The 71,578-nt window shown below is 34.4% G+C and overlaps 5 protein-coding genes and 3 pseudogenes across 7 annotated transcripts in view; 2 read left to right on the top strand and 6 right to left on the bottom strand.

Annotated features, from left to right (window-relative positions):
• Window positions 1-3,680: 3,680 nt before the first annotated feature.
• On the bottom strand, window positions 3,681-5,629 carry LOC148566047 (small ribosomal subunit protein RACK1-like). The gene is made up of 3 exons (XM_088487970.1): window positions 4,987-5,629; window positions 4,226-4,580; window positions 3,681-3,996 (listed from the first exon to the last, which is right to left on the bottom strand). The coding sequence occupies exons 1-3, from the start codon at window positions 5,502-5,504 to the stop codon at window positions 3,895-3,897; spliced, it is 975 nt and encodes a 324-aa protein (XP_088344096.1). The 5' UTR covers window positions 5,505-5,629; the 3' UTR covers window positions 3,681-3,894.
• Window positions 5,630-16,207: 10,578 nt separating this feature from the next.
• LOC148566046 (uncharacterized) lies at window positions 16,208-17,168 on the bottom strand (annotated as a pseudogene).
• Window positions 17,169-21,705: 4,537 nt separating this feature from the next.
• On the bottom strand, window positions 21,706-25,735 carry LOC148566045 (uncharacterized; annotated as a pseudogene).
• Window positions 25,736-26,118: 383 nt separating this feature from the next.
• Window positions 26,119-28,503, bottom strand: LOC107641159 (small ribosomal subunit protein RACK1). The gene is made up of 3 exons (XM_088488133.1): window positions 27,853-28,503; window positions 26,668-27,022; window positions 26,119-26,438 (listed from the first exon to the last, which is right to left on the bottom strand). The coding sequence occupies exons 1-3, from the start codon at window positions 28,368-28,370 to the stop codon at window positions 26,337-26,339; spliced, it is 975 nt and encodes a 324-aa protein (XP_088344259.1). The 5' UTR covers window positions 28,371-28,503; the 3' UTR covers window positions 26,119-26,336.
• An 8,341-nt stretch (window positions 28,504-36,844) lies between these two features.
• On the top strand, window positions 36,845-42,166 carry LOC148566044 (uncharacterized; annotated as a pseudogene).
• Window positions 42,167-52,596: 10,430 nt separating this feature from the next.
• On the bottom strand, window positions 52,597-58,756 carry MYB4R1 (myb domain protein 4r1). 3 transcript variants are annotated; one of them, XM_088489002.1, is made up of 10 exons: window positions 58,076-58,704; window positions 57,625-57,720; window positions 57,251-57,519; window positions 56,500-56,687; window positions 56,239-56,406; window positions 55,097-55,411; window positions 54,703-54,852; window positions 54,468-54,617; window positions 54,167-54,376; window positions 52,597-54,003 (listed from the first exon to the last, which is right to left on the bottom strand). In XM_088489002.1, the coding sequence occupies exons 1-10, from the start codon at window positions 58,566-58,568 to the stop codon at window positions 53,070-53,072; spliced, it is 2,973 nt and encodes a 990-aa protein (XP_088345128.1). In that variant the 5' UTR covers window positions 58,569-58,704; the 3' UTR covers window positions 52,597-53,069. The 3 variants fall into 3 exon arrangements, with proteins under 3 accessions (XP_088345128.1, XP_016203523.1, XP_020958477.1); XM_016348037.3 differs by having other exon boundaries at window positions 57,251-57,720; window positions 58,076-58,756; XM_021102818.2 differs by having other exon boundaries at window positions 57,251-57,720; window positions 58,038-58,174.
• A 1,782-nt stretch (window positions 58,757-60,538) lies between these two features.
• On the top strand, window positions 60,539-65,175 carry LOC107642092 (5'-3' exonuclease family protein). Its single transcript, XM_016345410.3, has 12 exons — window positions 60,539-60,743; window positions 60,849-60,885; window positions 61,014-61,188; window positions 61,279-61,357; window positions 61,478-61,522; window positions 61,790-61,939; window positions 62,088-62,202; window positions 62,391-62,491; window positions 63,389-63,486; window positions 63,580-63,672; window positions 64,041-64,258; window positions 64,559-65,175. Exons 1-12 carry the CDS (start codon window positions 60,666-60,668, stop codon window positions 65,110-65,112), a joined length of 1,743 nt encoding a protein of 580 aa, XP_016200896.1. The 5' UTR covers window positions 60,539-60,665; the 3' UTR covers window positions 65,113-65,175.
• Window positions 65,176-65,547: 372 nt separating this feature from the next.
• LOC107644224 (beta-glucosidase 44-like) overlaps window positions 65,548-71,578 on the bottom strand; it is a 6,057-nt gene continuing 26 nt past the window's right edge. Inside the window, exons 1-11 of the mRNA XM_088487657.1 lie at window positions 71,122-71,578; window positions 69,847-69,905; window positions 68,734-68,809; window positions 68,560-68,631; window positions 68,315-68,402; window positions 67,982-68,234; window positions 67,764-67,879; window positions 67,037-67,257; window positions 66,672-66,703; window positions 66,477-66,579; window positions 65,548-65,978 (exon numbers count right to left, since the gene is read on the bottom strand). The exon at window positions 71,122-71,578 is cut by the window's right edge and continues 26 nt beyond it. Of these exons, the coding sequence (XP_088343783.1) occupies window positions 65,698-65,978; window positions 66,477-66,579; window positions 66,672-66,703; window positions 67,037-67,257; window positions 67,764-67,879; window positions 67,982-68,234; window positions 68,315-68,402; window positions 68,560-68,631; window positions 68,734-68,809; window positions 69,847-69,905; window positions 71,122-71,377 (1,557 nt within the window). The 5' untranslated portion in view covers window positions 71,378-71,578 and the 3' untranslated portion in view covers window positions 65,548-65,697. The remainder of the gene's footprint in view (window positions 65,979-66,476; window positions 66,580-66,671; window positions 66,704-67,036; window positions 67,258-67,763; window positions 67,880-67,981; window positions 68,235-68,314; window positions 68,403-68,559; window positions 68,632-68,733; window positions 68,810-69,846; window positions 69,906-71,121) is intronic.

Below are 71,578 nucleotides of genomic sequence, written 5' to 3'. Positions count from 1 at the left end.
ATTGGTTTAAAACAGAAGGCAAGAACTTTATCATTAGGTGATACAACTATACAAGAATTGTCACAAAAATCTCAACCGACCATATTTTTATATAAAACATTAATTCCTGTCCAGTTTGAAATAGGTATTTTAATGATTAGTTAATCACTTCATCAATGAATATTCATCCACAAAATAAGCAAACAATCCTGATTCAATATCATCCCAAAAGCTTTGGTCTTCTGAAAGTTACAAAGTAATAGTTTCTGTAAGTTTCATCCATGGAAAAAAAATTCAATATGAGTAAATTAAACATCCAACTTCATGAGAAAGAAACTCCAAAATATAGAAAAAAAACCCACAACATATCCAACACACTTTTATTCAAACCTGGAAAATTAATGACACAAGGAACATAAAAATTGAAACAGCACTGCAGATAGCAGATTACCGTGTTGGTGGGCGTCAGTTGCAGGGAGCAGGATCACAACAAGCCCGTTGGTGAGCAGGGAGGAGACCGTCGGGCAGCCTGGGGTGGCGAGTTTCAACGACAGCGCTAACGATGGCCGGGGTCGCGGTAGCATAGTGGAGGGCGACATGAGGGAGGACGCACCCACTGAGGTGCGATTGAGGAGGGCGACACGAAGGGGGGCTTGGTGCAGCGGATGATGACAACACAAGGGAGGAAGAGGGGACGCCGGTGCTAAAAGAAAAGAAGAAGAAGAACGGCGCTGAGAGAGAATTAGAATTAGGGCTGCCGTTTTTTTTTTTTTTTGTTTACATCACTGAGGAAAATCCTAATTTCCTTCAAATTTCAAATATGAAACAATTAAAAATTAATTAATTGACCCTAATTTGTTTTTGATATCAATATAAATCCCATTGTACACATTGTATAGTACATACATTGTCTCCTAATACTTTTTCTATGTTTTATGTTTGATTGATTATAAACTTGAAGATATTTAATTATATGTTTTGGACAATGTTTATTTTGTTTTGGACAATATTGGTTTTATTATTTTGTTTTTAAAAACTTGGTTTATAATTATGTTTATTACATATTTATGATTATAAAGATTTTAATGTTTGTTAATTTAGAAATTATAAATTATAATAAAATTCTAATTAATCAATCGACAATATAAATTGTAACAAAATTTTAATCCCTCGTATAAATATAGGCAATTACGTACCTGCATTCATATATTTAGAAAACTCCGGAGCATGCATGACTTCCAAATTCAAAGTGCGCATGAAAGCTGGCTTCTCAAACGAATGTTGGTTTGCTAGTGCATTTGCTACTTCTATCACATTTGCTTCCATAGTGCCGTCAACTTGATCTTCAAATCCATCTGGACCAATGATCTTGTAATTGCTTTCAAACGTTTCCTCACTGTTACTATTGTAATCTTCCCATTCAATATTTCGATCAGCTTCAGATTGTTTGAACTCAATATAAAACTCAATGAACGAAATCTGAAAGCAACTTTCAATATACATTGAAAACATCTCTTGCATGCTCGCTTCATCAGTTACATATTTGGTTTGAAATTGAACGAATCCACCAAATACCGATATACGATACCTGTATAAAATACAGGATATTCTCCTTGACATTTCAAAATCTATCTTCTCACAAATTACACCTTTTAGTTCTTCAAATGAGATTTTGAATGAAATAATAATATCTAACGGATTTTCACAAATAAATTTCACTTCTTCAGATGTTTGTAACAAAATTTAACCAAAATAATATACTTTTAATACGACTCTATCATCTTTTTTTTTTCCCTCACATAAACACGAACTTCATTGTAATTTTTTCCAAGCACAAACGAAAAGGATAGTTCTAGAGCCACCATAATGTGTGTTAGTGTGGTTCTGGTATGAATATGAGGTTTTGTTTAATTGTTTATAGGGTCTTAACAAGAGAATTTTTATCAATATTAATAATAAAGAAGACGGCACTAAAAAAGTCGCATTTTACAATAAAATCAAAGAAAAAATGAAGTAAATAGAATATTCAAGAGGCCTGTAAAGATCAAAATAAAGACGAATGACTGAGTTACTATATTCGTACTTATCGACATTCGTGCAACACACATCTCTTCTGTATTCTGTCGTATCTTAATAAGAAAATAGAAGAATAATAAAAGATTTTTCTCCGGACACGCTTAAACATACATAAATATCATAACATATCAATGTATTCAGTCTTATTCTTAATATGTACTCTTAAAATAAATTTAAAAATTATATATATTATTATTCATTAAAACAAAAAATATTTTAAATATTTTAAATAAATAAAAATTAATAAAAATAATTTAAAATTTTATTTATATTTTAATATCAATAAAATATAAAAATAACATTAAAATTTACATAAAATATAATTTATATTTTATATATATTCTATATTTTTATAAAATTCGTGTCCACAAGTCATGTCATTGTGCATCATAGCTCTTCACCGTTCAGGACCTTAGGTCTATGCCTCTCTTCTGTCACAAAAAAAAAACACCAAAACCATCCGTGCCCATCACTTTTTAGCTCTGAAAGTTGGGATTTACATGGTCTATTGGGTTCTATTAAAAAAATTAAAAATAATTAAAACATTTATTTATATTTTATATATATTATGTATTTCTGTAAAATTCGTTTCTACATGTCATGTCATTGTGCATCATAGCTCATCACCGTTCAGGACTTCAAGTCTATGCCTCTCTTCTGCCACAGAAAAAAACACCAAAACCATCCATGCCCATCGCTTTTTAGCTTCGAAAGTTGGGATTTACATGGTCTATTGGGTTCTATTAGGGGTGGCAACACTACCCGAATTCGTGGGTACACTACTCACCCCGCACCGGGACGGATTTTAACGGAACGGGTTTGAACGGGATAGGACGAAATCAGATTTAGGTTGGTATATAATATATATAAAATAATAAATAAAATTATCAATAATATTATATCATATTTAAAATATTATTTTAATTTATGTTATGTATGTAATAATAGTTATATAAATTTTAATATTTAATTTTATTTGTTAAATTTTAATAATTATAAAAGTAGATAAGAATGGAACAGGAAAAATAGATAAGAATGGAACAAGACAAATACCTGCAGTGACAAATTAGAGTTTAACAATTTACTACCCGCAAATAAGAACGGACCGATTCGATGTAGGTTATTGTAAGGCGAAAGTCCAGTAAGACAACAATTCACCCTTACCCGCCCATTGCCACCCCTAGATTCCATGTTCGTTCAAGATGAACATGCATGGTACAAGAAATCACCTCCAAGGTACAAGAACAAAGCCCAAGGACAATCTTAGCATGGAAACTATTCAAATTTCCAAAGGTTTGCATTTAAAAGGTCAAATTACTTTGCTTAAAAAGGGTTTTCAGATAGTTAAAAGACCGTGTTTGAGGACGGGAGAAACAAAACTTGGGAATAAATCCTCTAAATTGTTAAAAAAAATAATAAACGGTAAAAAATGTGAACTTTAACCTTTTATTACTCTCTCTCTCATTTATTCTTGATTCTACTTATAAAATTAATAGTAAAAGATCACACTTTACTCTTTCAATTGTAAAAAAAATTGAGAGGATCTATTCCAAACAAAAACACGATTTTACACAATCAAACTCAACATGATAAAAGTAATTGAAAAATGATCATAAAACGATTCATAACCAGGCCAACGTACATTAATTAAAGGCCGCCCACCGTCATTATCTTGAGACTTCAACAATACAAAAATAAAATTAAAAAAAAAAGAAATAACCCAAAAAGATTCAACAATAAACAACCTAGAGAACATTTTTCTGGTGAGTTCTATGAGTAACTAGCTGTCTCAAAAATAAAAACAGATGTGCATCGCAAAATTAATTTGAAGACTTTTTTCTAAAACCGTCCGATTCCCCAAACTCTGACCACACCATCAGTGTAACCACTGAACAATGTGCTTCCATCTGCACTCCAGTTCAAGCTGGTGCAGTAGATCACCTGCAAGACAATGGTAACGAAACAACAAATAAATACCTTAAATATAACAGTTCATTCCACGGTGCAAATCAAACCAACCAGGACAAGATTCAAAGATCTGTGAGAGCATCACTATAAAACCCAATAAGGAGAACACTAAAACCCAATGATAACCATCATCAGCTATGTTATAAATGAAAATTTAGCATTATCCAAAAGTGTGTGAAGGGGAGGGACTGAGAAAAGTTACCTTCTTCTTGTTGGCGTTCCCACCGGTGGCGGCATCAGCTTCGGTCTTGAGATCAACCTTCAAGTCTTCCACAATGCTCTTACTCTCCAAATCCCAGATCTTAATGCTCTGTTCAGTAGCAGCGCATAGCCAGTACCTATTAGGACTAAAGCACAGAGCATGGATGATAGCACCAGCATCAAGGGAGTAGAGCTTCTTCCCTTCAGCCAAATCCCACAGTAAAATTACTCCATCTTTGCCACCACTGGCACACAGGGAACCATCAGGTGAAACAGCAACTGTGTTCACATAACCAGAATGACCAGCAAGTGTGTTTCTCAGCTTGCAATTGGTCAGGTTCCAAACTTTCACAGTCCTATCCAAGAAAAAAAAACACTAAGAAATCGTAGCAGATGTATTGCCAGTTGGAAATAAACCAAACAGAGGCAACTCCTAAGCTTAAGTAATCTCAAACCATTAAGCCATATGATTCAGCACTACCTATGTAAAATGCATTTAGCATGCCAATGGTAATCCAATAATTATTGCAAAAACATGGTCTTTCTTTCATTAATCACAAATCAATCCTTCAAATCAAAACCCTATAAATCACACAACACACTCCACAAAAAAGCGCATTTTCCAAACATTTTATAATCAGAAGAAAGAAGAAGTTCAACCCTAAAAATCACACAACGTCAACAACAACAGAAACACTCTTTTCAGCCCAGAATTACATATCTGAACCAAAAACAATTAATAGAAAACATATTTAAATCTACCTGTCCCAAGACGCAGAAACAATGGTAGGGTGCACAGTGTTAGGGCTAAACCTAACACAAGAAACCCAATCGGAATGCGCATCACCGTCCTGGATCGTGTATTTGCACTCACCAAGAGTGTTCCACAACTTAATCGTACGGTCACGAGACGCCGACACGATCTGACGGTTATCAACAGAGAACGCAACAGACATAACGTCCTTTGTGTGTCCGACGAATCGGCGAGCGGACTTTCCGGCGGCGAGGTCCCAGAGGCGGAGCTCGCCGTCCCAGGAGCCGGAGAGAGCGAACTGGCCGTCGGAGGAGAGAACAACGTCCTGAACGAAGTGAGAATGACCGGTGAGCCTGCGGCGGGGGACGCCGTAGGTGCGCTCCTCCTTGGTGAGGTGCCAGAGGATGATGGACTTGTCGCGTGAGGCGGTTACGATCATGTCGGAGTTGTCGATTGGGGTTGCGATAGCTGTGACGGAGTCCGTGTGGGCTCGCATGGTGCCGCGGAGAGCAAGTCCGTCTGCCATTGTTATTTCTGTGGATTGTAGGGTTTGAAGGATTGGGAGAGAGTGCGAACTGCGAAGAAGAAAAGTGAGCGTGCTTCTGTCTTTATATAGATGGTCTCAAAAAGTCGATTTTTAGGGTTTTGGGATAAACGGGGAAACCGGATGGTTGGTTTTGAATTTGGATCTTTTAAATAAGGGTGAGCACGGGTCGGTTTAGTTCGAATTTATGATAAAATTAAAATCGAACCGATCAAAATGTAATTGGTTCGGTTTGGTTTGAATTTACATTTTTTTGTATATGTACTCAAATCAAACCAAACTGATTAAGAACGGATTGGTTCGATTCAGGTAATTGGATACCCGATGATTTCGAAATTCATAAAAAAAAACCAAATTTTTATCTTAAAAATTCAACAAGTACAATAAACATGTAACATCAATAGAAATAATCTAAATATGTTAAACAACAAATACATTAAAAACTAAACTCATTAAAATTCAAACATATTAATAATGAATAATCATTGTCTAATGAAAAAACTATATATATATTTTTATTTTTTTATTTAATTAATATATGATCGGGTTCGCGGGTTGGTTCGGGTTCCGCACCCCCAAAACCGATACCCGAACCAATCACTAACAAAAGCCATCGATTTGGTTTGAATTGGACCCAATTAACAGTTAGTTTCAGAACCAATTTAATTGATTCGGTTCGGGTTCGAACGGATAATTGGGTACCCACTACCCGTGCTCACCTATATTTCAAATTTTAAATTGGTAGAGATCTTTATTTTTTAAAATAAAATTTAAATTTTAGAGAATTTAAATTTGTTCGTTTTGGGGTTTTGTTGAACTAGATGTGATTATTCATTTTTTTTCCCTTAAAGCAGAAGAATTTGATTTTAATCAAGATTTTTTTTTTCTGAAATAAAATTAAAAAAATTATTATTTTAGGAAACATCATTTTTTAATTTTAATTTTTTAAATATGATTTTCTTTTCACTCCCGGCGAACTCTATAATCTTTATCTTCATCGTCGCAAATAGAAAGCTCGTATGATGATGTGGCGTTCATATGTTAAGTCTGAAAGTTTATTTGATTATGTGTTGTCACTAGAAATTTTTAAAATTGTATTTATAAATTATAAATTATTATTTACTTAAGTGATTATTTTCAAGTTTTAAATTATTTTGTTGGGTTGTTTTATTTAGGTTGTTATTTTTTTAATTTTAAATTATTTTATTTAGATTGTTGTTTTTTAAATTTTAGATTGTTTTACTTAGGTTGTTATTTTTTAAATTTTAAATTATTTTACTTGTTATTTTTAAAATTTTAACACTATTTTTTAAAAAATTGTTGATTTTTTTAGCACTATTTTTTAAAATATTGTTGATTTTTTTAAAAAATTGTAGCTACATACATCCTTTTATATATATTCACGTTAATTTAGAATTTAAAAAATTGTTAATATATTTATTACTTCATCTGCAAGTTTAATTCAAATTTAAATTAAAGTTAATCAAATTTAAGAAGGAGAAGAAGTAAAAGAAGAAAAGCGCCGGTAAAAAAAAAAAGAAAAAGAGAAGAAGCGTGAGAAAAGAAGAAAAACGAAAAAAGTGGGTGACCTAAAATTACTTTATGAACTTGAATGCCAAAATTATTTAGATGTGGAGAATATCTTTTTAATTAATAATAGTGTTAGGACTAGATTAATATTTATTGAAAAATATATGTTTAAAATATTTTGTAATAATTATTAAAATTATATCTTAGTTTTATTAATTATTATTAGAGTTACGTTATTATTGTATAATTTTTGTAAACTATATTTTAATAAATATGATATTTTTGCTCCGTTAATAATTACTTATTTATTGTTAGATATTTAATTAACACAAATATATTGTAGTTGAGTTTTTAAAGTTTTTAATATTGTTAGTTAAATTAGGTTAGTCATCCGGTTTAGGGTTAGTGAATTAGTTATTATTGTAAGTTATTGTTTATTATTAGTGAAATAGAAATTAGGGTAAATTACGTATATAAACCAAATGTAAGCAGATATTACATAATTTTACAAAAAGAAAAAATGTTACAAGGTTCTACAAGAAACACATTTTCATGTAGTTGGAATGAGGCTAATTCGAATTACAAAGTCTACAATAATTCGAATTACATAAATTCAAATTAGTCAACATCAACGTAATTTGAATTGAGCCGATTCAAATTATGTATTTGTTGTATTCATGGAGTAATTCGAATTTCATTGATTTGAATTATAAAGAAATGTGACCCACACTAGTTTGAATCAATCTAATTCGAACTAGCACACTGTTTTGACACACATAGTAATTTGAATGGGTCTGTTACAAATTTTTATAGTACTCCTACCATTTTTTAAGTCATTTTTTAAAATTATATTGCATAGAATAAAATTTTTTTGTGGATAAAATATTTTTTTTAAATTACTATGCATGGAATAAATTTTTTTTTAAGAGTACTATACAAATTTGTAATGTCCCAAGTCACTAGGACATTACAAATTTTTATAATATTTCTAACATCTTTTAAGCCATTTTTTAAATTATTTTGTATGGGATAAAATATTTTTTTGTGATATAATTTAAATAAATTTATTAAAAAATTAATAATTTAAAAATTAAAAAATATATATTTTATTTCATGCATTAAAAAAAGCTAACAAAATATTAAATTACGAGACTTCTTCAAAATATTTATAAACCGAAGAGTATTGTATGAAATTCGAATTGATAGCTCATAAATATTTTTGAAGAAGTCTCATACTTAAATATTTTGTTAGCTTTTTTTAATGTATGAAATAAAATATATATTTTTTAATTTTTAAATTATTATTTTTTATAAATTTATTTAAATTATATCACAAAAAAATATTTTATTCCATGCAAAATAATTTTATAAAAAGGCTTAAAAGATGTTAGAAATATTATAAAAATTTGTAATGTCCTAGTGACTTAGATAAATACATGCATGTACTCAAATTTCAAATAAAATACTCTACATAGTCCATAATAATTTAAAAATTAAAAAAAATATATTTTTATCATTTGCTTACTTAAGTCACTGGAATATTACAAATTTTATAGTACTCTTAAAAAAATTTATTCTATGTATAATAATTAAAAAAAAAATTTATCCACAAAAATATTTTATTTCATACAAAATAATTTTAAAAAATGACTTAAAAAAAAAGTAAGAGTACTATAAAAATTTGTAACAAACCCATTCAAATTACTACGTGGGTCAAAACTGCTGGTTCGAATTAGATTGATTCGAATTAGGGTGGGTCACATTTTTTTATAGTTCGAATCAATGGGATTCGAATTACTCTATAGATACAACAAATACATAATTCGAATTGGCTCAATTCAAATTTATGTGATTCAAATTACTGTGGATTTTGTAATTCAAACTAGCCTCATTCAAATTACATGAAAATGTCTTTCTAGTAGAATCTTGTAATATTTTTCTTTTGGTAGAATTATGTAATATTTGCTTGCATTTGGTTTATATATATGATTTACCCTAGAAATTATTACTCAATGAACTATTTATGAATAAATAAATAATTATGTAACGAATAATTTAATAAAAATTTAATAAATAATTTACTAAAATATTTAATATGAATAATAATATCATAATTTTTTAAAATTAAAAATATTTGAAATATTTTTTAGTTTTATTCATTAAATTTAGAAGTTAAATTATTATTATTGTGGAGTTTAATAAAATAGATTTAGTAAATTTAATTTATTTTTTAATTTTAATAATTAATAATTATGGTTAGATATTTAATTAATATATTTTTTGTTGTAAAATTTTTAAATTTTGTAATAATGTTAATTAAATAATCTGTAGATTAGACGTATTTATGCATACAGGTTAGTTACTAAATTAACTAATTAACACTAAATTTAATATTATTTTAATAAATTAGTTACTATTATTAAAAAATTATTAATTTTTAGTAATAAATTAGTAATTATTAATTATTTAACTAATAAATTATCTAACAAATATTTAATTTTGTGGTATTATGAATATGTATTGTATTGTTGATGTACTATGTATATTTATGTGGGTAAATAGAATAGAATGGAATAGAATAGAATACAATATTAATATTATTAAAGTTATAACTAATTATAATTTTTAGAAATTGTTTGATGTAATATTTGACTATATTTTTGTAAAGTTTACGAATATTGACATGTAACTACCTGTTGCTTTCGAATTTGTACAATTCGAATGTGGAGGAATATTTACCGTTTATTAATTTTTATCACGTTTCTCATATTAGAATAGTTCAATGTCAATCAGCAATGGTAAATGCTTTAGTCGAGAGATAGCACCCAGACACACACACATTTCACATTTCGGTTAGTGAGTGTGTTGTGACATTGAAAGATGTGACTGTTATTTTTTGTCTTCATACAAACGATCTTCCAATGACAGGAGTAATTAGTAGTCACGAAATCTTAGAGGCTGAGTGTTTGCACCAATTTGGGATTGTACCGAAAAAATCAGATTGTAGAGGAAGTTTCATAAAATTGACGTGGCTTTGGAATTTAAAATATCGTTTATAGTTGATTGACGAAAACAGCATTCAGAGGTACGTGAAGTGCCACATTATGTTGTTATTTGGTACGATCTTATTTGGAGATAAGTCTGGGACAACTGTGCATTAGAAGTTTCTGCCTTTGTTTCGCGATTTTGACAGTATCGGACAATATAGTTGGGGATCGACATGCCTAGCATACCTGTACAAAGCGCTATGTAGGATATTTTGTTTTGATTGCAAGAAAATCGATGGTCCACTAACACTTCTGCTAGCTTGGACTTAGATCTGTTTACCATTTCTTGCATCGATTCTTGAATATTCTTATATTTTTCTGTTTGCAAACAGGTAAAATTATCGACTAAGATCGTATTTTTATATTTATGATGAAATTGTATTTACGAAATAATTAAATCATGTAAGGTGACATAACTGGAAGCGTATGGACCGATGGCATATATTTTTTAGTGTTGCTCATTTTAAGAAGTCATTGGATGATTTTAAAAAAAGTTAGGTATGTTTTCATTAAATAAATATTTATTTTGAATTGAGTCTTATTATTATTTAGTTTGTAATCATCTGTTTTTTTATCTAATAAGTGAAATTAAAAGTAAAATCTACCTATAAATTATAGATCATAAATAAATCATTATAAACTTATATTAAAATTATACATAAATATTCACATAAAGATATTAATATTAATATAAAAACATCAAGCATACGTACATAAATGCTAATTATATTTATCCAAAAATATATATATATAATAAATATTCCAATAAAAAATACTTACATAAAGTAATTAATATTAATATAATAAATATTCATATCAAAAATCGACATTCACTATATTTATATTAATACTAATATAAATAAATATTCATATAAAAAATTAATACTCATTGTATCAATATTAATATAAATAAAATTCATATCAAGTAATTATCTCAATTTTAACAAAATAAAAATATAAACACATAAATAAATAAAATGATTATCTTAAATTTAATTAAATAAAGACGTAAACAAATGTAAATTAGTTATATTTTCAAATGTAACGTGACTAATTAATCAATCGACAATATAGATTATAACAAAATTCTAACCCCTCGTATAAATATAGGCAATTATGTACCTGCATTCATATATTCAGGAAATTTTGAAGCATGCATGGCCTCTAAATTCAAAATGCGCATGAAAGACGGCTCCTCAAACGGATGTTGGTTTGCTAGTGCATTTGCCACTTTTGTCACATTTGCCTTCATAGTGCTATTAACTTGATCTTCGTCTCCATCTGAACCAATGACCTCGTAATTGCTTTCAAATTCTTCCTCGCTATTACTATTGTAATCTTGTTCAATATTTCAGTAAGCTTCAGATTGTTCGAACTCAATATACAACTCAATGAACAACATCTTGAACAACATCTGAGAGCGACTTTCAATATTCACTGAAAACTTCTCTTGCATGCTCGCTTCATCAGTTACATATTTGGTTTGAAATTGAACGAATCCACCAAATACCGATAGGATACTTGTATAAAATACATGACATTCTCCTTGACATTTCAGAATCTATCTTCTCACAAAATTACACCTTTTAGTTTTTCAAATGAGATTGTGAATGGAATAACAATATTTAACGAATTTTCACAAATAAAATTTACTCATTCAAATGTTTGTAACAAAATCTTATCAAAATAATATGCCTTTAATACGACTCTATCATCCTTTTTTTTTCTCACATGAACATGAGTTTTATTGAAATTTTTTTCAAGCACAAACAAAAAGGATAGTTCTGGAGGGGTTGAAAGAAGAAAAAGAAGAAGAAAAGAGATTTGCCAACTCAGATACGAATTATATATATATATATATATATATATCTCCTTTTACCGCAATTCGTTCAAAGGTTGAAGGGAGATGCCAAAAGCGAGAAAAACCCCGTCCCTCTCTTTCTTTCTTTTTTTTCGCCCCATCATGGATCATTTAAAATGAGTCAAATTGATTCTTACGGTTTCGTAAGATCCACTAAAATAAGTAAAGTGGTTTAATATGGATTCTCGTCAAATCGGTTGGCCTGATTTCTATTGACACATTGAAAAAATAATTTTCAAGTAAATCGGACGGTTCGATTTGCTATTCTCCAAACTAAAAAAAATTAAACCACAGTAAAATCGGACGGTTAGATTACTTATGTGAAAATTCAAATTTTTTCTTATACAAATTGGACTGTCTGATTTGTGTACCTACTTTCACTAACAAAGAAATCAGACGATCCAATTTGGCAATTTCTTCTACTTACATTTCAAAAAAGCAGTTATCACATTCAGATTTACACCCCAAATCTCTATAACAAGACACAACACACATAATATGCATATGGAAAAAAATGAACCTATTAATAAACATGTAATTAAAGAACTTTTGGTATATATTTTAAACAAATATATTACATTAATTTATATATAAGGTATAACAAAGGATTTTGTAATAACATAAATTTTCGGGCAAAAAACCATAATAAGCCAATGCCAGGCCGAATTTACGTATATAAGCCAAAACCAAAATCGTTTCAGTAATCAGCCAAAGCATATATTAATATAATTCGAACCAGAGTGGTTCAAACTGCATTCATTAATAATTCGAACCAAAGCAGTTCGAATTACAAATAAAGAGATCTAACTAAATCGAACCAGGTTGGTTCGAACTAGCAACGCACGTAATTCGAACCATGCTGGTTCGAATTATAGAGAGAGAAGATGCATCAAGTAATTCGAACCAGGCTGGTTCGAATTATACAATCCCTAATTCGATGAAGGCTGGTTCGAATTAGTGGGAGACAAAGTAGTATATATATGGTTGTAAACGTGAGTTGCTCTCATTAGAGGGTGTAAGATGGCTAGTGAGGAGAGTTTTGTTGTTTTGGTTCACCACAGAGGATCCATTAAGAGAAAAACTCGTTCCGGTGTGAAGTTCACAGATAAGGATTCTCTCTGTATTGTCGTGAGTCCAACGACGAGCTATGATGACCTTGTTAGATCTGTGCTGATGAAACTTGGTCTGGAAGGTGCAAAGCGGGTTAAGAAGTTTTTCTATCACATTCCAATCACGGTCCTCCAGGATATCGTGAAGTATGATTGTTTCACGATTGGTAGTGATGAGGACTTGCAAGTCATGTTTCTTTGTCGGCGGCAGTTTCCGGAGGTGAGGACACCAGAATTGTTAGCAAAGCTGGTTGATGTGGTATCCAGCTCAGGGGATTCGAACCGGAATACCACCACTTTAGCCACGGCTGCCGGTTCTAGTTCCAGGCCTGCCGTTGCTTCTTCTTCTGTCCCTGTGTACGAGCCAGCGGTCCAACCTGTCGCCTCCCCGTCTTTTGCTGTTGATCTCAATGGCAGCGTAGGCGACAAGGTAGGATCATTTGATATTCTGCCGAACGCTTTACAGAGCGTTCCACCACTTGGCGTCAGAGACGGATTGTTGGGTGATGCAGAGGAGGATGACGTCGAGCCGGATATGATTGAGGATGACAGCGGCGATGATATTGGAGCGAGTGAGCCTGCATTGGCGGTAGGTGGTTCTAGTTCTGGCACACAGCAGTATCCACCACATTTTTCTTCTTTGGACCTGGATGCCATGAGGCAGGAGGGAGTTTCTGGGCACTCTGTTGGATTCAGAGCTAGAGATGCGGAAGGGACTGCTGGTTTGACAGAGTTCCAGGTTGGTCAGCAATTTCAGGAAAAAGATGAGGCCCTGTTAAGTGTGAAGACTTACCGCATCCGGGGAGGGGTACAGTACAAGGTAGTGGAGTCTGATTATCGCCGGTATGTGGGCAAGTATTTTGAGTTTGGGAATGGGTGCACATGGTTGATTCGACTGAGTCTCCGGCAGCGCAAGGGCATTTGGGAGGTCAAACGGTACAATGGACCTCACACTTGTCTGGCTACCTCCATCTCGAGTGACCACAGGAGTTTGGATTATCATGTGATTTCGGCGTTCATTATGCCAATGGTTAGGGCTGATGCATCTGTCAGCATCAAGGTGCTCCTAATTGCCACAGCAGCACACTTTGGGTTTAGGCCGACGTATAGGAGGGTCTGGTTGGCGAAGCAGAAGGCTATTGCCCTCATCTACGGTGACTGAGATGAGTCATACAACGAGCTCCCCAGGTGGGTGTTGGGAGTCCAGTTGACAATGGCTGGTACAATTGCAGTCCTACGGACGAGCTCCGTTTGAGTTGGTGGACAAGTAGACGAGTCTCAAGCTTATTTTCACAGACTTTTCTGGACGTTTCCACCGTGCATCGAGGCATTCCGACATTGCAAGCCGCTAGTTAGCATTGACGGCACCCATCTGTATGGTAAGTACGGGGGAACTTTGCTCATCGCGATTGCACAGGATGGGAACTCCAACATTCTACCTGTTGCATTCGCACTAGTAGAGGGTGAGAATGCAGAGTCTTGGACATTCTTTCTCTCCCACCTTCGAGAGCACGTGACACCGCAGCAGGGTCTACTGGTTATATCGGACAGGCATAACGGCATCAAGGCTGCGCTTGAGGCTCCTGACGGAGGTTGGTTACCTCCATCTGCATACCGTGCATTCTGCATTCGACACGTAGCGGCTAATTTTGCCCTAACATTCAAGGGTAAAGACGCATGGAGGCTTCTTGTGAATGTGGCGTATGCCAAGACCGAGGTTGAGTTTGACTACTGGTTTGATATTCTGCGGTCTGAAGACCTGGCGATGTGTGAGTGGGCGAACCGGATTGATTATTCCTTGTGGACTCAGCATCGTGATGAAGGGCGGAGTTTCGGTCACATGACGACGAATATCTCCGAGTGTGTGAACTCAATCCTCAAGGGTGTCAGAAACCTCCCTGTATGCTCCCTCGTGAAGGCAACATATGGAAGGCTTGTGGAACTCTTTGTTCGCAAGGGGAGAGAGGCTGAGGCCCAGATGGGAACCGGACATCAATTCAGTCAGCACTTGGTAAAGTGTATTGAGGCCAACTTGAAGACGGCCAGGTGCTTCACGGTGACATTGTATGACAGGGATAACTCCGAGTTCACCATAGCAGAGACCACTCCGACTGGTTCTTTCTCATTGGGTAGCTACAGAGTTTTGCTTGCCTCTCAGACATGTGACTACGGGTACTTCCAGGCACTTCATTTCCCGTGTCAGCACGGACTTGCATGTTGTGCCTACTCACGGGTTACCTGGACCGCTTATGTTCACAGCGTGTATCGGATTAGTTCGGTATTCAGTGTGTATCGGATGGGTTTCACCCCTCCGATTCCGGAGGGTTTCTGACCACCATACGACGGGCCCACTATTATACCGGACCCTGACAAGAGGCGTGCGAGAGAGGGTCGTCCGAGGTCCACTAGGATACAGACAAATATGGACGAGGCAGATCTGAACTGGCCAAAGAGATGTGGCCTATGTCGCCAACCCGGACACACACGTCGGAGTTGCCCACAGCTCGGAGGGGGCCATTAGTAGCCATGTTCTTAGTGTTGGTAGTTATTTTATTTAAGTTTCCTTGTTCGATGTTGTAATTGGGCACTCATGTAATTTGTTGATCTTTCTGCGTTGTATTGTGCATGCTGTGTTATCTAATGAATATGCTATGTTTCAGTTTGCGTCTTCCTACAAGTCCCCTAAATGGAAAGGCTAAAAAAAATCTACATATTAAAGTAACCATGGCTAAAATAACAACAAAAGTACACACAGCTATCATACATGAATGAACTCGAAGATCCAACATACACTAAACATGAATCATCTAAACAGATGCGAGCCCTTAAAGTAACGACGGGGTACCCGTGTCTTATGACCTCTGCGGATAAGTGGCTCCTCGTCCTCGATCTCATCCTCCTCATCATCCGGGGCAGGCTGTGCCGGTGGCGTAGGATGGACCGGTGCCGCAGACGGCCCGGCAACAGAAACTGATGCAGTAGTGTAGGCAGATGGTGGGGTACCTCCCAAAGCAAAATGGTCAGCAACTGATGTCGTAGGAGGCTCGTTTAGATCAACATCTAAAGGTGCCTGTGTGCCGGAGGTATGACCACGCCTCCGGGCCGACACGTCCTCTTGCATTATGGCAGTAATCTCGTCTAGAAAGTGTGAACCCCCAAAGTCCGCATCAAGCGTATCTGAGGCAAGGAAGTCTGCCCACTGTGATCCCGAACTAACCCATGGGGTACTCTCCTGCAAAGTCTGGTCATGGGTGGGTACACCAACGAAGTAATCTCCAAGAGGCCCCGACCCAAGTCCAGCATCACTAGTATCAGCCCCGTCACCCATACCTGACCCATACCACTCACCTCCTTGTCCACCACCATGGCCACTAACACCAGCAACTGCAACAGCTCCTGCACCATCCCTGCCAACGGGCCCATGCTGATCGTCATCATGGTCGTCCCCCGCACGACGAGGGTGGTCCACCGCAGCACGTCCTCTCCGTCTCGCTCCCTGGTCTCGTCGTCCGCCTCCAGCGGGACCGGCATCGTCATCCTCCTCCATAGCCTGATCAAGCCACCTCCAATCACGCTGGCTCCGTCGTGTCCCCACACGAGCTCTCCTCTCAACCCGACGTCTGTCTGGCACGTCCTCAACACGATCCATGTCAGGAACTCGCCCAGCACCCCGCTGTGACGCAGCAACCAGAAAAGGAACGGCTCTCGAATCCCCCAAGGACATCTCCGGAGACAAGAACCTCTTCCCATGCTGACTCCACCACTCCAGGAACTCATGCGACGGTCTAGGGTCGGCAACAACATCAAACCTCAGCACGGTCTCCGCACGGGACTCCCAATGGAGATGCCATTGCTGCAAGTGGTACGGGAACCATCGATCGCCGCCTCTGCCGTCCTTCGACATCAGAAAGTCGATGTTCAGGGCGAGATGCGGACGGGGCTGGACCCCGCCGAACTGTGGAAGAACCCTATCTACCTGATGTCACTCTATGACGGCAAAGTATATCAGTGACGTCACAGACCGCCACAACGCCATATGTCGAGGCTCCAAAGCCTCTGGATGCACAACCTGAAGTACGTCGGGGCTGCTATACGGCATCCAGATAAACTGCATGGAGAAACTCAACATTGTCATGGCAACTCATGGACGCAATTCATAAAGTGTGGTTAATTAAAGCAACTTAGTAAGTTGCGTACTCACCTCCCTGTCCTGTAACCTGTCTATCCTCAGACTCCACATCTGCACTCTAGGACCCTTCTCGCTAGCGGAAGGGTTGTAACCTGACCACCTGCATCTCACATGGGTCATATGGCTAATTAAATGTCTGAGAGATTTTTAATAGAGTATTAATGAACATGGAGCTATGTATATTAAATTAAAGTAAAGAAGGCTAAATAGAGTACCTCGAGGCCAATGGCCAGCTGAACGTCTCATACCCTGCAGGCCTAAACCGAGGAAATCGCCAGAAGATCCAAGACTGAAGTAGCTGTAGTGGGTTCGCTAACTTGATCACATGTCTGTTCGCCACTCGGCACATGCACCGGTACAACCATGCCAGTGCTGCAGACCCCCAGCTGTAGGTACCCATCTCCTCAAGCCTGGCTACGTAGGGAATCCATCTGATGTGAATGCGGTTGCCGCTCTTGTCGGCAAACAGCTGTGTACCCAACAACATCATGATGTACGCATGGGCATATCGCCGCACAGTCTCGTAATCGGCTCCCTCGGGGCACTCTCCAAAAGTCTCCTGGAACCAGCTGCAGTTTACTGCGTACTTCTGAACCTGGCTGGGAGGAGGAATCACTCCAAGCAACTCCTGAAACCACACACAAGCTGGACGGCCACCCTGGATGTATATCTGGAATTCTGATAGGCAGCCGCTCACGTAACGCTCGTTCACTGGCAAACCTAACTGGTACGCCACGTCCTGAAGTGTGATCGTGCACTCTCCGAACGGCATATGAAACGTGTGCGTCTCCGGACACCATCGCTCGACAAAGGCACTGACAAGGGCCTCATCTAACCGGAACCATCTGTCGTTCAGCCTGACAAGATGGTATAATCCGGCCATCTGCAAGTAAGGAACGTATCTGTCATCGAGTCGCATGCCCTGCTGCCGCCGCATGCTCCTGATGCATCGATGTGGCTACGCATTACATGCACCACATTGTTAGAACCAACTTCACAACCAATGACAAAAATACCCCAGACGATAAATTATCAACAAAACATCATACCAAAATAAAACCGCATAAAAATCCATTAACGAGAACCACATGCAAAACAACTACCATAAACCACACAACTAAACCACTAACATGAAACAGTTAAACTTAAACCATTAATATAAAACAGCTAACATAAAACAACTAACACAAACCACTAACATAAAACGACTAACATAAACTACCAACATAAAACAACCAACATAAACCACTAACATAAAACAACTAACGTAAACCACTAACATAAAACAGCTAACATAAAACAACTAACATAAACCACTAACTAAAAACAACTAACATAAACCACCAACTAAACCACCAACATAAAACAACCAGCATAAACCACTAACATAAAACAGGTAACATAAAATAACTAACATAAACCACTAACATAAACCACCAACTAAACCACCATCTAACCCGCATGCAAAACCTCTCTACTAAACCACTAGCAATACCACTACGATTAACCGCTAACATAAAAAGCCACTAAAACCGCATGCAAAACCACTAACTCAGATATACCGCTAGCACGAAGTTTTTTATGTACTAACCTCGTCGTTGATGACCCCGGCTATATGAGCAACTCCGTCCAACCGATATAACCTTGCCGGATCGTCCCCCATCGGCTGAGTATTCCGTTCAGGTCTTTGTCGGATCGAATCTGGGTCGTTTTCTCTGGGATTTGGTGGGGTAGGAAAGAGGAACAATGGTTCGAATGAGGTTGATTCGAACTCCTTATATAGCCAAATAATGAGTAATTTGAACCAGGTTGGTTCGAATTACTGTTGGAGCCAAATATTGAGTAATTCGAACCAGGGTGGTTCGAATTACTTGGTAAGCATTAACATGGATAATTCGAACTAGGCTGGTTCGAATTATGAGCATATGGAGTTCGAACCACCTTGGTTCGAATTATGTTCAACTCTTTCTTGGTAATTCGAACTGTCCTGGTTCGATTTATTGCTAAATGCAGTTCGAACCAGCCTGGTTCGAATTACATTAAAATACGGTTTGGCTCATTGCTGAAACGATTTTCATTTTGGCTGATATACATAAATATGAAGTGATGTTGGCTTATTAGCGTTTTTTGCCCTAAATTTTCTATAGATAATTTATAAGATATAAGCTTCTAATTCAACTGTGAGTTTGTCGAAAAAGTTTTAAAAATAAACAATTATTCATTTGTGCAACATTTACTTAAATTGACACTAATGTTATATATAAAATTTTTTGTCAAATCTTTCTATCGGATTGAATTATCGAAATACTATCAGATTAGCAGGTTTGAATTCGAAATACTAGAGCCACCATAATACTGGCTAGTTTGGATTGATTTTTTCTAATAAAAAAGTATTATTTTAAATAAAATATTTTTATTAATTTAAAATTTATTTAAATATGTTCTTCAAAAAAAATATTTTTATTAAAAAAAACAAAAAATATTTTTAATATTTAAATTATTTTTTTAAAAGTTTATTTAAATAAAAAATATTTTTTATCTGTAAAAATTTTTTTTTTTAGAAAAATGAAAAAAATAAGTACTATTTTAAAAAGTCAATTCAAACTAATCTTAGCTCTAATTTTAAATATCTACTATGTCTATTTTTTCTTGACTATAAAGTACAGACACTTTACTGAATTACCATATCAGTAGTTTTTTTTTTTTATCATATCTTATCTTTCTTTACCATATCTATACTTATCTTTCTTTTCCAAACATGCTTAAGCACACATAAATTTAAAAAATTATATATATTATTATTCATTAAAATAAATACTTTAAATACTTTAAATAATTAAAAATATTAAAAATTTTATTTATATTTAAATATTAATAAAATATTAAAACAACATTATAATTTATTTTGTAAAATTTGTGTCTACATATCGTGTCATTGTGTATCATAGCTCTTCACCACTGCTTGCTTCTTCACCGTTAAGGACTTCCGCTCTATGCCTCTCTTCTGCCGAAGGAAGAAAAAACCAAAACCTAGCTCCTTCAAGCTGGGATTTACATGGTCTATTGGGTTCCATGTTAGTTAATAGTTATAGATGAACATGTATGATACGAGAAATCACCTTCAAGGTAGAAGAACAAAGCTCAGGGACAATCTTAGCACGGAAACTATTCAAAGCGTCTTCATTTAAAGAGTAAATGCCCTTTCCGGCCCCTGTCCATTTTGAAAATTGACAACACGCCCCCTAACGTTTATAAATTACCATATCGGCCCTTATCCATATACTCCGTGATACCAATTAGCCCTTGAGTTGGTTTCTCCGTTCAAAGTCGACGGAAAACGCTGAGGTGTAACGTGCAGCCTGTGACGTGGCGTTGGATCATCAAACGTGGATTGCTCTGTGGGCATGTGGACAAATAAGTCCCTGCACGCTCAGCAAAGCGACGTCATTTTAAAAAGAAGGCCTCTGGCTCGTTTAGGGTGACATCTCATTCTCCCCATTTCTGAACCCTAACACTAGTGCCTGAAGCATGAGTGATCCAGAGCAATCTTCAACCTCTAACACACGCCGTGTCTGGAGGAAGAATATGGTGGGTTCGAGTAGCAATGCAAGTGAGGGTAAGAAGGCCAAGTTCCAGCACCCTAAATGCAAGTGTGGCACCTATGCAGTCATGCAACAGTCTGGGACAGCCAAGAACCCAGACAGAATCTTTTTGGGTTGTTCCTACTATGGCGTAAGTGTGCATCCATCTTGAGTTTATGTAATCAACTTCCTATGTTGTTTAACAAGTTGTATTCACTATAATGGCGTTTGCAGATGGAGCAATGTCACTGCAACTTTTTTGTTTGGCTGGACGAACTGATTGCTAAACGTTTTGGGCATGAAGATGACAATGATGTTCAAGGAAGAATGATGATGCTGGAGAATAGATTGGAGCAACTGGAATTCAAGATTGAGGATGAATATGAAGGAAAGTCCAAAAAATGTAGTAATACCCATGGTGTATTTGTTACGTTGGCAATGTTAATTCTATTAACAGCAATTGTGTTTGTAGTGTTTTAGGGTATATTGTGTTGCTGTAAGTGATGCATGGACAATGTTAAGAGTTGGGTTAATTTCCTCTGTAATTGTAGATTCTAAATGAATTGAATGTGAAATTTTTTTTTTTTGTAATAATGTAAAGGCTGAACCCATGATAACTCTGCACAATGTTGTATAAGCTAAAAGCATAATGTTTATATTCATACTGTTAAGCACAAAGGCTATTACATATTGAGCCAAAATCATCAGCACATGTCTGAATTCACAAAACAAAAAACATGTTCTAGCACATGTCTGAATTCACAAAACAAAAAACATGTTCCAGTAGTGTTAAGTGTATTGCTCCTTATAACTTGACAACCAAAAAACTTCACACCAAAATATTCATAACTATAACCACAATTATGTCATTTCTGAATTCTTGGTGGCCTAAACCCATATGTTGGCTTGAATATGTGGGGTGCATTTAGGCCTGGTGTGGGGATAAACGTGAAAGGAGTTGTGGCAGTCCCTGAGCCAGTTGCTCCTTCAGTTAGAAGTTGCTGCTGAGTTGATGGTTGTGAGATTGGGGTTGTTGCTTGCTGTAGAGGTGGCTGAATTATTGGGGCTGTGTCCTGCTGCATAGGTTGCTGAACTGTTGGGGCTGTGGCCTGCTGTTGTGGGTGGTGAAGTGTAGGTGCTGGAGGTCTAGTTATTGCTTGCTTGGTTCTGAAATTTGGCCCGTGATTGGGTGCAGTTGGGGTAGCAGGGTTTGAGGGCTCAGTGTTGTAGTCCACACCCTAAACCATATGAAAACAATTCAATTTAGTGTATATGCTCTTGGGCCAACTAATTTTATAGTTAAAGGGCATGAATCTGTAAAATAACATTACCTTTACTGGTGGTTGGGCAGAGTGTGAAGATTGAGTGTCAATCCTTGTCTCTTGTTGGACTAAATTCGGGTTGGAGGTCTTCGGAACTTTTTTCTTTTGCCTTTTTGCTTTACCCTGTGAAAGACACATGAGAAGCAAAGTAAGCACAGTCATGATAGGAAAAAAAACTTAAGTTTAGGGTCTCAGACAATGGACTATCACTGGATCAATAGATGTGGCAGTAACATTTTGGGGAACATTGGTTCCAACTCCGACTCTGGCCTGTGCAAATCCAAAAATAACATCTCAACTACTATAATGCTCAATTGAACAGAGGAAATAACAACTACTACAATGGAAAAGAAAAAACATGAAGAACTCCTTTAATCTGTGCTTCCTGCTGATCTGGAGGTAGCTGTGATGATTGGTTTCCAGTTTGTTGTTGCTTTGCCTTCTTTCGTTTTGGCTGCCGATTCGGATTTGAAGGAGGGCCTTTGCAAGTCATGTGGTAGTGTCCCTTTTGCCCACATTTACTGCACGTGACTTGGAATGACTTCCTCACCTTGTGACCTTGCTGCTGCATTTGTGACTCAGCCACCACATCAACAGCCCTTTTTTTGGTTGGTCTCCCAGGGGGTCTCCTAATGATTGGTGCCACTGGACGCAGCCTGTTGGTTTCTTCCCAGAATTCCTCAGAATTCACTGGTTTAATGGAGTCTCCATAAGTAGCCCGGGCAGCTTCCATTGTAAGCCATTTGTGTGCAAAATTCTCTGGCCTCAGCCCTTCTTTCCTTAACCTTGAGGTAGCAGCCACTGCATGCTTGCATGGCAACCCTGGTAGGATAGATACATAAATGCGACTTTTACTCAATCAATATTTACCTAAATTACATAAGTATTATTGCCAAGAAATCAGTTGATGATTAAACCTGTTAGTTGCCAAACGTTTCAAGCACATGTTTATCTTTGCAAATTAACAGCCACTCTGGTCTGGTACCTCTAGACTTCAAACAATACCCTTGCTTCATCCCCAGCCCACTCTGCTGTCCACTTGTTGCTCTCAGGAATGATGTACTCATCCAACCTTAGTTGTTGAACTAGAGCCAATTTGCCCTTGCATTTGCTTATTCTGTGCTTGTGCCCTGCCATCTTTCGCATAATGTAACTTCGAAGCTCCTCGCACATAGTTAAAATCGGTTTTTGTCTATACTCCACGATCTACGCATTCCAAACTTCGCACATGTTATTGGTGATATTGTCACACTTCGGGCCATGGCTAAAGTAAGCCTTCGTCCATGCACCAGGATCAAACTTCCGTAGATATTTCCAAGCAGCCTTGTTCACCTTCTTCACAACCCCTGCAATAACAATTCAGCCAACAGTTGAATTAACAAGTAAGCACAGAACACAAACCATATAACAAAAAGAAACACAAAGAAGGAAGTAATGTAAGCTTTTGCTGGTCGGACATGAAGTTCCACCCATTGGCAGCCACATGACCAAGATCATCGTGCAGGATTGAAAGAAACCATTTTCAGGAATCAGTGTTCTCAACTTCAACTACAGCAAACACAATTACAAAGAAACTATTATTGGCATCCTGCCCCACAGCTGACAAAAGATGACCACCGAAGTACCCTTTTAAGAAGCATCCATCCAATCCGATCAGAGGGCGACAGCCCGCCTTGAAGCCTTTCTTGCAAGCATCCAGTGAAATGTACAACCTATTGAACAGTGGGCGACCCTCCGGTTGAGGAATTACATCAATCATGCCAGTGGATCCAGGATTGCTTCTGTGAATTTCATTTAAGTAGTCATGTAGCTTTTCATATTGTTCTCGCTCCTTTCCAATTGCTTGCTTTCTAGCAGCTTTCAAGGCTCTGTATATCATCCTATAGTTTATATGGACATTATAGTCCTGTTTCATGTGCTCTAGTGCCTCTTTCGGAGTCATTAGAGGTTGAGTTACCAACCTTTTTACCAATTTACTTGTCACCCAAGTTCTATCAGCCATGTTACTGCTCAAATTCCTACCACAGTTGTGCTCTCCAATGAATGTCTTTATTTGAAAACTTAGACTTTGACTATTATGAGAGCAAAACACCAGCCATGGACAACCCTCCTCAGCACACCTTGCTCTAATCCTCTGACTCATTCTTCAAATACATAAGCTCTTTTCCCTCATATACAAAGTAGTTCTTAAGTGCTTGTTTGAACATTGCCATGGTCTCAAAGTGTTGTCCAACCTGAAACTGAACCTCACCATACTCTGTATCCTCATTGAAGTCAGGATATCTTGCCTTATGCTCCTCATCTGAGTCAGAAATTGGGGAGTTAAATGCCTCAGACTCATATTCATATGGCTTATCTTGGTCTGAGTCCAATTCCTCAGCCACTGGATCTGAATTGGGCTTATCCCTTGCCTCATCATTTGGATTTTCCTCACCTGGCCCATTACCTTGATCTCCACTAGGCCCACTGTTTGGCTCATTGTCTGCTTTTTGTTGGGATAGAACATGTTTTCTTTTTCTTCCAACATACCTTTTTGCCTTCTTCTTCTTAGTCCTAGGAGACATGTCCTTATCAGCAAAACTACCAGGTGGCACATTCTTCTTCTTTTTAGGTGTCTGTTGTCTAATACACCTCTTCTTCCTAGCACCCTTCTGTCCAGCATCCATTGCCTCTTTCATCCTCATACTAGGCTGCTTCTTCCTCACAGTCTTCCTCTGTACATTAACATCCTCATCACTACTACTACTATCAGATTCGAATCCAGGTGAAGAGGGTTTGTAGGGACCAACAAATCCGACTCCACATTCTCCATTTTTTTATCACACATTTCATTGATTTCCTTATCTCCTTTAAGAACATGCAACCCAGACTCTAAATCAAGGACACTGCCATCATACCAATACATCTGTTTGTAACTTGTATACCCTAAACTCTTGAACATTTCCTCCAAATCCTTGAAATTAACATAATCTATGTCTAATGGAGGAAATGTCTCAACACTTCCGTCGCGGTAGTGCAGTGCACCATCTTCATCCCATTCAAACCAACCCCCATGATGAAAAAACAGTGACTATTTCATATGACATCTATTAGAATAACAATGTGCAATAATTAACAAAAACATGCATGGTGAGGTGATCACTAATCCAAATCATCATTAACAAAAATCAAGTTCAGTAAAAAAATAGGGACTATTTCATATGACATCTATTAGAATAACAATGTGCAATAATTAACAAAAACATGCATGGTGGGGTGATCACTAATCCAAATCATCATTAACAAAAACCAAGTTCAGTAAAAAAAAATGGAGCAACACAAGCTAACGAAGCTTCAAGCTCAGATAGCGACACTAACTTTAGTAGCGCCATCAGTTCTTCCGTCTGCAGCACCGTCAACACCTCCCTGTTGTAAGTCTATGTCAGCTTGCTTGGAGGGAAACGTTTCGTTCTCTTAGGGTTTCTTCGTAATTTTGAGGAGAGAACGAGGCTGATGTATGGTAATTGAGGTGTGCACAAGGAAGAGAATGGGATTTTACCCTAAACGAGCAAAAGGATGCCAAGCAAAACGACATCGCTTTGCTGAGTGTGCAGAGGCTTATTTGTCCACATGTCCATAGAGCAATCCACGTTTGATGATCCAACGCCACATCACAAACTGCACGTTACACCTCAACGTTTTCCGTCGACTTTGAACGGAAAAACCAACTCAAGGGCTAATTGGTATCACGGAATATATGGATAAAAGCCGATATGGTAATTTATAAACATTAGGGGGCGTGTTGTCAATTTTCAAAATGGACATGGACCGAAAATGGTATTTATTTAAAAGGTCAAATTACTTGCTTAAGAAGGGTTTTCAGAGAGTTAAAAGACCGAGTTTGAGGATTGGGAGAAACAAAACACGATTTTACACAATCAAACTCCACATGATAAAAGTAATTGAAAAACGATCATAAAACGATTCATAACCAGGCCAACGTGATATTAATTAAAGGCCGCCCAACGTCATTATCTTGAGACTTCAACAATACGAAAATAAAATTAAAGAAATAACCCAAAAAGATTCAACAATAAACAACCTAGAGAACATTTTTCTGGTGAGTTCTATGAGTAACTAGCTGTCTCAAAAATAAAAACAGATGTGCATCGCAAAATTAATTTGAAGACTTTTTTCTAAAACCGTCCGATTCCCCAAACTCTGACCACACCATCAGTGTAACCACTGAACAATGTGCTTCCATCTGCACTCCAGTTCAAGCTGGTGCAGTAGATCACCTGCAAGACAATGGTAACGAAACAACAAATAAATACCTTAAATATAACAGTTCATTCCACGGTGCAAATCAAACCAACCAGGACAAGATTCAAAGATCTGTGAGAGCATCACTATAAAACCCAATAAGGAGAACACTAAAACCCAATGATAACCATCATCAGCTATGTTATAAATGAAAATTTAGCATTATCCAAAAGTGTGTGAAGGGGAGGGACTGAGAAAAGTTACCTTCTTCTTGTTGGCGTTCCCACCGGTGGCGGCATCAGCTTCGGTCTTGAGATCAACCTTCAAGTCTTCCACAATGCTCTTACTCTCCAAATCCCAGATCTTAATGCTCTGTTCAGTAGCAGCGCATAGCCAGTACCTATTAGGACTAAAGCACAGAGCATGGATGATAGCACCAGCATCAAGGGAGTAGAGCTTCTTCCCTTCAGCCAAATCCCACAGTAAAATTACTCCATCTTTGCCACCACTGGCACACAGGGAACCATCAGGTGAAACAGCAACTGTGTTCACATAACCAGAATGACCAGCAAGTGTGTTTCTCAGCTTGCAATTGGTCAGGTTCCAAACTTTCACAGTCCTATCCAAGAAAAAAAAACACTAAGAAATCGTAGCAGATGTATTGCCAGTTGGAAATAAACCAAACAGAAGCAACTCCTAAGCTTAAGTAATCTCAAACCATTAAGCCATATGATTCAGCACTACCTATATAAAATGCATTTAGCATGCCAATTATCTACAATTTTGGAAAAGGAAAACGGGATAAAAGTAAGTGAATTTAACCTCCCGGGGGGGGGGGGGGGGTAATCCACAAATATGTACATAAAAGAATCTAGCATTTTGAAACAAAAGATTTAGATTAAAATTTAATATGTCGTACTTCTCAAAAAATATTTGTATCTAAAGACAAAACCATTTTTTTCGAAGTTTCTAACAAAGTAAACCTTTTTCTTTCTCAAGCATTTCTATCCAATCAAACTACACATTTCAAAATACAAGCACATGCCCTTTATAGAATATACAAACTTGAAACTTCTAAGAAACAAGTTCGTTTTCTATGATTATAAATGTCAAAATAAACAAATGTAATAAGAGGGCAAAAATCTTACTTCCCGATGCTAATCCAATAATTATTGCAAAAACATGGTCTTTCTTTCAAAACCCTATAAATCACACAACACACTCCACAAAAAAGCGCATTTTCCAAACTATTTATAATCAGAAGGAAAAAGAAGTTCAGCCCTAATACTCACTAATATTATTGCATAAATAAGCCCTTTTATCGCAACTCAATCAATCCAATCAAACCCTATAAATCACACAACGTCAACACCACAGAAACACTCTTTTCAACCCAGAATTACATATCTGAACCAAAAACAATTAAAAGAAAAACATATTTAAATCTACCTGTCCCAAGACGCAGAAACAATGGTAGGGTGCACAGTGTTAGGGCTAAACCTAACACAAGAAACCCAATCGGAATGCGCATCACCGTCCTGGATCGTGTATTTGCACTCACCAAGAGTGTTCCACAACTTAATCGTACGGTCACGAGACGCCGACACGATCTGACGGTTATCAACCGAGAACGCAACAGACATAACGTCCTTTGTGTGTCCGACGAATCGGCGAGCGGACTTTCCGGCCGCGAGGTCCCAGAGGCGGAGCTCGCCATCCCAGGAGCCGGAGAGAGCGAACTGGCCGTCGGAAGAGAGAACGACGTCCTGAACGAAGTGAGAATGACCCGTTAGCCTGCGGCGGGGGACGCCGTAGGTGCGCTCCTCCTTGGTGAGGTGCCAGAGGATGATGGACTTGTCGCGTGAGGCGGTTACGATCATGTCGGAGTTGTCGATTGGGGTTGCGATGGCTGTGACGGAGTCCGTGTGGGCTCGCATGGTGCCGCGGAGAACAAGTCCGTCTGCCATTGTTGTTTGTGGATTGTAGGGTTGGAGGATTGGGGAGTGTGCGCAAAAGAGGAGAGAGCTAGCTGCTGGGACTGAAAGGTCGTCTTCATATATATATATGGGGACCAGAAACTCGATTTTTTAGGGTTTTGGGCTGGGGTGTACATGGGCCAGCTCACACAGCCAAACCCGATTCGAAATATATATCGAGCCTAATTTTTAGACCCTAACCCAATTTTAGATTCGATGAAATTTACGCATCTTCGGGTCGGGTGAAAATCGGATAAAAACCGGGTGAAAACCGGATCTTTAGCATATAAAAATCACCTAATCTCCAACTATTATTTCACAATTCACATAGTAAAATTCACTTAAAAAAATATAATAAGAGCTAACTTTTTTCTAAAATTAAAGCATAATTATAATCAATACTAATATTGTCTAATAATACTAAATATTTAAATTAATACAAATAATACAATATTATGCATTAGTTTAAAGTCTTATGCATTTTAAACATAAAACATTAACTTATAATCTTATAATGACTAATAATATAAAATATTAAAGTTTACAATATTTAAATTCCACGTAAGAATAGCCATCATCCATCATTAATAACACAAAATATTAATTGTGTATGATGACTGGGCCACCGGGACGAGTTCGGGTAACCCAAGTTATGGCTCGGATCCGACCCAAAATAATGACCGAATTTTTTTTGAGACTCTTACTCGATCCTAGACTCGATGAAATTACACTAAATTAGCTCCTCCTAATATGTTCGGAGCCGAATCGAGTCTTCAGACTGGACTGGATCATGTACACCCCCTACTTTTGGAGAATGGGAGAAAACTAAATGGTTTTGTTTTGGGGTTTTGTCGAACCGGATGTCATTCTTCGTTGTTTTTTTTTCTTTCTTCCCTCATAATAAGTTGTTTGGGTTTTTTACTAAACTCTTAATGGATTCTTGGTCTTTTGGAGGTCTCTAAACTCTAGTACTCATCCAAAGGATTTCTTAAAAAACAATTTGACCAAAAAAATATACTATTACGTTAATTATCTCATTGCAATGGCAATTATATTCTGGTCATGATTTGTTGTTGTTGACAACACCACCTTAAACCTTAGCTACATATATGTGGTCCTACTTATGAGAAACAAGATGATTCTTTTAGACTATGGTGGGTTTGTGTATGTGTTGAAACATAGACATAGAAAATTAGAAAGATTTAATTATTTTGTTGATTTTTATAGTTTTGCGAAATTTTTAATTAAGTTTTTATATTTTTTTTTTAATTGATTTCTGTACCAATTTTTTTTTCAATTAGGTCCCTCTAATTAGCTTAATTTTATACGGACTTAACTTACAAAAAAAATTGGGAGTAAAGTATCGTTTTTGTCTCCAACGTTTGGGGTAAGTCCTATTTGTGTCCCTAACGTTTAAATCGTTCTATTTGTATCCTTAACGTTTATAAAAGTGATTCAATGTTATCCTACTATTAATTATACTAACAAATCAGATTATATTTTTCAATTATTCTCACTTGGATGTATTCATTCTCAATTATGTCTCACTTGTATGTGTTCGATTTTAATATTATACCCGCTATTTGTGTTTAGATTCAATTATGTTCCTAAAAAAGTGAATTATGTAAATGTTGTAGGAATTAGTTTCAACATTTGATGAGCTATTTTTCGGAGTAAGTCATCGATTCTATCCTAAACATTTGTATTCTAACTTCAAGAAGAGATTTTTAAAACTCAAACTAAAGCGCTAATGATGTGTAATTGACGGCAGGATAATATTGAATCACTTTTACAAACGTTAGGGATACAAATAGGATGATTTAAACGTTAGGGACACAAATAGGATTTACCCCAAATGTTGGGGACAAAAACGATACTTTACTCAAAAAATTGGTATAGGGACCCAAATAAAAGGAAAAGAAAATGTAAGGACCCAATTAAAAAAAATTTTGGTGCAAGAGCTCGATTAAAAGGAAAAAAAGTACAAAAACCTAATTAAAAATTTACGAAATTATAGGAACCAATAGAATCATTATACCAATTAGAAATATAGTCGTTATAGATAAGTTACACAATTTTTAACTTCTTTGCTAATCAAGTACGTGATAGATCATACAAATCATAATCTTATTAAAATACTAATATTATCCTTATTACAAATTACCATTACTATTTTTCAATTATCATCTATGATACAAGTCCAACAAAATCAAATACTAATTTCGGCCCAGTGGAAAAAACTAGGATAATGAAAGCATGATTGGGTTGAGTAATTCGGGACCATAGCAGAAGAACAGAAAGAAAAGAAGACAACCAATTTGGATAAAGGACTATGAGAAAAGGACAAAAAAAGATTATGACATGGAATAGAGGTGTAGGTAAAGACAAATTAAGAGAGGGGGAGAGAAAAAGGCAAATCTGGAAGCTCGTAACGATAGAGACGAAGCATACATGACGTGAAGCAGAGATAGCGGCGAATATGGGGCATAGGCAAAGGCAACATGAATTCAAAGTAGAGGCAATTGCGATATGAAAAAAAGTAGACACAATGATGAAGAGAAGAAACACGAAATCGTAGTAAAGAGAGAAAGATGCGGTAAAGGGTGACGGCAGTGACAGAGAAAACACGGTTGTGAAAAATATAGAAGAAAACGAAAAGACAAAGACAACGATAGCACAAAGGTAGTGAAAAGAGAGAGAGAGGGAGGGAGGATGAACGACTATAATGATTTGTGTGACTGAAAGGAAGGAAGAGAGGTGACAACAAGAATTTGGTTTGGAGGGAGGGATGAGGAGAGGAGAGGATGAGAAATGAGAGAAAAGAAGAAAAATCCGGTAAAAACAATCATGGATATATGAATTTAAAATGAAGTTATAGTTGAAGTTGAGTGTTAAAAGTATTGTGCTTTTGTCTCAAAATTAGTGTTCCACCCTGTAGTGTAGGATACAAAATTTTTGTATGTGCACCTCCATATTCGTTATAAAATTAAAATATAAAAATACTATTTATAAATGGTCGTTATTATCCTGTAGAGTTAAGTTTTATCTACACATGTAGATAGATACTTGTCGAATGAGCAATGCTGGATAGCCCGTGACCTACAACAGTGATGTTTGAAACAGTGTATCAAAAGTGACACCCCCAAAGAACCAATTTTGGCATGATCAGTGCTTTGTTGGTGTTTTGAACATTTTTTTAGCTATAGTTTTTTCTTTACAATGTGAATTTGAATTACACCCAGTGTACCCATGTCGGTGATAACTTGTTCATGTAAAAAGCCAGTTACATTGCTCCATATTTAGATATAATAGTATAGGTGAGTACTAAATGTTTTTCGTGAACATTAGAGTTAGGTAAAGAGTCAAGAACTTAGGTTATTTTCAAAAAAGAAAAAAAATTGTGCATTGCACATGACAAATTTGATTTAATTAGATTGTAACACCCTACCCTTCAAAGTCTTATACTTAAATCATAACTCAATGAGGGTTTAGTGCTACGACACAAGACTGAGATATAAATACTTATGTATAGAAGGAGATATTAAACTAGAAGCCTGTAAAAGAATTTAAACCCCGGATAAAAGACAATTCGCCAATCGTTCATACTCGATAACATATATAAGCACATCGAAAAAGGTAGATAATTAAAAATTTGAAGAAAGAATAAGGGTAAAGAGACATATATAAGTATATATAAATATTTACTAGTTTCAGCCCACGAAGATTAGGCCAGCTAGAATTACAAAAGTAAAACAGTTTGATATACATAACGTAACTCTCCACATATATATCAAAGGCCTCTAAAGGCAAGTTTTCAAAATGAACACATCATATGAATTTTTCCAAAAGAAGGAGAGAATCTAAAACCAAAATAGAAGCAAAAAATCTTCTTCGCCATCTTTCAGATAAAACACCTTCTCCTTGAGGAGCACTAGAACCTGCATCTAAAAAACATAAATAATATATGGGTGAGAATCCAAACCACCGAGTTTTCAGTAGGATAAAAGTGTCGAATTGATACAATATAACGTAATAGCAACTCTCTAAGCAATCTTAATCTTCAAAATTTCATTGATTCAAATCTAAGGTTCTCTCTAAACCAGAAAATGGCAACTTACCTAAGGGATTCTAATCTATCTATTTATTCTCAGTTTTTCACAAACCTCCAATCACCACATCGTATCAAGAACAACCCTCAGCATCACCATCGCCAGTATAATGGATCTCTTAGTTGTTCAAACACATACAAAAAATACACTAATAGAGAAAACAGATAAAACAATTAGCTCAAATAACATATAGATACAATTATTCAATAAGACAAGCCAAATACAAGATGCACACCTAATCAATATACACAAATACAAATGATGCATGCCTGTCCTATGACCAATGAGCTCATCTGTCAGTTATAAGCCAAACCCCGACATGTTCGGTAGCAAATCCTGGACAGTCCCTTGGTGTGCGCATCCCCAAGAGGTATTTATATTCATTCATTCATTAATATCATGCATGATTCTCAAATCAATGCTAGGGAGTGTGCCCTGCTCACCTTCTTTAGGGATATCATCCGAGAAGGTCTAAGTGCCCGTTCACATCTTGCGATGGAGGATCAACAAAGTGTCTCAAATCTCAACCCGTACCAAGTGGGACAAATCACAACCCTTGCATCTATCCAGTGGTTCCAATCTCAATCCGGAGCAAATAAGACAAATTACAACCCTTGCATCTACCCAGACAACTCAAATATCAATCCGGAGCAAGTGGGACAAAGCTACAACCTTTGCATCTACCGAGGCAACCCAAATATCAACCCGGAGCAGGTGGGACAAAGCCACAATCCTTGCATCTACCCAGACAACTCAAATATTAATCAAGCTCATTTTCATCATCCAATCATATCAACTCATGCCTTCAATCACTTCTAACTCATTTCGACTCAATAATTTCCTTCCGAACGCCTTCTACCCTCTAATATAACATCTAGGCACAGACCCAGGCATAGTAATGAGGGGGCACTTGCCCCACTCCCATTCCATTTTTTTAAGCCAATATATATATATATATATATATATATATATATATATATATATATATATATATATATATATATATATATATATATATGCCCCATTTTAAATGACCCCTTACAAATAACTATAAATAAATTAAGTCCAATTATTAAAAGTCCAAAATCCACTTTATCTTTCTATCATTTTGACTATTAGTTAACCTAATTAAATTTAGTCTTTTTCTATTCTCAAGTCCCAGCCGTCACTCATGTATTCTCTTAAATCCTTTTCTTAGTTTCATATTTTCAATCTTCTTTTTCTATTCCTTATCTAGTGGTAATCTTCTCTTCATCAAAAGGTAAATTTTAAATTTTCTATTTTATTTTATATAATTCTCTATGACTCTATGTATCTTTTAATTTTATTATTTCTCTTTTTGATATTTTCAATTGCAAATTTTAATTCAAACAATTATAGTTTAGGTATTAATCTATTTTTTTATGGTCTTCATGAATTTATATATTTTATTTTATTCTCAATTTAGTGATCTTTATTATTTATTTGTTTATCTTTCGTTCTATTCTATTATATGTAATTATGTTGCATATAAGTTTTTAAAGTGAATTGATCAATTTACTAATTTAGAATATATATTTTTTATTTTTAGAAATATTAATGAAAAATATTTCAAAAGAAAGCTACCACTAGAATCTGAAATCACTTCATTAGTCTCTTCTAATAAAAAGAAGTTCTTAGAATTCGATGTGAAAAATCTGGTAACTGATCTTGGACAACGACCCAAAATTTCAAATTATGATCTAAATGACAGAGATAAAATGTGCACTTTTATATTTTTAAATTTAAATTAATATATATTTTGATAGTAATGTGTATTATTTTTGCCCCCAACATAAATTTTCTGGGACTGTCACTGCTATCGTCTCTATACTCGTTATAGGATTGTGAAAGTAAAAGAGCTAGTTGGATAGATTAAAACAGTTAAAAATCATCATTTCTAAAAAACAGGATAGTCATGCATACACATATGTCATACGTACACAAGATTTGGATTTTCTGCGTACACATGGTATGCGCACAAAACTATTTCACTTTTGTAACACCCCTCTGATGCGTACGCACGACTCCAATTTTTGCAACTTCTATATAATTCAATTTTAATCCCCTAAATTCATACCTCTATAACTTTTTGTGCAATTATCCATTTTCCTTTCGATAACATATATAAGTGCATCGAAAAAGGTAGATAATTAAAAATTTGAAGAAAGAATAAGGGTAAAGAGACATATACAAGTATATATAAATATCTACTAGTCTCAGCCCACGAAGATTAGGCTGACTAGAGTTACGAAAGTAAACAGTTTCATATACATAACCTAACTCTCCACATATACATCAAAAGCCTCTAAAGGCAAGTTTTCAAAATGAACACATCATATGAGTTTTTCCAAAAGAAAGAGAGAATCTAAAACCAAAATAGAAGCAAAAAGTCTTCTTTGCCATCTTTCAGATAAAACTCCCGCTCCTTGAGGAGTACTAGAACCTGCATCTAAAAAACATAAATAATATATGGGTGAGAATCCAAACCACTGAGTTTTCAGTTGGGTAAAAGTGTCGAATCGATATAATATGACGTAATAGGAACTCTCTAAGCAATCTTAATCTTCAAAGTTTCATTGATCCAAGTCTAGGGTTCTCACTAAACCAGAAAATGGCAACTTAGCTAAGGGATTCTAATCTATCTATTTGTTGAGTTAAGAAATTAACTAAATTAATTAGTGATGACAAACATTATTTTTGGACAAAATAAAGAATTAGTGTTGATTAATTATATTTACTTATTACTAATTGTTTATTGTTGTAGGCCAAAATTCCATAGCCCAAATGGAATGAAAAGCAATTAGCAAGGTTGGTGGGCTGAAAACAAAAAATTAGAAGCCCAAAAGAAACAAAGCCAAAGAAATCAAACGGGTTACATGAACCAAACCAATCCAAGCCCGTATCCATCCCACAAAGCTTCTCTTGTAAGATTGAAGTATTCACTCTTTCAATGTGCAACGTTCCTCTCCTCTCTGACCAAGTCAAATCAGAACTTCAGAAAAGTAAGAAAGAGAAAGAGAGAGAGCTTCTTCACCAAGCTAGTCACCAAAGAAGCAAGAGAGATAAGGATTAAGCTTGAAACTCAGAAATCAAATCAGAAAATCCAAAACCAAATCAAGCTTAGGTTACAGGTAAATCACTTCCTCTTTCATGCAACTCGGTTTCATCTCTTCTTCCTAACTCTCTGCTCTATCCAAAATGGGATACAAGGGAAAGAGGATTCCTGTTCTTCTCTGCTGTGTATCTACGGTCTTAAACAAGACTTGGGGACCAAGTTGGTTTTCAAGGGCTCAGATCAAATTGACCATGAGAAGATCTCTATGGTTGCTGCTTTATGGCTTTCGGTCAAGATGAAGAAGTCAGAAGAAAAGTTTCTACTCTGAGGATTAAGGAGAAAAAGTAATTCTGTGGGTTGGTGAAGCTCAAGGCTCAAGGTGTTGACCTTGGAAAAAGAACCAAGCAACATGCAAGGAGATAAAAGAAGCTTGCTGTTCATTCAGAAAGCAAGGAGAGAAAACCAGAGTGTGAGAACAGTGTTCTGTAAAGAAGTTCCTCTACTTGGATAATGCTTTCTTTCAAAGAAGCATTCGACCAATACTGAAGAACTCAAGCTAAGGTTTGTGAATCTGGTTTGGCACATAGCAAAGAGGTTGCTGATGAAGTCAATCTCCTTCATGTTTTACAGATTGTAATGTACTTTTCTATGTTTATCTTTCTGTAATTTCTTGTGAGAAAAAGGCATTGTGAGAAAGCTCAAGTAAAAGCCATGAGTGAAAAAAGGTAGAGTGATACACTTGAGAGAAAAGTCTAGAGTTATTTTTAGATTTCTTTAGGTATGTTTATGTCCTGTATCTTGTACCTGTAAGGTATCCATTTCTTAGTTAGGTTAGCACTAAGAGTGAATAGTTAGGTATTAGCATAGCCAATGTCAAGTTAGGTTAGAACTTGAGTGTGAAAGGATTGGGTCAATCCTGTGAAATTGGTGTATGTAATACTATTAACTATAGTGAAATTCTTCCATAGTTGTGGAGGAGACTGGACGTAGGTTGCATAGCACAAGGCAACCAAACCAGGATACATGCTGGTGTCAGCTTTTCTCTTCTCTGCTGTGTTCTGTTTTCTGATATTCATGAGACAAAAATAAATTGTCTCATAAATTTCCGCTGCTGAGTACAAACAGAATCAGAATTGAAAGTTTGTTTTAAAAGGATAATAACAGCAACTTAAAAGGAAGGCATAGATTCAACCCCCTTCTCTAAGCCTACCACAACCTTCAATTGGTATCAGGAGCTAAGGTCTCAAGAATCAAGCTTAACCGCTTGGAGCAAAGATCCAATGGTGAACAACCTGGGCACAACCACAGTTGCTTACACCCTCACTGAAGGCCAGTCAAACAATCGGCCACCTTTCTTCAATGGGAAGAACTACTCCTACTAGAAAGAAAGGATAAGGATTTTCATCCAATCCATTGACTACAACATATGGAAGATTGTTGTGAGCGGTCCCAAGATCCCAACAAAAACAAGTGCTGATGGAGTGATGACTCCAAAAGAAGAAGCTGAATGGAATGAAGATGATAAGAAGAAGATAGAGCTGAATGCTAAAGTAATCAACCTTCTTCACTGTGCTATCAGCTTTGAAGAGTACCGGAAGGTGTCTAGATGCAAGACAGCCAAAGAAATCTGGGAAAAACTCCAGGTTACACACGAAGTCACCAAACAAGTAAAAGAAACGAGGATTGATATGTTGCGAAAAGAGTACGAGATGTTTAGCATGAAGGATGGAGAAAGCATTGATGAAGCGTTTGAGAGATTCTCAATCATAATCAACAACCTTGATGTTATGGGTACAAACTACGCAGAACAAACCTTGGTGAGAAAACTCCTTAGAAGCCTCACAAAAGAATGGGAAAACACTGTCACTGTCCTAACCAAGAGCAATAACATAAGTCCCATAACATATGATGACCTGAGAGAAAAACTCCTTGCCTATGAAGCCACACACACAAACACATACTCAAAGAAAAAGGGAATAGCCCTCAAGTCACAAATAGAACCGAAAGAGAGTGAGTCTAGTGATAGTATTTCAGATGATGAGCTTTTATTTTTTGCTAGGAGATTTAGAAGGATGATGAAGAACAAGGGCAGATACAAGGGTTCAAGTTCAAAGGAGCACAAGATAGACTTGAGCAAGGTGACGTGCCATCATTACAAGGAGGCTGGACACTTCAAGCTAAACTGTCCAAAGCTCAAAAGGGAGGACAAAGGAAAGAAGGAAAGGAAAAGAGTACTCATGGCAGCTTGATAGGATCTTGAGAATGACTCAAATGAAGAAGAAGAATCTGAAGGAGATGACAAAGACTGCTTCATGGCTGGAAACAACAATCTTGATGAGGTAAACTATTATGATTTGACCATTGAGGACTTGCATGCTATTATTGATGATCTCACTTTAAACACATCAAAACTGCTTGATAAATACAATAAATGCAGATCTGAAAGAGATGTGTTAAGAGTTAAAAATAATTTTTTAAAAGAACAGGTGAAGGAAACTGAATGTGCTTTGGACATCATTGAAGAAAACAGATTTCTAAAATCTGAACTTAAAAAATTAAAAGGAAAGCACATTGTGGATCCTTCTCATGAATTAATTGCTGAAAATGAAAGATTAAATGATATTAAAAGGCTGAATGGTGACTTAGCAAAATTTGCTCAAGGTTCTAGTAACTTGGACAAATTACTTGCAAGTCAAAGACCATTGTTTGAAAAATCTGGTTTAGGCTACATAGCCAAGGAAGATGCAGTTTCCAACACTTCCTCTATAAAATTTGTGGCTTCTTCATCAAATACCAAACCTATACCAAACAAATTGGGTATTAGATATGTTTCAAAATTTGAAGAAAAATTTGATGAAGTATACACAAGTGAAACTGAGCCTTCACCAAGAACTGATCCGAGTTCAAACCGGCCAGATTTGGGTTATATTTCAAAAAATGAGGCTGCTTTCAAGAAACCATTTTTCTATAACAAAACCTCATTTTCGAAAAATCCAAAGAGTTTTAAAAATTCTGGTGAAAACATTTTTGCAAAAAGGAACAATTATAACAAAAATTAGTTTGTTAAAGGAAATGCGTCTCCTCCAAAAACCAGAAAATTTCAACCATTTAATCACTTCAAGCAATTTAACTCACCTAATTTTCAGCGACACACATCAGAAAATCATTGTGTTAATTGCAAGAAAGTTGGTCACTCATATGAACAATGCTTCATTGAAAAGAGAGTTGTAGGAAACAAAGTCTACAATGTTGTTTGTGATTTCAATGCACTTGGGCAACCAAGATGGATTAACTTCAAAGGATCCAAATTAATTTGGATACCTAAGGCTACTTGAAACTCATCATGCAGATTTGCCTAGCATCCAAGAACAAAAAGGACATGTGGTACATGGATAGTGGATGTTCAAGGCACATGACTGGAAGGTCAACCTACTTCATCAAACTAAATAAGTATGATGGAGGTTTTGTGACCTTTGGAGATGATGGTAAAGGTAAAATCATTGCTGTTGGAAAAGTAGGTAATGAGCAATCTACTTTCATTGATGATGTACTTTTGGTATGTGGTTTAAAGCACAATCTTTTGAGTATAAGTCAGCTGTGTGATTTAGGATATTTAGTTGTTTTCAAAAGGCTTGAATGCTGTGTTGTTAATGAAAAGACAAATGAAGTGATGTTTGTTGCCAAGCGTTTTAATAATATGTATGGACTTACTTTTGATGAACTAAAGGATCAAAATGTAGCTTGTCTTCATTCTAAAGAATCTGAAAAGTGGTTATGGCACAAGAGATTGGGCCATGCAAGTATGTTTCAAATAAACAAACTTGTAAAGAAAGAATTAGTAAGAGGTCTTCCTTTGAAAAAGTTTGACAAAGATATCACTTGTGATGCTTACCAAATGGGAAAACAAACAAAAAGTTCTTTTAAACCAAAGGAAGACATCTCTACTAAAAGACCACTTGAGTTGCTACACATTGATTTATTTAGTCCAACAAGAACTCAAAGCCTAGGTGGTAAACATTATGGTTTAGTAATTGTGGATGACTACACTAGGTTTGGTTAGATTTTATTTCTTGCACACAAAAATGAAGCCTTTTCGGCCTTTGAACTTTTTTGCAAGAAAATTCAAAATGAAAAGGATTTGAAAATCTCTTCTATAAGGAGTGATCATGGAACTGAATTTGAAAATAATTTATTTGAATCCTTTTGTGAGGAATTTGGAATATCTCACAACTTCTCTTGTCCAAGAACACCACAACAAAATGGTGTTGTGGAAAGAAGAAATAGAAGCATACAAGAGATGACAAGAGCTATGCTTTGTGAGAGTAATGTTCCAAAATTTCTTTGGGCTGAAGCGGTTAACACGGCTTGCCACATTTTGAATAGAACAATCATAAGGAAATTTTTGAAGAAAACCCCTTATGAACTTTGGAAAGGCTACCCACCAAACTTAGATTACTTGCACATCTTTGGATGCAAATGTTTTGTTTTAAATAACAAAGAAAATTTGGAAAAATTTGATCCAAAGGCTTATGAGTGTTTGTTTGTAGGATATTCCACAACTAGTAAAGCATATAGGGTTTATCATCAAGATGCTAGGATTATTGAGGAGTCCATACATGTTACATTCTGTGATACCAACTTGGTACAAAGCATTTTGGAAGATTGTGATACAGGAAATCAAGCTCAAAAGGAAGCTGAAACTGTGCAAAATCAAGAGAAAGGACATTCTGGACAAACTGAACCAGAAACTGCAACTGCTGAAAATTCGAGAGACAATTCCATTTTGTCTCATGAATCTGAAGGAAATCTTGAATCCAGCAGCACCCAAAATCCCTTGGTATCTCAATCTGCATCCAAGTCCACCAGACCTCGTGAATGGAGATTCTTAAAGAATTATCCTGAGGAATTTGTCACTGGGGACGTCTCTCATGGAGTGCAAACAAGGTCTTCCACTAGAAAGGCAAATGAAGGATCAAACATTGCCCTTCTTTCACAAATTGAGCCTCAAAATGTCAAGGAAGCACTCAGTGAACCTTCTTGGGTTAAAGCTATGGAGGATGAGCTTCTTGAGTTTGAAAAGAACCAAGTATGGACTTTGGTTCCACGGCCAAATGGAAAGAAAGTGACCGGCACCAAGTGGATTTTTCGGAACAAGTTGGGAGAAGATGGTAGCATTGCAAGAAACAAGGCAAGGCTAGTGACACAAGGATATGACCAAGAAGAAGGAATAGACTTTGATGAATCCTTTGCCCCTATTGCCCGAATGGAAGCCATAAGAATTCTCTTAGCTTATGATGTACATTGTGGTTTTAAATTATATCAAATGGATGTGAAATGTGCATTTTTGAATGGAGTGATAGATAGAGAAGTGTACGTGGAGCAGCCTCCTGGTTTTGAAAATAAAGAGCATTTTGATCATGTTTTCAAATTATCTAAAGCTCTCTATGGTTTAAGACAAGCTCCTAGAGCTTGGTATGAGAGACTTAGCTCTTTTCTTTTGAAAAATGGTTTTCAAAGAGGCACCACTGACACAACTCTATTTATCAAGAACTCTAATGATTCTTTTATTCTAGTCCAAATATATGTTGATGACATTATTTTTGGATCAGCCAATGAATCCCTTTGTTCTGAATTTGGAAAACTCATGACAAGTGAATTTGACATGAGTATGATGTGTGAACTTAATTTCTTCCTTGGGCTGCAAATTAAACAAACTGAAAAAGGTATTTTCATTCATCAAGAAAAGTATGCCAAGGAATTAGTTAAGAAATTTGATATGGAAAATGCCAAATCCATGGGAACTCCCATGCATCCTAGTTCTAAATTAGATAAGGGAGAAACTGAGAAAGATGTTGATGAGACTAGGTATAGAGGAATGATTGGTTTTCTTATGTACTTAACTTCCTCTAGGCCCGATATTGTGCAAAGTGTTGGATTGTGTTCTAGGTTCCAATCCAAACCTAAAGAGTCACATCTTTCTGCAGTTAAAAGGATCATTAGATATGTTCATGGCACATCCAATTTTGGTCTTTGGTATCCTAAGATTGATGATTTTTCTGCAGTTGGTTATTGTGATGCAGATTTTGCTGGTGATAGAGTTGATAGAAGGAGCACTTCTGGTTTATGTTGTTTCCTTGGAAAGTCATTGAATGTTTGGTCAAGTAAAAAGCAACCAACAGTGGCCTTATCTACTGCAGAGGCTAAGTATATTGCTGCTTCTTCTTGTTGTTCTCAGCTTTTATGGTTAAAAACACAGCTTGCTGATTACAAATTAAAGACTAAAAATATTCCCTTGATGTGTGATAATATGAGTGCCATTAATATTTCTAAAAATCCAGTTTTGCACTCTAGGACTAAGCATATTGAAGTGAAATTTCACTCAATAAGAGAACATGTCCAAAAAGGGGATATTTGCATTCAATTTGTTAAATCAGAGGAGCAATTAGCAGATATTTTTACAAAACCATTAGCTGAGGATAGATTCTGCATGCTGAGGACTTGTCTAGGAATTTTGAGTTATGATTCTTTATTTGAAAAGTGCTGATATATTTGCTGGAGCTTTTTGTCTCATAAACAGGTATGAGACAATTCTGGGCAGGTGATGAACGTTTCCTTCAAGTCAGCGCGTACTGGGCTTACTTCAAGTGAAAAATTAATCTGGACTAACCTCAAATCAGATCTGGGTTGTCCTAAATGTTTCACTAAAATCCAAACCTCATCTAGGCCCAATATGAATGTTACATTCTTGTTTACTTGATTTTTTGATGATTTGTGTGCTTAAGTTTTATTTAAAATTTTTTTGGCTCAAAAAGGTTTTCAAGCTAATTTATTTTTTTTCTGTTTTGATCCAAAAAGGGTTTCAAAATTTAAAATTAATTTCCTGTTTTATTTTAAAATCAAATAAAATACTTCTTGAATGAGGTCATGTCTTTTCAAGTCTTTTCAAAGGATGATGCAGTTGCATGGTTTTGGAAATTCACTTTTGGGTACGGTTACCAACACTCCATCTCTTTCCTCCATAACTTCTCCTCAAACTTTTCAATTTCTTCCCACTCACTTTACTGCTTCTCTTCCCTCAAAAGACTGAAACTAACCAAATGAGGAAAAAAACTATTGCTAAAAGGCCTCCTCGTGAAAAGGTGCAAGCTTCCTACAAAACCTTCCACTCGCTCCCAAGACCGGACCTTTACCCCATCTCCTTCTCCTCCTACCTCTTCTCCTTGGTGTGATCCCATGGCACGAACCAAGAATCCCTCTAGGGTTACTCCTTCTGCCAAGAAGACACCACAGACGAAAGAACCTCCATCCAAGCCAGGGTCATCGAAACCGAGTTCATCCAAGGGGAAGTGACCAGCCGCACCAGAACCTCCACCTGAGTCCACACAACCAAAGTCTAGGTCTTTTCCATCACGTTCACAAAGAGGTAAAACTCGAGTTCCTCTTAAGTCAGTTAAAGAACCAGACATTGGCCCTTTTGATCACAAAGCTCACTTTTTGACTTCTCATTCGAACTATAACCTTTATAGATTCAAATCTGCCATGAACAATGATTTTTTTGAAGGGGTTATCCAGTATCGTACCCTATGTCCCTCTTTTCTTGCTGATTTGCCATCTTTGAAAAGAAAAGGTTTTCTATTTGTTGATAACTTGATTTTTCTGGACTGGAATCACCTTTTTGACATCAAAAAGCCTGTTTATCCCTTGTTGGTCAAAGAATTTTATGCAAACATGACTTATCATGAAGGCACTGCTCACTCATATGTAAAGGGCCGAGACATAGTTGTAAATAATGAAACTATTAGTGATACTTTGAAGTATACTGATGTTGGGCCTTGTGCTTACACTTCGGTTAAGTGGGATGAAGGAGTTGGAATTTCTTATCATGATGCATTGGCACACATCTGTGAACATGTTTCTTTAATTGATGGCATTACACTCACTCACAAAGCCCTAGGATATAAGCGTGCTCAATTGCACCGAATGGTCAACCATATTATTCTGCCTCAAAGCGGCTCATATCAAAGGGTTTCCTACACTGATACTCTTGTTTTATATGCCCTTCTCACCAAAACTGAAATTTCATTTGCATACTTGATGGTTAGATATATGTTTGACTCTGTTAGGAGTGAAAAGGTACAAAGCACTTCCTTATGGCATGTTTCTAACTTGCATATTTGAGTTTTTTTGGTGTTGACTTGACCAATGAGAACTATGAAAATATACATTCATACCTAAAGGGGGGTGGTTCAGTGAAACAGAACAAAGGACCCACTAGATCTGAAAGAGTTGTCCTAGATGATGAAGATGATGATTTTGTTCCTGAGGACTCTCCTGCTCCTTCCACTGAGGGTACTTCCATCTCCACTGGGAAGAAATCTACTTTGTTGAATGTGGTCAAGGATGTCGCTCAAGAATTTGTTTCCCAATCAAATCACATGATTGCCATGAGCAAGGAACAAAGGAAGCTTGCTAGCAAGCATGAGAACTTCCTGAAGAAATCAAGGGATAGGGTGGCTGTGCTCATGACCTTCATTGATAACCTACAAAATGATGAAGACATTGCCTCTGATGTTGAAGAGGAAGCTGCTTCGGAGGGGAATGGTTCTGATGCCTAGGATTTGTCTCATAAAAACTGCTGCTGTTGCTCTCTTTTTGTCTCATGAATTCTGTTTCTTTAGCAACTTTTGAACTGTTTCATTTTGGATGATTGTAATAACTCTAGCTATTGCTGCACCTTTGGTAGTTTAGTCAGTACTTTGCACTATGAGCTAACTCTTTTCTGCAGGATGCACGACTTTATTTTTTGTTGTTCTTGCTTATTATCCACCCTTGATGACAAAAGGGGGAGTAATAGCAATAGGATAATAGATCCTAGTACTTCTTTTGGGATTTTTGCTGCATTAATACTTGAGTTTGCATGCTGAATATTCTTTGCTGCATTAATACTTGATTTCACATGCTGAATCATTTTGCTGATGATATTAGCTTGATGTTGGGCTGATTATGTGATGTTGCTTATCTGATATTCCTTAGCCAATATAAATGTATTTTAGCTCTTTATTGTGCTCTCTTTAAGAACAAAGAAAAATAGGAACAAATAGGAAAGCATAAATTCAGGGGGAGCTAATCTTGAAAAGGAAAGGGGGAGCAACATAAAAGCAAATGACAAAAATCAAAGGGAGTTTATATACCTTACTCAATTTATTTCCTTTTTGATTATTGCTTAAATCATGTTTGTCATCAAGTGGGAGATTGTTGAGTTAAGAAATTAACTAAATTAATTAGTGATGACAAACATTATTTTTGGGCAAAATAAAGAATTAGTGTTGATTAATTATATTTACTTATTACTAATTATTTATTGTTGCAGGCCAAAATTCCATAGCCCAAATGGAATGAAAAACAATTAGCAAGGTTGGTGGGCTGAAAACAAAAAATCAAAAGCCCAAAAGAAACAAAGCCAAAGAAATCAAACGGGTTACATGAACCAAACCAATCCAAGCCCGTATCCATCCCACAAAGCTTCTCTTGTAAGATTGAAGTATTCACTCTTTCAATGTGCAACGTTCATCTCCTCTCTGACCAAGTCAAATCATAACTTCAGAAAAGTAAGAAAGAGAAAGAGAGAGAGCTTCTTCACCAAGCTAGTCACCAAAGAAGCAAGAGAGATAAGGATTAAGCTTGAAACTCAGAAATCAAATCAGAAAATCCAAAACCAAATCAAGCTTAGGTTACAGGTAAATCACTTCCTCTTTCATGCAACTCGGTTTCATCTCTTCTTCCTAACTCTCTGCTCTATCCAAAATGGGATACAAGGGAAAGAGGATTCCTGTTCTTCTCTGCTGTGTATCTACGGTCTTAAACAAGACTTGGGGACCAAGTTGGTTTTCAAGGGCTCAGATCAAATTGACCATGAGAAGATCTCTATGGTTGCTGCTTTATGGCTTTCGGTCAAGATGAAGAAGTCAGAAGAAAAGTTTCTACTCTGAGGATTAAGGAGAAAAAGTAATTCTGTGGGTTGGTGAAGCTCAAGGCTCAAGGTGTTGACCTTGGAAAAAGAACCAAGCAACATGCAAGGAGATAAAAGAAGCTTGCTGTTCATTCAGAAAGCAAGGAGAGAAAACCAGAGTGTGAGAACAGTGTTCTGTAAAGAAGTTCCTCTACTTGGATAATGCTTTCTTTCAAAGAAGCATTCGACCAATACTGAAGAACTCAAGCTAAGGTTTGTGAATCTGGTTTGGCACATAGCAAAGAGGTTGCTGATGAAGTCAATCTCCTTCATGTTTTACAGATTGTAATGTACTTTTCTATGTTTATCTTTCTATAATTTCTTGTGAGAAAAGGCATTGTGAGAAAGCTCAAGTAAAAGCCATGAGTGGAAAAAAGCAGAGTGATACACTTGAGAGAAAAGCCTAGAGTTATTTTCAGATTTCTTTAGGTATGTTTATGTCCTGTATCTTGTACCTGTAAGGTATCCCTTTCTTAGTTGGGTTAGCACTAAGAGTGAATAGTTAGGTATTAGCATAGCCAATGTCAAGTTAGGTTAGAACTTGAGTGTGAAAGGATTGGGTCAATCCTGTGAAATTGGTGTATGTAATACTGTTAACTATAGTGAAATTCTTCCATAGTTGTGGAGGAGACTGGATGTAGGTTGCATAGCGCAAGGCAACCGAACCAGGATACATGCTAGTGTTAGCTTTTCTCTTCTCTGCTGTGTTCTGTTTTCTGATATTCATGAGACAAAAATAAATTGTCTCATAAATTTCCACTGCTGAGTACAAACAGAATCAGAATTGAAAGTTTGTTTTAAAAGGATAATAACAGCAACTTAAAAGGAAGGCATAGATTCAACCCCCCTTCTCTAAGCCTACCACAACCTTCACTATTTATTCTCATTTTTTCACAAACCTCCAATCACCACATCGTATCAAGAACAACCCTCAGCATCACCATCGCCAGCATAAGGGATCTCTTAGTTGTTCAAACACATACAAAAAATACACAAATAGAGAAAATAGATAAAATAATTAGCACAAATAACATATAGATACAATAAGACATGCCAAATACAAGATACACACCTAATCAATATACACAAATACAAATGATGCATGCCTGTCCTATGACCAATGAGCTCATCTGTCGGTTATAAGTCAAATCCCGACATGTTCGGTAGCGAACCCTGAATAGTCCCTTGGTGTACGCATCTCCAAGAGGTATTCATATTCATTCATTCATCAATATCATGCATGATTCTCAAATCAATGCTAGGGAGTGTGCCTTGCTCACCTTCTCTAGGGATATCATCCGGAAAGGTCTAAGTGCTTGTTCACATCTTGTAACGGAGGGTCAACAAAGTGTCTCAAATCTCAACCCGTAACAAGTGGGATAAATCACAACCCTTGCATCTACCCAGTGGTTCCAATCTCAATTCGGAGCAAATAGGACAAACCACAACCCTTGCATCTACCCAGACAACTCAAATATCAATCCGGAGCAAGTGGGACAAAGCCACTACCTTTGCATCTACAGAGGCAACCCAAATATCAACCCAGAGCAGGTGGGACAAAGCCACAATCCTTAAATTTACCCAGACAACTCAAATATTAATCAAGCTCATTTTCATCATCCAAGCATATCAACTCATCCCTTCAATCACTTCCAACTCATTTCGACTCAATAATTTCCTTCCGAACTCTTTCTACCCTCTAATCTAACGTCCAGGCACGGACCCATGCATAGTAATGAGGGGGCACTTGCCCCCACTCCCATTTCATTTTTTTAAAACCAATATATATATATATATATATATATATATATATATATATATATATGCCCCATTTTAAATGACCCCTTACAATTAAACTATAAATAAATTAAGTCCAATTATTAAAAGCTCTAAACCCACTTTATCTTTCTATCATTTTGACTATTAGCTAACCTAATTAAATTTAGTATTCTTCTATTCTCAAGTCCCAGCTGTCACTCATTTATTCTCTTAAATCCTTTTCTTAGTTTCATACTTTCAATCTTCTTTTTCTATTCCTTGTCTAGTGGTCATCTTCTCTTCATCAAAAGGTAAATTTTAAATTTTCTATTTTGTTTTATATAACTCTCTATGACTCTATGTATCTTTTAATTTCATTATTTCTCTTTTTGATATTTTCAATTGCAAATTTTAATTCAAACAATTATAATTTAGGTATTAATCTATTTTTTTATTGTCTTCATGAATTTATATATTTTATTTTATTCTCAATAGTGGTCCATATTATTTATTTGTTTATCTTTCGTTCTATTCTATTATATGTAATTATGTTGCATATAAGTTTTTAAAGTGAATTGATCAATTTACTAATTTAGAATATATATTTTTTATTTTTAGAAATAATAATAAAAAATATTTCAAAAAAAACTACCACTAGAATCTGAAATCACTTCATTAGTTTCTTCTAATAAAAAGAAGTTCTTAGAATTCAATGTGAAAAACCTGGTAGCTAATCTTGGACAACGACCCAAAATTTCAAATTATGATCTAAATGACAGAGATAAAATGTGCACTTTTATATTTTTAAATTTAAATTAATATATATTTTGATAGTAATGTGTATTATTTTTGTCCCCCCAACATAAATTTTATGGGACCGTCACTACTACTGTCTCTATCCTCATTATAGGATTACGAAAGTGAAAGAGCTAGTTGGATAGATTAAAACAATTAAAAATCATCATTTTAAAAAAACAGGATAGCCATGCATACGCATAGATCATACGTATACATGATTTGGATTTTCTGCATATACATGATATGCGCACAAAACTATTTCACTTCTGTAACACCCCTCCGATGCGTACGTACGACTCCAATTTTTGCAACTTCTGTATAATTCAATTTTAATCCCCTAAATTTAGACCTCTTTAACTTTTTGTGCAATTATCCATTTTCCTTTATTGTTAGATAATTTTCAAAATCTTTCCACTAATTTTAATTTAAGATAAATTTTATCCAAATCCAAATCCTGAGCGTCAAGGTATGCCCCTTAAAAGTTGGCTAAAAATTTATTTTTACCAAATTCACACAATTCTTCAAGTTCATAAATTCTTAATTCAATCCTAAACCATTCTAAAACCATTTCTACATATTCCAAACACTCATTTATGAATCTTCAACTATTCATAACCTAATCCAAAATAAAGCCAGGCCCAAAAAGGATAAAAGCCCACGCAAGAGATCATGCCTCCTCTACACCTACCCGACCTCATAGAGGTCGGACGCGATAACAACAGTGCAGCCTTACTTATCCAAATAAAATAACTCCCTCTTAAAATATTTTTCATTCATCTAGAAGAGAAATTTCAACTTTCCTAGAAAAAAGAAACAGTTATCCACCATTTAAGATAGAACTAGTCCAAAAAGGTAGTTATCTTTTCTATTATAAATACACTAACACTTTCAGGTATATCCAGAACTCAATCTACTAAAAAATCCGCCTAAAAGCCTTGCTAACTTAAACATCAACCTCCTCATAAGGAACTCGGACGACGACATCTCAGCACCAACACAAGTCGGTCGCTATCTCAAAAGGATTCTGAACCTCACGTTCAGGTCCAAATCACCGTTTCAAGTAACCCTCAAAACAAGAGAAAAAGACAAATAGGTCCCTAACCTTTTGTCCTGCGGACATTTTCGTCCCTGACCATTGAAAAATACTTTTAAGTCCCTGACCTTCACAAAATTTGGACGGATCAATCCCTCCGTCCAAATGCCTCCGTCAGGGACTGATCTGTCTAAATGCCTTCTTCAGGGACTGATCCGTCCAAATTTTGTGAAGGTCAGCGACTTAAAAGTATTTTTCAATGGTCAGGGACAAAAATGTCCAAAGGACAAAAAGTTAGGGACATATTTGTCCTTTTCTCTCAAAACAAATACTAATTTCAACCTTACATTAGCATTTATTTATAGAAATTATATGTACAAACCCTATCAAATATTTGGATTTTTTACTTAAATAAAATAAACCAATACCAAAATTACTGGATTCCTTTAAATCAAATTTTGAAACGTAAATATCCTCTTTTTATTATTATATAAATCGTTCCAGGGGCATAAGGATTATATAATATGTTAACCATGCCACCCATAACGATTTATGCATGAATGACCTAGGAGAATAAGGAGTAAATCGTTGCAGGGCACACAGGGTTATAGGTAATGCATAAATTGTCCCAACCTACAAAGATTCACGTGATTTTGAGCTAAAAGCCTAAAACACAAAGGCTTGGCACGATTAACGTGTTAAAACAAATCCTCTTAAACCTGTCACGATTTATGTATAATAGGGTACTTTTATTTATAATATTTTAATTTAAATTATATCTATTTAAATTTTAACTTAAAAAATAAAAATATACTTTTTATAGTTTCAATTATTAATTTCATTAATAAGATTAAATTAAATTAAAAAAAAGAAATACTAACACATTATAATAAAAAGAGTACTAAATTTTAATATATAAATTTATTACTTTTTTAAAAAAAATATCAAAAGATGTTAAAAAATATAATTTAGAATAATATAAATTCATGTTGTTTTGAGTAACATAAATTTAAGTTTTTATAAAATTTTTAGTATTCGTTGTTCATATGATTTTTTTAATCATTTTTGTTAATGCATAATTTTTATAGAATTCTTTTTGTCATTTTTTTATTTGACTTTGTATAAATTTTAATTATTTTTTTATAATTTAAATTATTAATTTCATTAAAAAAACTAAATTAAATAAAAAAAAGAATAGTGACAAATTATAATGAAAAGAGTACTAAATTTTAATACATAAATTTAAGTTTTTTTTTTTTTAAAAAAGTCTGAAGGTGTTAAAAAATATAATTTTCATAATATAAATTTATGTGTTTTTGAGTAACATAAATTTAAGTTTTTATAAAATTTTTAGTATTTGTTATTCATGTAATTTTTTTAATAATTTTTATCGATGAATATTTTTCTAGGAGAATAAGGAGTAAATCGTTGCAGTGCACACAGGGTTATAGGTAACGCATAAATCGTCCCACCCTACAAAGATTCACGTGATTTTGAGCTAAAACACAAAGGCTTGGCACGATTAACATGTTAAAGCAAATCCTCTCAAACCTGTCATGATTTATGTATAATAGAGTACTTTATTTATAATATTTTAATTTAAATTATATCTATTTAAATTTTAACTTAAAAAATAAAAATATACTTTTTATAGTTTCAATTATTAATTTCATTAATAAAATTAAATTAAATTAAAAAAAAATATTAACAAATTATAATAAAAAGAGTACTAAATTTTAATATATAAATTTATTATTTTTTTAAAAAAAATATCAAAAGGTGTTAAAAAATATAATTTGGAATAATATAAATTCATGTTGTTTTGAGTAACATAAATTTAAATTTTTATAAAATTTTTAGTATTCGTTGTTCATATGATTTTTTTAATCATTTTTATTGATGCATAATTTTTATAGAATTCTTTTTGTCATTTTTTTATTTGACTTTGTATAAATTTTAATTATTTTTTTATAATTTTAATTATTAATTTCATTAAAAAAATTAAATTAAATAAAAAAAGAATACTAACAAATTATAATGAAAAGAGTACTAAATTTTAATGCATAAATTTAAGTGTTTTTTTTTAAAAAAGTCTAAAGGTGTTAAAAAATATAATTTTGCATAATATAAATTTATGTTTTTGAGTAACATAAATTTAAATTTTTATAAAATTTTTAGTATTTGTTATTCATGTAATTTTTTTAATAATTTTTATTTATGCATATTTTTTATAGATTGCTCATGTAATTTTTTTAATAATTTTTATCGATGCATATTTTTTATAATTTATATATTAAAAAATGATGGAAAAATTCTATAAAAAATATGCATCGATAAAAATTATTAAAAAAAATTACATGAATAACAAATACTAAAAATTTTATAAAACTTAAATTTATGTTACTTAAAAACACATAAAAATTTATATTATGCAAAATTATATTTTTTAACACCTTTTGATATTTAAAAAAAAACCTTAAATTTATGTATTAAAATTTAGTACCTTTTTTATTATAATTTGTTAGTATTTTTTTTATTTAATTTTGTTTTTTTAATAGAATTAGTAATTAAAATTATAAATAAATAATTAAAATTTATTCAAAAGCCAAATAAAAAAAATGACAAAAAAAATTTTATAAAAAATATGCATCAATAAAAATGATTTAAAAAAATTATATAAACAACGAATACTAAAAATTTCATAAAAACTTAAATTTATGTTACTTAAAGCAACATAAATTTATATTATGCAAAATTAATATTTTTTAACACCTTTTGACAATTTTTTTTTAAAAAAAAAACTTAAATTTATGTATTAAAATTTAGTATTCTTTTTATTAAAATTTGTTAGTATTTTTTTTAATTTAATTTAAGCTTCTCCATAAAATCAATAATTGAAATTATAAAAAATATATTTTTATTTTTTAAGTTAAAATTTAAATAAATATAATTCAAATTAAAATATTATAAATAAAAGTACCCTATTATACATAAATCGTGCCAGGCTTGAAAGAGTTTGCTTTAACACGTTAATCGTGCCCAGCCTTTGTGTTTTAGTTCAAAATCACGTGAATCTTTATAGAGTAAGACGATTTATACGTTATCTATAACCCTGTGTGTCCTGCAACGATTTACTCTCTATTCTCCTTGATCATTCATGCATAAATCGTTTCTGGAGAACATGGTTTATATATTATATAATTCTCATGACCCTGAAACTATTTATATAATAGTAAAAAGAGGATATTCACGTTTCAAAATTTGATTAGGAGAATCCAATCATTTTAGTATTGGTTTATTTTATTTAAGTAAAAAACCCTCAAATATTTGCCTAGAAATCATCGATAACTCATCATGTTCAATCTACTTCTAGCATGAGATATATCTTAACCAATAATTGTCATGGCTCCCAATTAGGTTAATAGTATAAAATAGAAAAAAGGAAATTGAAAGAAATCATTCCCATAGCCTAGAGTGAAAATAATATCGACAATGTATAAAGTCTAAGTTATAATCCACTAACATGTAAAATTCTTTATACCATCACCTCTTGGAAAAACAGTCCAAAAATTTGACTAGAGATGTATACTTATCCTTTCATTAGAAACAATAACACAAGAATTATGGCAATTCACAAAGTGCGCCAAGCCGAAAATCAGCCTATACAGGCGTAAACAGGCCCAGCAAATCAAGATTACAATGCATGCTTCATGTAGCAGAATCACAGAACTTACGTCACCCTTATTATCCTGAATTCGCAATCATGGCCATGAGGGGTTTCAATTAGGGCTATATGTGTATATATATACCTCTGTCATTTCACTCTTAAAAATGTCCACAGGTTTTGATCAACTGTCTTCTACACATAATTAAATATCTGAAAACACCAGCCCAGTAAGTTGGAGCATTAGCAATTACCTTCTTTACGTTTCACCTTTCTTCGTGCTCCCTTAGACTTATTTTGCAGAAAGGTAGCAAGCAGTTCATCTTCCTCTGCATTGAAGGTTGTAGTAGGTTCAGCCAAACTACTAGGTGAAACGGATCGGTCATCAACAAGATTTGGTGTCAACTGCCCGGTGCAATCAGCTGTGATGGCTGCCTTTTCTGTGCAATGCACTTCAGGAAGCAAAACAGACGCATGTTTTGATTTGGAAGAAGATAAAACAGAAGGTCCTTTAGTCACCTGACTACATTCTTTTGATTTGTTTCCCACAAGGCAATCAAGGGTGATATCTTCGTTGTCATCCTCATCACCAGTCAACCTATTTACATTCTCTGGTTTTCTCAGTAGCCTGTCAGAAACGGAGTTGTTTTGCACCGTAACCAAATGTTCAACTCCACCAGAACCACACAACTGAGACAAGCCATCTTGCTCAGCAGAGGGGCTTTGATTATCAACCTGCTTAGATACAACATTTGTCGCAAATGCAGAGGCAGCCCCGCCCTTATTTTTGTTGCATTTCAACCCTCTCTTATTTAACTTCATGTGTAGAAAGGAAGAAAGAGTTGTGTTGTCCTCATTTTGACTTCCAGAACACTCAACAACAGTAGACAAGCTTTCAGGTTTCAACATTTTATTCTTTAGTTTGTTCTTTGATGTTTTGGCGCCCTTGATTCTACTTAGTTTCCCACTACAAACCTGGATCTCAGCATTTTGTATTGTATTCTCAGCTTCCTTAGCATGAACTGAAGTATTTCTTGAGTTTTTCTTGGACCTTGTTCTTTTGGGAATATTGACATCTCCATTAAAAATCTTGGCCTCATCAATATCCTTTCCATCATTGTGATTTGTTCGTGTCTTTTTTGCAGGTCTTCTGGACCTGAATTTCTTGTGTTCATTGCTGCAAACCATGAACCGGAATTATTAGAAAATAAAAAGCATTCCTAAAATGATATTCAGTGTAACAATTTACAGCAACATAAATAATAATTCTAAAGAAGATGGCAACATATCTTTTATTTGTCAATAAACAAGGAGTTTATCAAAGGGAGATTAGGCAGTACCTTGACTTCCTCTTCCTCTTCCTAGGGAGATTCTCATCATCAGCCTCACAAGGAAGAGGAGATAATGTAGGTAAGGGAAGGAAATCAGTCAGTGTAAGGTTTGGGCGTTCAGATTCTCGATCAACAAAATTACCAGCAATCAAAGACTTTTGCTTCTTTCTTGCTTCTTGAAGCAAATAAGCTTGATCAGGAAATAACACCTTAAATCTCCTGGTCAATGAAAAAAATAGGAGTAAGACGCCATAATCTAAATATTTTAAAGAAATATTTTTCACCAGCCTAATTACTCCTAAGCTCATACTTCCGGCATTGAGAATCAGTACGAGGGGGCATATCTTCAGCAACCTTAGACCAGCAGAATCCATGCTTAGCAATTGCAGCTTGCAATCTTGAATCCTCTTCGTCAGTCCATCCACCCCATTTCAAAGAAGGGTTCAAACTATTCACGTATCTGCAATAAGAACGCCCAAAAACTTTATCATTAACCAATATCATAAAACATCTCTATTACCAATTTTTAAAACCTTTTGCATTACCTGTCCCTACATTGACATTGGGTCCGACCAGGAACAAATCTAGCTATTTGATTCCATTTCCGACCAAAAAGCATGACTGCCACTGTCAAGCGCTTGTCCTCCTCTTGAGTATAACTCCCTTTTCTCTCGGGAAAAAGTGATTTCTTCCATCTGCATCAATTATAATTTATTTTCATTAACAGACAAAATATAGCAGCTAAGAAAAAAGTTATCCTATTTAATACACTCAAAATCCATGCCAATTTATTTAAACAACCTTTTCATATACAAGAACCAATTTTTGTTACAATGAATGTTTTAATTTTAGGGACAGGATATCAGAAAATTGTTTTGATTTTGGATAATTTGTTCACAATCTTATATAAAACGTAATTAGAAGAAATAGCTGACCAACCTATTTGAGCATTGGGTTCCTGTCCGCCTTTCTAAAACAGAAGCCACAGCTTGCCAATTACTCTCTCCATAAATAGCTACAGCAGAACAGAGTTGAGCATCTTCTTCTTTAGACCATTCCCTATTTAGCATCGAAGGATTCAAGCTCCTTTGAAATCGAGCCAAGCATTGAAATGGAGTCCTGTTCGTGCCCAATGATTTGGAAATATCGAACCAGTTCCTAATTCCCATTTGTTGGACAAGAAGCAAAAGCAACCTATCCTCTTCACTAGTCCATGGTCCATGGTTGATCAAGGGATCTTCCCAATTCAACCACCTGTCGACAGTACACTACTAAATTAGTGGAACTTATGATGGGATCCGCCAATTCATATACATAGACATATCTTTCTATATTCTATATGTTCCAGATTCGAGATCACTAGATGAGTATAACAGAAATCTGTGATGGCAATCATCAGAGACAAATTAATCACCACCATGTTAAAAAATCATTTCATGTATGGTCCCACCTGCAAGATCAATGTTGCTCTCGAACTCATGAAATCCAAAAAAGTGGGTAAACTGATGGTGATCGTCATAGATCTCTGCAGTATTCTTCATGAAAAGGCAATGAACATGAAACAACAGTCAAAGAACTATGCGGCAGAGACGGAGCACATGACACACAGTGCAATGAATCAACAAAAAACATGTCTGCATTGTATAAAAAGAGAAAGTTTATCTTTCCCTGAAATGCACTGAACTGGATATTTAGTACCCAAACCTGAATTAACCAGTAAATTATAGGAAATAAAATCATTTTATTATAAATACAACATTTTTCTGTTTGAAACTGCCATATCATGACGCCTTCCTACTCCCCACACCCCCAGGGGCCCAGCTTTTTTGGAATAAGTGATCAGCCATATATGGCTGCTAAATCATTATAAAATATTGTAATGCATCAAATTAATATTGCAGAAGGTTGAGTTCAATCCACAGTTTCCCAATTACAAGCAAAATCCTCCTAATTCTCCTCAACAAACATGACATGAAGTGAGCATAGCACAATAAGAGAAACATAACACACAGCTCAATTGTAAATCTTTTAACATATTTTAACACATAAAAGTAGAAGCTCACCAAATAGGAAATACATACCTTGATTCACATTCAGCACCAGTACGGCCAGGAACATGAGTAGAAGCTAACTTATCCCAATTAACATCGGGTAAATATTTTTTCATAATTTCCGGTGTAATATCAACTTGGTTAGTATATTCCATTATGCTATCCATGTAATTTCCATCTCCATGTGGAACTTCAGAACTGTAAAGGGTGGAGATCAAGGGTAAAAGGAAATCAAAACACAATAGGCTGAAATGAAACACTAATATATAGAAAACCCAATATTGTTGTTACCTCATTGCTATTACCAACGATTCTTGGAATTGTTGCTTAATTCCCTTCATAAGATTTTCCTTTTCCTCATTTGACCATTTTTTTCGATCCAATGAACGCGGAAATCTTTCTAAAACCATCTTATAATTAGCAACATGACGATTCTCTGGTGGGCCAAAACACATTGGAGATTTTCTTTTACTATCACTCTACATCAAAGAAAAAAGAAAATTAAACCAAAAGGGTTTTTGATGTTTATCATAAACATATAAGAATCACAAAAGCTATGCTAAAATACCACCCAGTAAATGGAAACTGGCAAAATTCCAAATGTTCCATACTCGTTAAATGATTATTTTAGATTAAGAACTACGAAAGATTGTTAACCAATAGATTCAATCTCCACCAAACAGATACTCCAATAAAATACTAGAATCAGATAACAAGAACAGTAAATTTTCCAAAAATAATACAAAAAAAATGCAAAAGAAGAAAAATCCTTCCTCTGCATTCCAATTTGATACTAATCCATTTAAATCCATACCTGCATTAACTTGATAATGGTATCTGTTGAAATATATAACAAGTAAAGTTCTTGTAATTTTAAGGAAACAAATGTTTCAAAGATAGGAAAACCATAAATAACATCCAGTGATCTACCCCTACGATGAAGAAATGAAGGTACAAGAATATGTGACCAAAGACAGAATTTATCAGTGAAATTAATAACTCATGACTTTAGAATTTAGATAATTATATATTACAAACCAACCTTTTGTGCTGATATTAACAGGACACGAGGATCCTTTTTTAGCGATAAAGCACTCCCTGTTCTTCTTATGCATGAAGCTTGGAAGTCCTTAAGGATTTTAACATTGTTCCTAAGTCGCTTGTTTTCCTCAATTTTTGCTTCAATCTCAATCATCTTGCTTCTAATAAACTTCTGAAGAGACCTATTCTTCTTAAGGGCATCAAAAAGAGCCTGAGCTAACGGTGGGAAACTTGATCTTCTCCGTGGCAACCTGGATACAGTGCTGGCATCTGGATTAGAACTCTCAGCAAGACCAGAGTGCTGCATTTCAGTATTTCCAGTCATGAAATCTGTGGAATTAGTACGATCATGATAAACAGGGCATGTTTCACCACCTTCAACAATTACGGAAGATGTTGAACCATTAGCAATGTCTCTCTCAGGGCCTGGACTTGTGGCCTGATCTCCCTCAGTCATTGTACCTAAACCTCCTAGAGGATCCAATATTCATCAAAAGGATAAGCTCGTGTTAAACAAAAATAAATAAATAAAATAAAATAACAATATGAAGCAAGGCCAAACGGAGAATTCAGAGGCATCCTTAAAAAGCACATACACCGGAACCAAGTAAAACTAAGAGCTTGCTTGACAACAAATAATTAAGCTGTCTTGAACTTGGAATAAGTTAAACCAAACACATGCTTAAGTCACAAAGATGAATATAACGTCATAAAGAAAAAAACCCAAAGACATGTGATTAAGAAAAATAATCAATTAGTGCACCAAAACAATAAATATTCAGAATTACCGAAACAAAAATTTCCAACACGAGAAAAGGTGCCCTACTCATATCGTAGTCGGCAAACCGTTTGAAAATGGCGCGAACAGTCTCGACATCATCGTCGTCATCATCATCGAATACGTCCACCGGTGGCGGCGAAGGCGATGGAGGAGGAAGAGTCGCCAGAGGCTTGTAGAGACTCTGCAATCTCTGGAGATACTCAATATCTTCGTTGGACTCGTAGCCGCCGGAGTCGACAGCGTCGAAGGATACGACGGCATCGCCGGTGGCCAACAGTGGGTCGTTGCGCAGCTCGTCGCCGGAGTCCGTTCGAACCACGAGGTCAGTGGACGCGGCGGGAGGAGGAGCTGTGGAGACACCGCCGCGCACGTCGTCGTCGAAATCCACTTGAAGGACGGGGTCGGGAGGCGTGGTGGAGTCAGCGCCGCTCATATCGAAGGCCCTAGAGAGCGCCGCCAAGTCCTCCTTGAGGCCTTCGTCGTCGCTTTCGTCGTCATCGGTGCTTGAGAGACTGTCTTGGTCGGCGCGGGGAGCCATTGAAATTGGAAGGTTGGGGAAGTTAGGGTTTTGAAATTTCAGTGAGAGAATGAAGGAGTGAATGAGAGACCTTGGAGAATAGTTATGGTGCAGAATTTTTTGAGTTTGTAGCGTTTTGTAGTAGCAACGCGAAATTGGAGGGAGCTTAAGACGACGGCGTTTTTGGTCTGTTCTTTCTTCTTCTGACTCGTTGCTTTGCCGACTCTGTTTCCGTTTCTTTCTGTCTTTTTTTGGGCTGCTCCTAATTGTTTTTCATTATGGGCCCAACCGAAAACGAAATTGAAAAAAAAAAAAAAACACCTGAATCTAGGGTGTTCAAATCCAAACCGATCAAAATTAAACCGCTCATCTAATCCGATCCAAACCGAAAACCGATTAAAACTGCACTAATTCGGATTTGATTGGATTTTATTTTTTGAAAACCGCTGGATTGGATCGGATTTCGGTTCTACTTTTCATAACCGATCCAATCCAATCCAAACCGCACAATGTGCTATAATATTATTATTTTATTATTATATTTACAATTATATTTATAACATGTTCAATTTGTTATACATTTTTCTATTGTTTATGTATTATTATTATTTAATAAATATTTTATGTTCAAAATGTTATTTATTTATTTATTTTAACTAACCTATAATTTTATTTCTATTGTTATGTTATCGTTGACTTTTTAAGATATTGTTAAGACTTGTTATGTCATTGTTGATCATTTAAAATTTGATATTGAGACTTGTTATATGTATTTAATTTTTTTATTTATAAAACCGCAAATCCAAACCGATCCAAACCGCTTGTAATTGGATCAGATCGGATCGGATTTTCAAAAAATTTTTATCCAATCTAAACCGCACCGCACATAGATTAAGCGTTCGGATCGGATGACTTTTTTTCTTAAAACCGAACCAAACCGCACCATGAACACCCTACCTAAATCCACTTGAAATCCCTTAGTAGTTAGCACAGATAAAAATATTTTAGTAACTAATTTATATTTATATTTGGGAATATAAATTAATTATTACTATTTGACTTTAATATTTTGGTTTTCAGTTTTTGTGAAATTGTTTTATATTTTAAAATTATAGTAATATTTGAGTATTTTAAACTAATCTAACTCAATTTCAATAATTCAATCTAATATAGAATTAAATCTGAACTAATTTGATCAACTAACTTTAACCGAAAATTATAAGAATATAATTTTATAATTAATCAAAATACAAAAATATAAATATCAATGAGACATACTTCTTTTGTATGCAAAAATTTATGTTTATTTATTTATATTTATATTTATATTTATATATTTATATTTATCAACCATTAAATATTCAAAATTCTTTGTTATCATCAATAGTCAGTAATTAGTTTTTTAAAAAAATTATGTCCTATTCATCTATAATCCTTACTAACAAAAGAATGTCTATAAAAGTTTAAGCTATTCAATTTCTATATAAGTGAACAAATTAGGAATAAACTTTTATTTATAATTTTCAAATATTTAAATTAAATTGTTTAACTAACCTAAGTTTTTTTTTTTTTTTATGGATATCTAATTATCTACTTATTTCACTTTGAAATAACTATATTTTTTACTTTTAGATATTAATGTACTTAAATATAAAATAAATGTAAATTCAATAATTTTTTAATGTACCGAATATCTAAAAATTTAAAGCGAATAACATGTTATATTACTAAAATAGATAGTTTTCAAATATTTCATGGTTTTAAATTAGGGTTTACTGGTTTAGAATGGTATTATGTTAAGATGATCAATTTAAAAAAATTAAAAAAATAAAAAATTTAATTTGGCATAAATTAAGTGCACTCCATGGCAACCAATGAACCAATCACTACGCTCCTTATTGGACTGTGTAGAATCATTCTGTGACAGGCACGTGATCGACAACTTTACGCAAAGCATAGGCTTTCTCCTCGTTTTGCCTCCTTCAAATTTTGCCACTTGCTTATCTTCCCGCCATTTTCTGCTTCCTTATTAATACTCCAAAAAATGGGGGGAACAATTGAAGAATTGGTTTTCAGAAGAAAAGAAAAACCCCAAAACCCAGAATCGGATTGCAAAAAATGGGTATCAAGGATCTCCTGAAATTTATGAAGCCTTACACCGAACCTATCCACATAAAAAAGTACGCTGGCAAACGAGTAAGAAACTAAGAATCAGACCTCATTTTCATTTGAAGTTCCAATTTTTCATTTGAAAAATTATTTGGGGTGTGCTCATTATCTTTGTTTCATCTCATTTTGCAGGTGGGTATCGATGCATACTCATGGCTTCACAAGGGTGGTGAGTAGTAAATAGTAAAACTATTTTTGTTTTTGGTGCAGTTTAGATTGATGCATTGTGTAGTTAGTGTACACTGTAACTAATCGTTAAGATGTTGAAGTTTGCATTTTTTTTTTTTGGTTTTTCAGCTTATTCATGTAGTATGGAGCTTTGTCTAGATTCTGATAGTGAAAAGAAATTGCGGTACATTGAGTACTTTATGCATCGAGTGAACCTTCTTCGCTACTATAAAATAACACCGGTTGTTGTCTTTGATGGTGGCAATGTTCCTTGCAAAGCAGCAACTGAGCAAGAGAGGAATAAGTATGGTTTTCAAGTTTTGAAATTGATAAAGTGCATATCTAGTTCCCATAGTGTGTAATGTCTATGTGTTTTTCTTTTCTTATGATTCAGAAAAAGAAGTGCTAATCGTGAATTGGCAATGGCCAAGCTCAAAGAAGGAAATGTTATTGCAGCTTCAGAACTCTTCCAGGTACAACACTTTTTTCTTTTCTGTCTCCCTTTATTTTTGGGTAGTTTTCTTGTTCCATGTTCTCTATGTTAGTCCCATGAAGGAAACATTGAATAGTTTTAACTTGGTTTTCTGTTGTAGAGAGCAGTTAACATTACTCCCCTGATGGCATATCAATTAATTCAGGTATGTTGTAAACATATCCTTTTATACATACTTTTGACTGATACCACGGAGAATACTTCCGCCTAAGGTTATCGAGCTCTCAATAACTCGTAAACCCTTCAAAGCAAGTTTACAATTTTACAGGAGTTTATGAGTTGAGCTTTATGATTTAAGTTCACCTATATTTGTGTAAGTTCTACGAGTTTAGGTGAAAATTCGAGTTTCATTACCTTGCTTTCACCTCTTTTTTCCTTTTTTGAGAAATACCAATTCCTAATCACTTTGCAGACTCTGAGATCAGAGAGCATTGAGTTTGTTGTAGCTCCATATGAAGCAGATGCTCAGTTAGCATACATGTCCAATCTTGAAGTAGAAAAGGGTGGAATTGCTGCAGTGATCACAGAAGATAGTGATTTGATAGCTTATGGTTGTCCAGCTGTAAGAACTTCTTCAAATCTATGATGCTGTGCGTCAGGTTTTTATTGCATTTTTCTAATGTATTGATGTCAATTATTGCTGCTTCATTGTTAAACTTCATCGAAGTCTGAAAGTTTTGGATTTGTTATTTGGTATGATTTTGAAACAGATTATTTTTAAGATGGACCGTGATGGGAATGGCGAAAGAATTGAGATAGAGAAGGTTTTTTGTGCCAAGTCCAGTAGACCTTCATTTCGGAATTTTGACATGAAACTCTTCACAGGTAAACTTTGTGAATTGCAATAATGCATCTGCATAAATGTGCAAATTTCTTGGTAGTAACCAACAAAAAAAGAAGGGAAAAAAAAAAAAAGACAAAACCCTGCAAAATCATTTACAACTTAAAGTATGCACTTGTAGTATCTTGGCATGAGATGAAAGGTTGATAAGGGATTTTTATTGTCTTTCCAGGTATGTGTGTCTTAGCTGGCTGTGATTTTCTTCCATCTGTTCCTGGAATTGGTATTGCTCGAGCTCATGCCTTAGTGTCCAAGTATAAGAACCTAGATCGTGTAAGTATCTTCATATCGGATAATAAGAACGTGTGCTGATTGAAGTATATCTGAACAAAATATGGAAGATATATTTTAAGCTCTTTTCATCTCAATTGCATTGTTCAGTTGGAATGAATTCATTATGATTTAGATTTTGACCTGTTCAGCATAAGGATTTATCATTTTCTATTTATACTAAGTCTGAACTTTGAATGCCAAATACCTATGATGATAAACTCAGAATTTAAGGGAAAGAGGCTTCACATAAATTCTATGTACTTGCAATATTGATGTTTTTGGAAATAAGATACAGATATATTTATCACATAAAATTTTCAACATGAATCACTAGGTTAACATTATAAGCACTCAGCACTTAGTATGAAGTTACATTTTCAATAAAAAATTTTCTTTCCCCTGGAGAAACTAATTCATATTTAGTTAGTTCTGCACTTCTGTATGGTACAACCTATATCGTGCCTTACCTATGTACATGAAAACTTAGACTATGTGCCATGAGGAAATTTTGTTAAGAGAGAAATTACACTTAGGCCAGTACTATCTTGATCTCTAACTTGATCAATGACTTTATCATCTTTTCAAGTTTCTAGTTAATTATCCTTATGACAAGCTATTAGTTACTAATTTACCACTACAAAATAAGTAGTAGCAAACAATTGTATTTTAGCCAAGAACTTCAATTTTTCTAGGATGTCTACTTTTAACTTCTATCATCAATAGGGGATGGAGCCATAAAATACAAGATTTTACAAATTTGGAATATTTTCTCATTTTGAATGTTAATAACAGCAATATATGCATTTTGTTGTAATACTTTAACAGAGGCAACTGGCAATTATGCTGTTCTTGTTCATATCACTTTGTTCTGACTATTAAATAAGATTTTTTTAACAGGTTTTGTCAGTTCTTAAGTTTGAGAAGGGTGATCAAATGCCTGAAGATTATGCAAAATCCTTCAAAGAGGCAATTGCAGTCTTTCAGCATGCTCGAATGTAAGTACTTAAAAAAATAGTTCTTGTTTCTTTTAAAGAGCATACATTATTATATCATCAGTGACTATGTTTCCTTATGAAATTAATGTGTAGATATGATGCCAATGCTAAAGAGCTTAAGCACATGAAGCCTCTTCCCCAAGGTTTTCTTGAATCACTCGATGGAACCCTTGATTTCTTGGGACCGTATCCTTTAATTAGTCTTATGTTGTTTCAACATTCTCGAACTCACTAGCATGTAGCATCTGTTTCCAGCCTTTGTAAACTGTGTTTTGGCAACAATTTCTTATACTATAGTTTTACATTATCTTCCAATTAGATGCTTGAGTTTGCATGACTTTTGAAACAGTGGATGGTTGAATTAAACACTTTCTCTAATGTAGCAAAACATGATATTTATATAAAACTATATTATAAATCAAAGTCTCTTGACTATTGGTCATGCCTTTAATAATGCACTTGCACTTTGCACTTTTGATAGGGATATTTGATCAATGTCAATCTACATGTGCTTGTTGAACATATTTTCCTTGACTAAATCCATTGCCATGTAGAGAAATTCCATCAACTATAGTCACTGCAATAGCTGAAGGAGACTTAAACCCATCAACTAAGGAAGCCTTTGATAAGTCTGAAAGTCCTGGACTTTCTCTTAACCGTATCGCAGTCAAAAGCATTGGTCAAATAAAGAAAGTTGAGGTTCCAAAACAACTTACCAAGGAAAACTGCTTCTCAATCTTTGTCTCCCAAAACACCACTGAAAATAATACAGGCAAGTCATGTAAATTAGAGAATCATGTGGTCATAATTTAGAAATTAATTACTCTTGACAAACTATTTTTTGGTAGTTACATTGTAGACTATATATAATTTGTTATGTTTACGCTAACTTCATATCTTGCATCATGACTATAAGGGAGAGTAGTATTATATTTTATAAATATAGGATGATTATCAAGTGTTGTAAAATTTTAATCTTGGGGTGGTTAATATCGGTTAATCTCAAAGGAGGTAACTGATTTTCGCTATCTATTAGAATGTAATAAACATTTTCTTCATCTGCATTCTGCAGTGACAAGAGAAGAGTTGATCTCAGATAAAGAAAGACATTCAGTTGAAGAATTGGCACTTGAGAAACTAATCATGCCACTGGAAACAAATGAAACAATTGAAAAGACCATTATATTTGATGACACTCCTTTGAAGGTTCCTAACAACAACCCATTCAAGATAATGAAAACTGAGGAAACATCTTTTTCTGTTCAGACAGATAATAAAACCACATTTGAAAAGGTTTCTATTGCAAGCAATGAGGAATACATTGACTTGTGCACACCCCCAGATAGTTTTGAAGAAGAAAAGGAGTCTCAGAATCTCTCAAGAAAAAGGGAATTTCAGAACATTTGCTCAGATGAACCGGTCTCAGGAGTGACTCAAGAAGAACTAGATTCAGATGTTGTTTGCTTGAATGTGGAATCACAAGGGAGTGTGAATTCTAAGACAAGCATGAAAAATGGTTCAGGATCAAAAGGAAGATGTGGAAGAGAAAAACAATCAAAGAGAGGCAAGTTCAAGCAGGCTTTGACCGGGAATAGAACTATTTTGAGTTTCTTTTCTAGAGTGTAATCATAAAATTTCTATGGCCATGAATGTTTTGTAATCAATTTAGGATATAATTCCCCATTTAAATTATAAACATCTAGCTTTTTATAAAATAGATTCATCACAATGGGGTAGGTGAAAATTAGAAAAGATTTTTGTTGGAAGACTTATAGTATTAACTCTTTTAAATCTTTCATTGGTCTGAATAAATCATGAGTTTTTAGTAATAAATTTTAGATAGTAGTAATTTTATTTAGACGTGTTTAAGTATTAGACAAAATTTTGGTAACAAGATATAGATACTAGAGGTTTCATTTAGAGCATTCAACATGTTTAAGTCAAAAGAAGAAAATTTTTTCATTTGCATACTTGAAAATATAGTTAGAAAAGAAAAGATGAATGAATTCATAGATTTTTAGACTTACTTTCTGTGCCTCATTTAAAACATAAGGTAGAGAGTGACATAAAAGAAACATTTTATTTGCATATACTCAAGTCGCATACATATATAATTAAAACCTCATAGGCAAACCACATAAGAAGTTAGGAACAAGATACTCTATAGAAGCTTAATTGGTGAATCAAGAAGCATTGTTGCCAAGCTCTTCATTAGTTCTTAGTCTTCCTAGTAAGGAGTTGCTTGAACCAATATGCTGACATCTTAGGGTATCTCTTAAGGGTCTTGAAATCAACATACACAATTCCAAACCTTGATGTGTACCCTAATCTCCATTCAAAGTTATCAAGCAATGACCATGCAAAATATCCAACTACATTCGCTCCATCATCCACTGCTTTCTTTAATTGAGTTAGATAATCTTTGTAAAAATTTATTCTTGTGGTGTCATGTAAGCCCTTTGGTAGAGTCCAACTTCCCGGATCATCCATTCCTACAAATCATAAACTATGTTAGATATCATGTTGAATAGGTACATACATATTGCTAGAATCTCGATTTAACTCTTAAAATCTTTGGATATTACGATTTTAAATGAGTGAATCGATTTTTCAAAATATGTGTTATGTTTGACTTTTCAATTCCACGTAAAATCTCTATTTTCTCTGATACAAGTACAACACTAGTACCGAAGGAAATAACATATATTTACAATAAAATCTTAGATTGCATTCTTGACAAAAATATGGTGGAAGAAGAAAATGACAAATTCATCCCTAACCATTAAAACAGCTAAATGCGTAATCCTCCTTTTAGTGTATGGATTATGTATATTAAGATCAATTTTGTTATCATTTTTGAATAATAAATGACAATTTTTCATCTTTAAATATCGAGGAACGATGGTGTCTTCGATCCTCTCTGAGGAAATTAGGATATTAATCAAAAGATTAGAAACAAAACCACAAAGTAGTAGGCTTATGGTGTTTACCATTTTCAGATAAGATGACAGTTGGGTTTCCATAACGCTCCTTGATGTATATTAGTGCCTTGTACAATCCCCATGGTACATTGTAAAGCCAATATGAATATGCCTGCACAGTTCAATTTCATGACAATATTAATGCATGATTTTTATACACTTCTAATTTTATAAATTGAACATGTACCACTTTTTCTAACTTACCTTCGGACCAATAGGTTTCCCATTTTTAGCATCTGCCAAGTTACATAAAATCAACATTAATCAAAGAAATGCAACAAAAAACACCAAAAAGATAAATTAAACTATCTTCCCTAGGATGTCGAGTGTCATATAACTTAAGAATAATGTTAGGAAAACAACTTTTTTTCAGCCAACATTAGCCATCTTTTTTTAAATTATTTTGCTTATTTTAAATTATAGACCTTAAATCATAAACCCTTAGTCCTGCACCACTCAATTATAAACTCTCTAAAAGTTAGTTTCTTATACTTTCTCACAACTTAAATATGAGGAGAAATCGGTGTAATTTTTTCTGTTTTGAATTGTAAGGGAAGCATGGATCTTACAAACAAATGCTACATTCCAATCTTGTTGGTAGCCTGGAACTTTTGGTGGTTTTGATAGGTGGGGTTCAGCCATGTAGTAAGTAGTATACTGGTTAATGCCAACAAAATCCATGGAACCCTTCACAATCTTAACTTCTTCCACACTGAACTTTGGGAGTCTGTTCCCAACAATGTTTTGCATGGTTTTTGGATACTCTCCATATACAATGGGATGAATGAACCTGTATGTGAATTTCAACATTTATTAAATATATGAGAGACTACAATTTCTAGTCATAAATTGACACAAAAACTAAGAATTTTGTTGTATTGATATGAAAAAGCACAACATTAAGATAGTGTTTGGTTACTATCGAGAGAGAGAGAGAGATGTAGTAAATAAAAAGTATCTTTTGAATTTAATTTTGATATATAATGTAAAATAGATTTACATGTGTATCTAATACGTAGTACGTAAGGCCATGTCAGCAAAAATACCTAGCTTATTATATATGGATCGCGTGAATGGTCATCCAAAAGAATGGATTTGATGAATGACTATGTAAAACATATTACACTGTTAATAGATCAAAATTAAACACTTTTCAAAATAGGACAACATAAACATAATTTGGGAAAGACTTTTAAGTTTTAACCAATTTCTGTATCTGCCTAAGAACTTTACTTGAACATACTTAGGCGATGATTTAATGTGAAAATGCAAAAGATTCTAAATTAATAACTATACCATCCAACATGAAAGTCTCTTGCTCTTTGAGCAGCATAGTTGTCAGCCTTGGATCTTGTAAGAGGCTCATACCACACAAAGTCCAAGAGAATTCCAATCCTACCCTTTTGAGTTTCCTGAAACAAAAAAGCACATTCATCCACCACATAAGAACTTCATAGCAATTCAAATCAAAGAAAAAAAAGAAAGAAAGAAAGAAAGAAAGAAATTGTTATCACTTGGTATTTGGTTCTGTATCTTTGAACAGCAGTTGCATGTGCCAAAATCAAATTGTGTGCAACAATGTAAGGCTCAGTGCCTGAGTTTCCAACAGTGCAATTCCCATATTCCTTTGAGCACCTTCCAGGGGCAAAGAAGCCATTGTCATAGCCAAGAGCAGCTACCACTCTTGGTTCATTGAATGTCATCCAGTTCTTCACTCTGTCCCCAAATGTCTTGAAACAGAATTCTGCATAATCTGCAAAATCATTCCTGTGCCAAATTTTATACATTCATAAGTAACAAGTACCATCAAAATTGTTGCTTAAGAAAAAAAAAAGTGTGGTACTTACACTACTTGGTGGCTCAATAATCCATTATATCTCAATTCAAGAGCTTGAGGAAGGTCATAATGGTAGAGATTTGCATATGGAGTAATGCCTGCAAAGGTTAAAGACTTAAGATTATTTATGGTGGCTTCACCTTACCAATTTAATTACACCTCATTTAAGTAAGGATTTATCATTTAGATTAGAGTATCAATAACTTCTTTTGAATTGACAAAAATATATTATGTACATAGACATAGATATTTTACCTTTTTCAAGTAAGGAATTGATCAACCTATTGTAATAATCTACCCCTTTCCAATTTACTTCGCCTGTTCCATCTGCACAATTATAATTGGTTAATTATAGACTTCATCAGCTTTCTTTTTTCCTGTTCTTATACTACTTTTCATCAAATATGGAAAATATAACAAAATAATTACTTGGAAAGATTCTTGACCACGAGATTGAGAATCGGTAGGCATCGAAGTTCAATTTTTGCATGAGATCCACATCCTCCTGTCATATTAAATACACTTGAGTTGAGTAAAATATATATATATATATATATGATTTGTTTGGATGAATTTTTACAAAATTGTTTTTAAATAAATTTAAAAAAAAATAAAAAATAAAAATAATTTTATGTTTAGATATTTTATATAAAAATATTTTTTTATTTAATAATTATATTTAGGTACAATAATATAAATATATTTTTTTGTTTATTTGTAATGTTAAAAATATTTTTTTTAAAATAAAAAGATCTTTAAAAAAATATAAAATATAAATTGTAATTTTTAATTTTTTTATTTTTTTAATATTTTTGTTTTTACTATTAAAATTTTTTTAAACACACTAAAAAATAAAAAATATATTTTTTATTAATTTTTTTTAATAACTTAACAGTACCCAAACAAATTCATAGCATGCACAAATTTCCCCTTTTTTAACTAGCTTTTGGTATTAAAAATAATTAATAAAAAATGAGAAGAGATAAAAACAATTTATTTTTTATAGCATAAAAATATAAAAAATATAGATAAAAATTAAATAGTACAAATATCATTTCTTTTTTACAAATATCTTCAATGTCACGGCTTTGAACACTAAAATTTACCCTGAAATATAGCACATGTATATTATACTGTTTCTAATTATCTATTGAAAAACATTTAACAAAAAAACTGATATTTTAAGATAAACTATTCAACTCTAATATCAAGATAATAATAATTTTTTTTTCAAAAAATACCTTAAATGTAGTTGAAATAATTAAATATTATGTTAATTACATCATTTCATATAATTTTAAGTGTTACCAGGATTTATTTAATACTTCACTCGGCATGTGTATTTTTTTGTTTTTTGTTTTTTGTTTTTTTTTAACCATTATTTTTTTTTTTTTTTTGTATAATGGAAGCATTATTTTATAAACATACAAATAGCTTTTGGGCCTACTGAATTTAATGCATACATTATAAAAAATTGGAGTTAAAAATTTATTGAAATGTGTTGATACTTGGTTCATTCTTCATTCAATTATTGGCACTTACTTTGTAGCGATGGTACTGATCCACCGAAACTTCTGCAGTTCCGTTACCGGCGACAATCCCTGTTTCCAATTTAAAAAACAATGTGAGCTTATGAATTTCATTTCATTAAGATAAATTCTTATATATATTACTAAAGAAGAAGAGTAATTCTTAGTTTTTAAATATACAATAAAATTAGTATTTAGTTATTTTTAAATTAAAAATAAAATTCATAAATAACAAAAATTAAAACAATTTTCATTTTATCAATTTCTCAATTTTTTAGTTTATAAAATATTCTTTCTTAAATACATGGGTCCAATAATTAAAGCAATAGCGTGCCAACTTATTTTCAGGATAAGAGCAATGTTGGAGATTCGTGGAAGAAGAAAAGAAAAATAATGGAGATTTTATTAGATTGGGGGATTACATTCTTTCTTGTAAGATTGGGTGATTACATTCATTCCCAATTAAATGACTGGATTATGTTACACGTCATTATTAATTTGATAAGGCACCAATATCCATACCCACATAAGAATGATGAATTAATATGTATTTCTTTTAATGAAATCGAGGTGATATGATGTGATGTTCTTACAATATTCGTGTTTTAATGATTTTAATTATTAATGTTAATTATAAAAAATATATAAAATATATATGATTAAAATTATTAAAATATTAATATTTTAAAAATATTTATTGTTTAATATCTATATTTTTTAAAAAGAAAAAAAAAAGGACTTTTCTCAGTTCTCACATACATTTTCAAACTAATTAAAGATATTTGAAAGGGAAAGGTATTCTAAAATATTTTAAGTAACATGCAAATCATGTTAAAAGCGGACAGTGATTGGACACTAGTTAAGTATAATTTGAAAATTATAATAAGGGTTTAGCAGTACATAACCAAAACTTTTGACAGAATTTCAACGTTAAAATAATATATGTATATAAAATATCAGCTATAAATATAAAAATATATATTAGATGGATTTAGTAACTGATTTTTTTATAGATATATTATTTTTTTTAAACAATAAGACAATATATTAACTTTTAGCCTATGAATAACAAGTAATAATCCTCACTACTTTATATCATTTAATTATCTTTAAGTCCTAAAAAATAATTGAAATGTTCTGATTGCATTACTCAAGACAACAGTTACAAGAATTTGGTAAAGAGAATTGTTGCTAAACTAACATCACTATTCTGTCCATTCACCAGAATATAAAGCACATAAGTAATAGAATAATATAGTGATGAGAGTAATAATTTGAATTAATTTACCTGGTTTAGTGATAAAAACATCCCAAATGCTGGGGCCACGACCATCTTTGTCGGCCATACCTTCAACTTGGTAAGCAGAAGTTGCTGTTCCAAACACAAAGCCCTTTGGGAACACTTGTCTGCTCAAACCCCCCGTGTCAAAATGCACCCCATCAAGATCCCCTGCACCCGCGCCACACTGGATTATTGTTGAGCCAACTATTACAACCACCAAAGTTGTAAGCAACAGTGGTGGAGATGGTTTTGGAGCCACCATCTTTGGAGGAGAGTGTGAAGAATAGTGTGTTTTGTGTTTTCTGCTTCATATGAGTGGGTTTATTTATATTGAAAAATGGGGGTTTAGTTTCTCCAGCTAAGAGGAAAATATTAATTAATTGAAATTGGAGATATCAATCTTTCTTTCGCATGCCACCATATCGCAATCAGTAGTGTGGACCATACGTGGCCATGCGTTTTT

This window comes from Arachis ipaensis, chromosome B5 (genome assembly GCF_059453495.1).
Source record: "Arachis ipaensis isolate K30076 ecotype BB chromosome B5, ASM5945349v1, whole genome shotgun sequence".
NCBI classification, from domain to species: domain Eukaryota; kingdom Viridiplantae; phylum Streptophyta; class Magnoliopsida; order Fabales; family Fabaceae; genus Arachis; species Arachis ipaensis.
This window is presented reverse-complemented; position numbering and strand designations above follow the sequence as displayed.

What these genes read in the sequence shown, in the direction of transcription:
- LOC107641159 (XM_088488133.1), bottom strand. Translation starts at nt 28,370, where the DNA reads ATGGCAGACGGACTTGTTCTCCGCGGCACCATGCGAGCCCACACGGAC. An exon ending in GTTTCTGCGTCTTGGGACAG is followed by an intron (nt 27,023 to 27,852) that starts GTAGATTTAAAT and finishes TTTCTTGGATAG; the next exon opens with GACTGTGAAAGTTTGGAACC. An exon ending in GGAACGCCAACAAGAAGAAG is followed by an intron (nt 26,439 to 26,667) that starts GTAACTTTTCTC and finishes ATTGTCTTGCAG; the next exon opens with GTGATCTACTGCACCAGCTT.
- LOC148566047 (XM_088487970.1), bottom strand. Translation starts at nt 5,504, where the DNA reads ATGGCAGACGGACTTGCTCTCCGCGGCACCATGCGAGCCCACACGGAC. An exon ending in GTTTCTGCGTCTTGGGACAG is followed by an intron (nt 4,581 to 4,986) that starts GTAGATTTAAAT and finishes TTTCTTGGATAG; the next exon opens with GACTGTGAAAGTTTGGAACC. An exon ending in GGAACGCCAACAAGAAGAAG is followed by an intron (nt 3,997 to 4,225) that starts GTAACTTTTCTC and finishes ATTGTCTTGCAG; the next exon opens with GTGATCTACTGCACCAGCTT.
- LOC107642092 (XM_016345410.3), top strand. Translation starts at nt 60,666, where the DNA reads ATGGGTATCAAGGATCTCCTGAAATTTATGAAGCCTTACACCGAACCT. An exon ending in TGGCATATCAATTAATTCAG is followed by an intron (nt 61,523 to 61,789) that starts GTATGTTGTAAA and finishes ATCACTTTGCAG; the next exon opens with ACTCTGAGATCAGAGAGCAT. An exon ending in TGACATGAAACTCTTCACAG is followed by an intron (nt 62,203 to 62,390) that starts GTAAACTTTGTG and finishes TTGTCTTTCCAG; the next exon opens with GTATGTGTGTCTTAGCTGGC.
- MYB4R1 (XM_016348037.3), bottom strand. Translation starts at nt 58,568, where the DNA reads ATGGCTCCCCGCGCCGACCAAGACAGTCTCTCAAGCACCGATGACGAC. An exon ending in CAATGTCAATGTAGGGACAG is followed by an intron (nt 54,618 to 54,702) that starts GTAATGCAAAAG and finishes TTCTTATTGCAG; the next exon opens with ATACGTGAATAGTTTGAACC. An exon ending in ACTGATTCTCAATGCCGGAA is followed by an intron (nt 54,377 to 54,467) that starts GTATGAGCTTAG and finishes TTCATTGACCAG; the next exon opens with GAGATTTAAGGTGTTATTTC.